General features: G+C 49.0%; 1 protein-coding gene across 2 annotated transcripts; it reads right to left on the bottom strand.

Moving 5' to 3' along the window:
• Positions 1–8268: 8268 nt before the first annotated feature.
• LOC119104495 (methyl farnesoate epoxidase) lies at positions 8269–40689 on the bottom strand. Of its 2 annotated transcripts, none has more exons than XM_037228205.1 (2): positions 40565–40689; positions 8269–10994 (listed from the first exon to the last, which is right to left on the bottom strand). In XM_037228205.1, exons 1-2 carry the CDS (start codon positions 40647–40649, stop codon positions 9613–9615), a joined length of 1467 nt encoding a protein of 488 aa, XP_037084100.1. In that variant the 5' UTR covers positions 40650–40689; the 3' UTR covers positions 8269–9612. The 2 variants fall into 2 exon arrangements, with proteins under 2 accessions (XP_037084100.1, XP_037084099.1); XM_037228204.1 differs by lacking the exon at positions 40565–40689 and adding an exon at positions 12461–12629.
• Between the last annotated feature and the right edge of the window lie 15204 nt (positions 40690–55893).

Here is a 55893-nt window from a genome sequence, read left to right as displayed (position 1 = left end):
AAAGTCTTCAGCTTTATTGATGTTCTGACTGGTTCTGATTAAGGTGAAATGTGTTTTCTGGGCTCACCTTTAGCGGAGTTGGTCTGAACCTGCGTTGCGATGTTCCCAAGGAGTTTTCAATGCGCCGTTTTAGTGGTTCTACATTTTGAGGGTTGGGTGGCGAGTAATCGATCAGCTCGGTGTGGTCAGCGATGCTATCATTCGACAGCCCAATCAGATACGGTGAAAACTTGTAAACAAGCTGAAGGGGTTCAACCCGGCGATAAACCCCTGGAGCACCTCGAAACGGACCCTTAAAGTCGCCCTACCGCCTCTTGCCAGCTGCCCCCGGCCGCTCAGATAGTTCCGGAGCGAAGTTGGGTCACAACGTATCACACCGGCTTGTTCAAGAGCACGCCATGGTCAACACTGTCGCAGGTTTTGCTGAGTTCGGCGGCGGTAACTGTGGAAATCTCACCGCGTACTGAGTTTTGTTTGATTCGTTCGACAACGCCGAGTACGGCGTCCTCAGTGCAGAGGCAAGGATTGTCCGCATATTGGCTATGAAATAAAATGCTGTAATCACATGGATACCGAGAGAGTTGATCACGGAAATTTTCTCAGCAATTTCAGACAAGTGAGGTAGAAGGGAGATCGGAAGATAGAGAGCTCGTACACGTCGCCTCTCGCTTTGTAGATGGGGGACCACCTCGGAGGTGTTCCAATCTCCGGGAAAAGTACTCTCCGTCACAGACGCTTTAACAACGCACAGCTGATGCGGGCCCATCACTATGAAACAACGCTTGACTACGTTCAGCGTCACCCAGTCTAAACGGACCGCTTCAGACGAATTCATGCGTCTCACAAGTGCCGCCAACTGCGGTAGGGTGACTAGTTGGAGCTGCAACGCCACCGAGACGACGATGGGCGGACGCGGGTTCGTATCGGCTGTGACGTCGTCGCTCAGGTCGGCTGCGATTCGAGAGTCCACCGACGAGAAGAACTCGTTGAAACGGTCCATTCCGCTGAAACGGTGTCCGGTGACTGACTACTGACCGACCGTTCCGTGTCTCCCCACAGTTGCTAGCCTGCTCTGTGTCCAGCGACTGACCACTGACCGTCCCTCCCCTGTCTCCCAACAGCGGACGGCCTGCGCTGTGTCCAGTTGCGTCGAGCGACTGACCACTGACCACCCCCTGCCTCCGGGGCGGGCATAAGCAAAAACGCTTGCGCTGTGTCCAGTGCCTGACTTCTGCCCGACCGTCCCCTATCTCCCGCAGCAGGAAGTTTGCGCTGTGTCCAGTGCCTGACTTTTGACGGACAGTCCCCTGTCTCACATAGCAGGAATCTCGCGCTGTGTCCAGTGCCTGACTTTTGACCGACCGTCCCCTGTCTCCCGCAGCAGGAGCATGCGCTGTGTCCAGTGCAGCTCCGGGACGGGCACCAACGTCTCTCACTGCGTCACGGTGCTGCCGCCGCCCAAGCCGTGCGGTGCCGACCTCAGCCACTGCATCACGCTCAGCGAATACCGCAACCTCGGCGTCCATGGCACAGGCGGGTCGTCTACGGTGGCATCCACCGGGTGTCTGTGAGCCATCCGGTCATGACTGTAAGCCGTCCGGTGATGTCTGTAAGCCATACGGTGATGTCTGTAAGCCATGTGGTACTACGTGTAAGCCATCCGGTATTGTATGTAAGCCATCTGGTCATGGCTGGAAGTCATGCCTGGGTGATGTCTGTAAGCCATGCGGTGGATGTCTGTAAGCCATCTGGTAATATGTATAAGCCATTCGGTAATTGTATGTAAGCCATCTGGGGGATGTCCGCAAGCCATCTGGTGATGTCTGTATGCCATACGGTAATGTCCGTAAGCCATCCGGGTAATATGTGTAAGCCATCCGGTAATGTATGTAAATCATCCGGAGATGTTTGTAAGTCATCCAGTGATGACCATAAGCCATCCGGTGGTGTTTTGACGCCATCCGGGTGATGTCTTGTAAGGCATCCGGTGATGTCTGTGAGTCTTCTGGTGATGTCTGTAAGCCATCCCGTGATGTCTATAAGCCACCCGGTGATGTCTGTAAGCCATACGGTTAGCGTATGTAGCCACATAGCGATGTCTGTAGGCCATACGGTAATAGATGTGAGCCATCCGGTGAGGTCTGTAGGCCATCCCGTGATGTCTGTAAGCTACCTGGTGATATCTGATCCATCCTAGAGAGCCACATGTAAATGTCTACTGCATGCCAGTTATTCTTACGAGGTAGCTACATAGCTCATTGAACCTTCTCACAATATCACCAAATTTTCAGCAATCCACGCAGTGCGTCTTCTACACGTCAGTTATCTATACAAGCCAGTGATATTGACTACAGGTTAGTAACCCACCACGGAGAGTGTCTGCGACACAGCGACTTTGCACAGCGGCTTCCTATACCATCCAGGGAGGATCTAGCCCTGGAGTTTTTTTTTAGGGGTGGGGGGGGGGGGGCAACCTTTCGTCGCCAGCTGGCTGGTGTGGATCCGAGGTCCAGTGCACTTACCAAACACGATGTCTGCCGCCCCGACTATGACTAAGCCGCGTCAACATGCGTTTCGTTTTGATATTCCAATCGCTGCCAACCTTTCTTCATGAAGTTTTTTCCGAAACGGAACGAAATGCTTGATACCGCACCATCAAAGTTAAATCAGACGGTAAGTAGACGAAACATTCATGACATTCTGGAAATGTTTTGGGGGGCCAAAACATACTCTCAGAGTTTTTTGGGGGGCCATGGCCCCGTTCCCCCCCCCCCCCAAGATCCGCCTATGTGCATATTAGTGATCCATCTTGTACGAACTGGCCTGACCCGAAGCCTACTTACGCCATCAGTATTACGCATTACGCCCCGTAATGTCCCGTCTGGCGAACTAACGACTTAATTATAGTAACGAACCGCGCCAACATGCATCTCTGAAGTGGTATCCTCCGCTAGATGGCAGTAGCTGAATCTGGGCTTATATACCCCAGCTTTATCATATATTGAAACCTTACAACAATTTTCGAAATCTTGTTCACCAAACATAGGGTTAAGTATGTCAAGAATGCTTCCTTGACACATTTTTTAGTTCAAAAGAAGATTTTGCCTGATATTAGACCTTGAGTTTAGGCGATAAAAGGACTAAAACTCCTAGAATAGGACGCGCGCCAGAAGGTGTCCACGCGTCACACTTGTCCATTGATGCAGTTTGATATTTGCCATGTTTCAATCAAAGCACAGGACTGGCATCTGCCTTGTTGATAAGAATGCAGAACTCGTTTCCTTCCTCTCCTCCCCCCGTGTGAAAATTTATGTTTTGAGATGAGGAATCGAGCCCATGCTGCCAGGTCAAAGCTCGAATATAACCCTTATTAACTGCCAGCGTTAATACGAGCCGTTAAACAAAATACGTAGTGATGGGTAGGGTGTCGGTTATGCTATTCTCGCTTGTAAGTGTCTGGTCACGCCATCTTTGTCTGTAAGTGTCGGGTTACGCCATTCTCGTCTGTAGTGTCGCGTTACAACATTCTCGTCTGTGAGTGTCGGGAATGGCATTCTCGTCTGAAAGTGTCGGGTCATGCCATTCATGTCTGTAAGTGTCGGGTCATGCCATTCATGTCTGTAAGTGCCGGGTCATGCCGTTCATGTCTGTAAGTGCCGGTCATGCCATTATCGTCTTTAAGTGTCGGTCCATGCAAGTTTCGTGTGGAGTGTCGCGTCACGCCATTTTGCACAACACCATATTTTTGTGCCTCTGCCAACTTAAATGCCAGAAAAACGACAACGTTTTGGTGACTGTAATCGGTCGAATCACCTAAATGTTTTGTTCTATTAATTACACCCCCCCCCCCTCTCTACACTTGTCCTAAAGTTCAGCTCCGCACTGGCTCGGGAGGGGAAGAGGTTATTCAAAACCAAAGTAGGTTTGGAAGTGATACATCCAATGAACAAGGTTTTTTAGTTTTGACACTGGTAACGCAATTCAAAGCAGCCGAAATGCGGGAGAAATCCGGCTATTGGAGTCGGTTAGACAAACACACAGGCCAACTCACTCACGTATTTAGAAAGCGCATGTTCCTTCCGTCGTCACGCATTCATTGCGGACAATATTTACATGGGGTTATCGGGAAAGCAAACAAAAAACCTCAAAATCAGAAGGCGTGAATAACCCCCTCCCCCCAAAAGGAAAAATACGGTTAAGAAACGTGGATATAAACCAGTCGGGCTTAATGTGTAGCATATTCTACAGGCATACAGAAGCTTTAAGGTGAGAAGGGGTGAATACAATAAAACGGTAAGAAACGCGGATATAAACCAGTAGGGCTTATCGTAGAACATTCCACATGCTATCTCGGAGAAGTGAACCCACACCCTGGTCGCTGGTCAGAGAGTGCAGCACTCGGCTAACAGAGCTGCAATGACGGCTTTGGCTGGTTGTGATGGACCATGTCATTGCACAACCTGTAGCCTTTCTCACAAAGGCAGTTTTTTGTACATTTGTATTTTAGTTTGTAAATTTGTATGTGTAGTTGTAAAAATGTGTTTCATAAAGCAGAAACCTACAAACAACAGCTACAAATTCCAGCCTACAAAACCACACACAAAAATTGACAAATCTCTCCAGAATTTCTACAACCTTACCTTGGTATGTTTCATAAATGCCAGCTGATTTTCCAGCCGCGGTGCATTTGTAGTACTAAAAGTACAAATTACAACTACAAATCAACGATGGCCTACCCCGTTGTAGAATAGGTGATCGTAAGCGTAAGGCAATGCCACCAGCGAAAATAGATTGTGAACGCAAAGCTCGCAGAAGAAGGAGGCTTGCAAGAATCCATCGGGGCAAAATAAGCAAGCATTCAAAGGAAGTGGAAGGACAAGCAAGCTCGCAGAACACAACGCTCAGAGGAAGCAACCCAGTGGTAGTGTTAATGGATTTAATGATTTGTGATTGGGTGCGATGGACTGTGTCATGGCACAACCTGCTGATGGCGTTCATCGCGTACGTCTCAAACGATCCTCTGACCCATGGGCCCTGTGACCCTTGCCCTGTGACAAGGAACTGATACTGTGACCCCTGACCTGCCGTGTACCTTCTGAATGTGAATTTTAGCCCTTTCCCTGAGCCCTGTACCCTCTGAACTATCTGTCTGCCGCAGAGGTACTGATGGAGTCACGCGCACCTGCATAGGTGCCTATCTGGGCGCTGGGGGTGAGATTGGGCATGACATCTAATCTACTGAGTACCACTAGTGTGGAAAGTGGCAGGTTTTGAGGCGTGTTGGAGGATAAGCCCAGGGCGTAAAATCGGTGCCGTTTTGCATCAAATACGGTTTTTCTTGGCCTATTCAAAAGAAAAACCGCTCGCACTCCACGAATATCAACATTGGTGCGGTGTGACAAACCTGAAAGTTTATCATTAATCCGCGTGCCAAGGACAAATTCTGTCAGCAACAGCTGATTCAAGAGATTCGCTCTTCGACGACACACTCTAATGAACATACTTGCGTTGGTGATTGGTGGGTGAGGCGTGATGTTTTGCTGTGTCATCATAAGCCATCAGGGCTGCTCTGTTTCAGCCACGTAATATCATTTTTCGCGCTGCTTTTGCCCCTGAGAGCTGGCGGGAAACGTACAGGCAGGAAGATAGCTTCCTATTCAGCTTGGGAAACTCAATTCCTGCAAGAACTTCGAGACCACAAGGGATCGAATACGAAAAAAAACCTGCATTTTGTGTATCTTTGGGTAGATTTGCCAATTGCCTCTGCTTAGTAGAAGCATTCACATTGGGATGGATTGAGTTTAAGGTTCGTTGATGTGGTGATGATTACATTAAGCTTAGGTTGATGATCATGTCGATATGACAATTGTGGCGCTATGCTGTTGAGCCTGTGATGACGCACAAAGAAAGTTAGATAGGAACACAAAATACGTTGTGAGGGCGTGACTGTGATCGATGATAAAAGCGTATGATGCAACGCTGTCTGGAAAAAATAAACAAAACCCTAAAGTGGTTAAATACATTTAAAAGCAAAAACAGAAGCGGTCACGAGCGATATTTCCTTCGCCTCATCCGCTCGGTACCAACACTCATTCCAAGCCAGCCGTAGCAACCGCTTCCCACCTGTTTGCGGATTTTCGAACATTTAGATCCTTACCTATGGAAAACCGTCAGAGCAGGGGAAGTCAAATCTGCTTTTCTGCATTGATGGTTGCAGAATTAGTGTAAACGGATCTAACTGTGGCTATGTTGTAAGCCAAGTGAGTAAAGAAATGGCTACGTCACTCCGTAAACAACATAGATCGGCCGCAGTGCCCGAAGTAAGCCGAGAGTATTGGAGCGTATACGATGCACCTACTGCTTTTCGTTTTGACGTCAGAACCCTTCAAACAGATAAAATGCAAGTTCAAGGACAAGTACGTAGTGTGGACCAATGCGCTGTCTATGAACCATTGAGTTATGCCAACACTGACAGGCCCACAGTCACATCAGTGATGCACTTGTTTAATCCAGTAGCACTGACTGACTGCGACTGGGAAACCTGCACCCGCCACCAGTTACATAATTTTTTACGATCATTTCTTTTGAAGTAAACTTGTTTGCGTGATCAAGAACGTGTCAGATCGACTTTTGGCCGTGGTGGTCCGTACAATTTGACAAGATTGCGATTGTTGGTGACAAGCTCATCTGTCTGTAGCCGGTGCGCTGTATGTTGATTGGTTGCTGATTGCCTGGAGCCGGCGCGCTGTCTGTCGTCTGGTTACCGGTTGTCTGGGGACAGTGCGCTGTGTGTTGTCTTGTTGCCGGTTGTCCGCAGCCAGTGCGCTGTCTGTTGTCTGGTTGCCGGTTGTCTGGGGACAGTGCGCTGTGTGTTGTCTCGTTGCCGGTTGTCTGGAGCCGGTGCGCTGTCTGTTGTCTGCATGCCGGTTGTCCGGAGCCGGCGCACAGTCCGTTGTCTGGTTGCCAGTTGCCTAGAGCCGGCGCACAGTTCGTTGTCTGGTTGCCAGTTGCCTAGAGCCGCGCGTCAGGATCGCCACGGCGCGGCAGCCTGGCTCTGTTTACGGTCTGCAGATGCTTACGTGGCCCGTCCCGTGACCTCGGTCTAGGCTTGGCCGGCAATCGCCAGCGACGCTGCGGGGGATGGGGGGGGGGGGGGGGGGAGGGGGAAGGGAGGAGGCGTCAGCAGCTGACCCAGGTCACGCACGCAGATAACGGCCTTGATCGCACAACAGCAGCCAACTGTGCCGCAACATACGGCGTTAAGAGACACTTAGAATGCAGCAAGAATCAAAAGATAAACGCAAATAGACACACTTTCAACGAGAGGCATTCATAACAAAGCCAAAAAATATGGCTATTTGTTTTCTTTTATAATTGCCAGGGGCTGCAACTTAAAATGTTGAAACAAGGCGCAAAAGACGCATCACTTAGCAGCTTTATTTACCACGCGATGGTGAGAGAGTCGGAACGGCGGCCCAACCTGTGTAGTCGGTCTCGATAAATGATCTTTAAAAAGTGCAGAAGACGATACAGATCAAATTTCCCACACGATGTATTTTTGCGTTATTTTTGTATGTTTTGAGGGTCTTTTAGTGATACCGGTAAAATATTGAGGGGTGATGCATACATTGGGGGACGGGTGGGGTGGTGATAATCTCTCAGAGAGGGTAAACTCAGGCTCCAATACAAAACTCCGCCTTTACTAACTCGATAGTAATGTCGTGGGCCTGCCTGACGCTGAGTGCTAGCAGTCTATGGCCCTTCTTTTTCGCCCGAGTGCACGATGAGCGCCCTGTAGCGGCGGCTACGTGAGAACCGTGCACAACTCGGCACCAAAAACAATATTTCCAACGAATCGACAGAAGCAAAACACACCAATCATGCCTGAGCGACGTCCCAGCGTTTCGACTTATCACGCCAAAAGCTCCCAACCCCATGTGCCGTCGGTATGGATTAACGCGCGCTCGGTTGGGGGGTCAAATTGACTCCCCAAAGGTTTTTCAGAATGGGTTCCGAACGGTGTGGCGTAGCCGCGCCAAATATTGCATAGCTGTCGACAGTTGAATAGCGGATCGTTGGGCATCACAAATTTGGATATAACTTGTAAGGTCGTTGACCCATGGAAGGTCAAAGTCAGGCCATGGTTTCAACGAAGGCAATTTCCAGAGGATCGTCCAATCTGATACAACAACGAAGTGCTAGACGAAGTCATACATCTCTGATATGCTTTCTTAGGCAACACAACAGTTGAATGCAAAAATTCCATCGACCTAAGGTCAGGTATAAAGGTCACACTAAGGTCAAAAGCAACCTGTTTTGCTACTCTAGTGCTTGCTGTATGGGATAGTTTCTGGTGCTTATTTCGAGTTTATCATATCCCTAACTTTCCTTAACATTTAACAATTTAACATAAAAATTTCTTTATTTGCTTGTCTCTATTCCAACGGGGTGGCCCAGGGATCCCTTGCCGGCCCAGTCATGTTCCTCATCTTCATCAACGACCTATCCAGCTTCCTACTCTACGACCGCCTACAAACCGACGCCGATGACACCCAACTCCTTGACTCCGCTACCCCGCGATGTCTTCGGCCTGTCCAATCTGAAAGCACGTGTCGAAAAGTGTATTCAACGCCTTTAAAACTGGTTTCAGTCAAAAAGCCTTAAGATGTACCCCAAAAAGACGGACTTCATACTGATCAGCATTAAGTCCCCTATCACAAAGACCAACAACTTCCACATTACCATCTCCGGCACAAACCGTCATCCCCACATCCTCTTCTGCCTCCACATCCTCTACATTTGGGGTGGAGCCTCCGAGCTTCACTTAGACGGGGTGAAAAGCGAATCTCCCAATGCCCTGCGTGTTCTATTGGTAACGCGTGCCGAGTCTTCCAATCGCCAAACTTGGGCTGTTTCGGGCGGTGTCGGCTGGCTACATCTGCCAGGCGTCCGGCTGAGTGCCTCCTTGCAACAGTTTCTGTGCCGCGCCTTTAGATGGGTTCCTATTCCTTGCGTGGCTAGGCACAGAACAGCCACTACGTGGATGCACCTTAACTAAACTAACTGTAACTGTAACTGTAGCTGGATTCTTTCCACCATCTCTCACCAGCAGATGTTCACATCACGGTACTGCTGGTAAATTACGTACCGGTTTGATGGCGTGTGTAGCGTGTTAAGAAGTTCTTAACTGGAAGTGACGCAGCTTTCGCTCCTAATGAAGGTGTTAAAGCAAGGCTCTGCGTGCCGGGCTGACAATGATGGGTGCTCCTAGTCACTTGTAAATGGGTGATATCTGGGGAGAACAAAATGTGACCAGGTCCTGCTGACTCACTTCAGCGCACTCGCCGTCGTCGGAACTTTTGCTTTATCTCACCGACCGCGAATTCAGCAGACATTGTACCTATGTGCTGGCTAAGGTGCGAGCACCACCGACTCTCTTTTGCTGATTGGTGAGGGAGATGCAATCAATGTGGGGAACAGACATGCAAGCATTAGGTGGTATCCCGGTGCTTGAGAGGCTCAGCTCAGGTAGGTGCGTAGCCGCCGCCTCATCGCTAGTCACGTGGCTTGTAGGTCATAAAGACTAGTCACGCGGCTTGTACATCATAAAGCCTAACCACGCGGCTTGTAGGTCACGAAGAACTCGGGAGGCTGCTGCACGATCGCGAACCTGGTCTCCAGCGGGAGTTTCTGCCCCGGAACGGCGGTGAAGCTAAAACGCTGCAGCAGGCAGGTGAAGAGGATGAACATCTCCATGCGCGCCAGCGTCTCTCCCAGGCAAAACCTCTTCCCGATGCCGAATGGGATGAGCCGCTCATCATGGCGCACGCTACCGTCCGCGTGCAGGAACCGGTCGGGCCTGAACGCCTCCGGGTCACCCCAGTACGCCGGGTCCATGTGCACCATGTCCAAGTCCATGATCACCGTGGTGCTCTGGGGGATGGTGTAGCCGCGGAATGAGAGGTCGCTCAATGCACTGTGCGGCACTGCGTGAGGGAGGACGTTGGAACGCCGCGTCACCTCCATCAGCGTGGCCTCAGTGTACGGCATGCGCATGCGGTCGCCGTAGGTCGGCGGACTTGCGCCGAGAACAGCGTCGATCTCGCGCTGTACGCGATTCTGCAACTCCGGATACTTGACCATGAAGAGCAACGCCCAGCTCAGAGAGGTGGACGTCGTCTCCATGCCGGCGACGAAGAAGTCCATGCCGATGATGGACAGGTTGCGTTCGGTAAAGAGGCGAGCCTCAGCGTCTGGCTTCTCCATCTCCAGCAGAAACTGGTCGACGAAGTCGCGGGGGCTGGAGCGGTCCAGCGTCTGCCGATGCTCGTGGACCACCTCGTGGAACATGCCGATCGTAGTATCGCGATGTCGGATCAGCGGCCCGTAGCCGCTCCACTCGGGGGCGATGTGACGCAGCCACGGCGCCAGGTTCATCGGGTTACCCGGACCGATGGTAGTGACTAAGTCATTGACCGCCGCGATGTAGTGTTGGGCCTTGGGATCACTACTCTCCAGCCGCTTGTCGGCGACCAGTCTCCAGAGTATGTTCAGCACCGTCAAGTTAAAGCGGAAGTTAACTTTCATCGGTGAGTCAATGTCACGTGTCATCTCCTGGGAGAGCTCTTCGAATTCGTTCAAAACTGTCGACTCCATGGAGTTTTTCCCGAGGCCCAGATCCCTTAGGTGCCTCAAAGCAAAGCGCCTGTGCTCTACCCAGGAAGGGCCTTCGTTCATTATGACACCCAGCTTTTGTTGGAAGCTGCGGACTAGCAGAGCAAAGTTGTTCGGTCTTCCAGACAGCTCGTGCATCGCGCAGGCCTCTTTGATGTCTTCGAACTTGCGAATGTGCACAATCTTGTCACCCGTAGGAAGCACGAAGCCAAGAATATCTCCAAACTCGTGCTGACAATGGCTCATGCTCGCAAGAAACTGGCCCCGAATCCAGTCAATCACCGTCCAAATATTGCCAAAGATGAGAAATGTTGGAGGGCCTGAAAAAGAACGCATTTCTTAGTCTCAGCCAATCTCATTTTGAGCCATTCGGGGATGCGTCTCACCGGATGTGTCCTCAAAATCTGGGCCATGGTTGCAGCGTCGTAGCATATAAGGAGGCTAGAAACATTTGTGCATTTAAAATTAGTATAGGTTATAGTGCCACGGCAAGAAATCGACCATGGTTTGATAGAAGGTAGGCGTATGCTCACGGCTTGGATAAATCCATGAGCTCTGAAATAATGCATGGGTTAAGCTGTCGTGAATTGGTGTTTCCTAAACGCATGTTGAAATGGATAAGGCCAGTACAAATCGATTGGAATATGTTTAATAATTCGACACCAGGTATAGGAGAAGTAAATGTTTCATGTGTACTATACTTCGCCCCAAGTAAAGTGTAACATAAACAAACGGGCACGTTGCAATTAAAGGCAGCTTCCTGGGAAACTCGCTGATAAAGTAGGCCTGCAGGTGGTGCATGAATGCAGATTATTTCGCAAGACATCTCCACTTTGATTTCTTAAGCAGCAATGGATTTGTATTTTTTGGGGAAAAGTTTTACCTGCTACGTCAGAAGCAATACTTCATGGCACATCAATAAAAACCTGGGAATTTTGAGCCACACATTTTCGCCGATGCCTGTCCATGAATACGGACTTGTGCGACTACGCAATGAATACCCAGTGCAACCCACAGGGCGTGGGGATTATGTTGAATGGGCACCCTACAATCAGATGGTGTGCTCTCTACAAGCCCCAATGGGCCCTATTCAGGTCAAAATGTGTCCTCCGTAGGTCAGAAATCGCCCTCTACAGGCCGGAATGGGCCTTCATGGGTAGAAGTGGTTCATTGGAGGCCTTAAGTAGCCCTCAACGGTTCATGATGAGACGTTCCCAAGCCAAATTGGGAATTCAACAGATCAGAATGAGCCATCTAACAGAATAGAATGTTTTTCGAGTCAATGATGAGCTCTCTGCTAGGGAGAGCGGCCTCCACAGCTAATTATCACACCTTTACGGGACAGAAAATGCCCATTCTAGGCCTGAATGGGCCCCTGCACATGGAAACGTAGACCCTGCATTAGTCCAGAATGAGCCTTTTGCAGGCAAATATGAACAGCGTACTCGTCAGTCCACACGCTTAGAATGACCCTCTTTCAGTCGAAATAAACCTGCATAGGTCTGAATGAGCCCTCGACAGATCAGAATGAACTTCCACGGACTTACCTCATCCCGTAACAGCTCAGAATGGCCCTTGCAACAACACAAAGGCACTTAGTATACCATGATGTACCAGAATTGGTCCTCCACAGACTCTACAAGATGAAGGGGGCACCTCCAGCTTTCAAGAAAAAGGGGAGCGAGCTTCCCCACTATCTCCCTCCCCTTCCACAAACCTCTCCCCCACTCCGCTAAGTTCTCGCGCCTTCGGTCACCCAGCAAGCTGTGTGGGCGCAAATACGTACCCGGCGGAAAGTTGGACGGTCGCTGCGGCCTCCGAATCCACAAGAACGCCGTCACCAGCAGCAAGAACACAGCGAGAGCCCACATGACAGCGAGTACAGGCCGCGCCGCCGGAAACCGCTCAGCCGGTGGCCTCCCAGCGCGCGCAGGAATCCACGACTACCCGATGTCTCCGCGACACGCTCTCTCTCTCAGAGCCCCGGTTCTCGCGCCGGGCAGATCCCCTGTCCTTGGTTTGCAGACGTTGCCAGGGAGTGCGTTGCCAGATCGAGGACAGCCAGTGGTTATCGGCCGGCCACTGGCATCGCCGCGGCCGCGGAGGTCGCTATAACTTTGGCGGTTTCTACACATCTCGTGGTAATCTCATGTTATTCAACTATCCATTGCCGTGAGTTACCCTATGCTCTATCCGTCACCAAACTACCACTAGATGGGCCATTGGAGGTACGTCGTTCAAGAGCTTCAGAGATAACAGCTTTTGAGCTCGGAATACAGGGATCACTGTATGTGACATTTCCTGTTTCATTTTTCCTGGTATCTTACAGCCCGGTTAAATTTCTGATTGACTTAGCAGAAGCGTTAGCACGTCTGAGTGAGAGACAGATGGCAGCTTCGCCCTGAGGCCGAGCAGATCTTTATTCGAGTGCCACGGGTTCGGGTCGCTGCCGGTCCACGTCCGCTAAGTCCAACACAGTCAACACTGTCCGTTCGCGTGGGTCCGCTCGAAAGCCTCCAGGGCGCATTGTTCTAACAAGGGCCGCTGCCATCCACGACTGACATACAACGGCTGGTGGCCACCGCTTGTCAGTCATTCCCAGCGATCCCTTTCTCGGGCTCTGAGGCGGAGTCTGAATGTGATTCGAAAAATCTGGGCCGTTGCTCTGGTTCAGACTTGATCCTCGATGCGTTTTAAAAACCTGAGTCCGGATACCTCTGTTACGTTATTTCTTAAATTCAAACATGCGTCAAATCCTTGGAGATTGAGTTATGTCCGAGTATAGCCCTAGAGCCTAACTACAAGTGTCTCGGTTCAATACGAAATCACGACCGACAAATTAAGTAACATGTCACATTGTTGGTGCCAAAAGTTATCGAGAATTGTATTGTTTTGAATATTTAACCCATCCATGCAGTATGACTTTTCAGGATTGACGTCATCATGTAAAAGGCATAATACAAATGGTACAAAGAAAGGCAGACAGGTGTAGCGTGTAATCGTCACGCGTCCGTAATGCACCGTTGTCAACGTGTCAGCGGGACTCTCGCCACTCGCTAACGAACACAAAGCACTTAGAGTTACACCTTTGAGGTGATGCATTGCCTTGTTTTTTTTCTTTTTATGCTATTTATTGGATATGCCGGATGTGGGTACCCATTGCCGTAGTTGGTTTATGCAAGGATTACGACATATCGCGCCTCTGCTGCTTCATGTTGGCTCACACGCGCATAGAATTGCGCAACGTCAAATGTTTGAGAACGCCCCATCCCCAGTGTTTAGAGGCCGCCCGCCGGCGCCGCCCAGCGGCCCTGTCGTTTATAACCTGACGCATCCTGCGTAGCGTCAGACGGACAGTTACGGTCAGACAGAGGCAGACGCGGCCCGACGACCAGGGTGGCGACGCGGTACTGCGCGAGCGGACCACGACCGAATATAATTACCTTTTCACGTCCGTTCTCTGATGGACGTTTGTGAGAAAAAGAACGCAAGTCACAAGAACGAAGCGTTATATTGGTGCCCAGACCCGTATCAAGGATCTGCGAGTTATCAACGCCGAAACATCCTCTCGTCTCACAGCAAGGTACGGCTATCGAAGTGCAGGTTCCAATCCACACGAGCCACACGAGTCGGTGGATAACGGGCAAAGAATTGGATTTTCAAGGTTATGGTACCTGTGCTTGCTGGAAGCTATTGCAAGACAGCTTCCCATCTGACCAGACCGATCGTTTGGACAAGCTGTGTGCCTGTCATTGCACATATTTAGAAAATCGCCGGAAGAAAAGGAAGCATTTCTGCGCTTGCCACAACCTCAACAAGCGATATTTTTGCCAACGGTGTAGCATTTGTCATACTTGCCATTGTGACCATATCAGTACCTCCTGTTACGTCTACTACCGTTGCGCATTCCTTGTCTCCAACGCTGTTGTGGTTTCTTCTCGGCAAATCCTTCCGCAGCAGACCTTGATAAGCTGATTGAAAAAACATTATCAAAAAGCCCAACGTCGCTGCACGACATATATCGGACAGCTCCAAAATCCTACCCTTTTCCATCCAGTCTATCAAGCTCCTGAAGTCTCGTTACTTGGTGAAGAAAACACGAAGAAAACACGGAAAACATAAGTATCGCTACGGGGAACGGAATATCTATCCTCGTTGAAACCAGGCCCCAAGTTCTGTAGAGACGACCCGGCACGACCTAGGTATCCGTTTACTGAAGACCATAGGCCCATCTGTCATTTTCGCCACATTCCAGGCGGCATTCAACGTGTGTGTCGCAAATATGCCGCACAGCTACGTAAACAGACCCCTCAAGCAGATGAACGGGAACGTTCGGAAAACTCGGAGGACCTCCATCCAGTCGAGCAGGTGAAATTTGCAACATAGATGTGAACAAGAAATGTCCTTCAGAGACGTTTGCATAGGCAAAAACAGGCTTTGTAGTCTTTTGGATAGTGGAGCTCAGTTCTCGCTGGTGAGCGATGAATTCTTAAAATTATGTGACGACGTTTTGATAAAGGAAACATGTCAGAAATAGGTACCTTTAGTGTCTGCCTCAGGCCACCCATTTAAAAACACAAAATGGTAAAAATCCGAATTACTTTGGGTAAAATCGGTACGTGTCATTCATTATGTGTGGTCACCGGATTAGGGCACGACGTGATTTTAGGCGTGGACTTTTCAATGAAAGAAAAGCTGTCCTTGATTTCGATAATCAACTGCTGAAATTTGGAAAAACACTTTGTTTCCACCAAATCAAAAGCAAAACTGTCAACAAGGAGAACTTAACTTAGCAAGACTGTCAGAAAGCGTCCATCTGTATCCTAGATCATCAGCCAAAATTAAATGTCAACCATCGAAAAGTAAAACTGCTGGAAAACACTTCATTCTGACGCAACTTCCGTCTTCCCCATGCTTTGAAGATGAACCTGGAATTCGCTTCCCCATTGCAATGGTTCAAATGTCTAAAAACAAGCACGTCCCGTAGGCTATTGTGAATGAGACAGGCAGGCATTTTTATATAAGGAAAGGTCAAATTTTAGGTAAAGCGTTGAATTTTAAAAAAGAACAAATTAAAATCAGCCATGCAGAAGCAGAACAACTAATGGCATCCATAGAATCAAGCCACAAATTGAAAATTCTCAACTTTGCACACATTTCGGACGAAAATGGGCCTTGTTCTTGAACAGCTTTTAGAAAGAAACATCGATGTTTTGTCGTGAAAGATTCAGAGCTAACGACCACGTACGTTACCGAAATGGTAATAAACACTCAAAACAGCCCACCTATTAGACAAAAGCCATGTAGGATTCATCGTACTCAAAGTTAATTCTGGATAAACACGTCGATGGTATGCTAAAAGCAGGCATCATTCGCCGAAGCAACTCCCCATGCCTTTTACCCGAGATTGTAGTACCGAAAAAAGATGGCTCATATGGAATTTGTGTTAACTTGAGAAAATTAAGCGCTGTTACCGTAGTTCCAGCCTCCAGCGCACCTAACGCCGAAGACACTCTTCATTCTTTAGGCATGTCTAAATTCCGCACCTGTTTGGACTTAAAAGCTAGATTCTGGCAGTTTCAATCAAAGACAAAGATAAAAAACTGCTTTTCGGACATATGCAGGTGTTTTCGAGCACATGTACATGTGTTTTGGTTTAGCAGGCTCCCCAGCAGTCTTCCAAACTCTGATATATGCCGTTTTGAGCGATGTCAAACAATTGGCAGTTGCCTTCATCGACGACATTATCATCAATAGCGCGACCTTTCAGGATTATTTGTAGCATCTTGAGACAGTGTTTGACCGACTTCGACGCGCAAACCTGACCTTAAAATATCAAAGTGCGAATTCCTAAAGACAAGTTGAATTTTTTGGTACACATCGTATCAAACGAAGGAATAACCATAGATTCAAACAAAGTCAAAGTCATAGACAGCTTGCATTCACCTAGAAATCTTAGAGAAGTCCATGGATTTATTGAAATGACATCCTATTACAGAGAGTACGTGCCACAGTTCAGCAACTTTGCTAGACCCTTGACAGCACTCCCGCGAAGGAGCGCGAGATTTGAATGGAGTGATCAAACGCAACACGCATTTGATATCCTGAAGACTCGGTTAGCAGAAGCCCCAATTTTGACCTTTCCAGACGTCGCCCAACCGTTTTCGATATTTGCTGACGCCTCACAATACGCTTTAGGCGCGGTGTTGATGCAAAAACAAGGGGATCAAGATAGAGTGATGCAATACGTTTCTCATCAAATTGCTGATGTACAAAAGAAATGGCCGACTATAGAACGCGAAGCGTTCGCTATCGTCTACAGCCTACAAAACGTCGCCCTATCATTTTAGGAACCAAACTCACGATCTATACGGACCATAAACCGCTGAAACATATCTTCACAAGCGAAATGCAAAATCCTCGAGTGCAAAGATGGGCTATGATGATGAGTGAACACGGCTGCGATATCGAGTGTATCAGTGGTGCTAAAAATGTTACCACAGATCTTCTCTCTACACTTCCGAATTCGGAACAAGTAGAGACTTTTTCAGATGGCGAACGGCTAGATTGACATGATCAACAAGTTGATACTTAAGAAATTAGTGCAATTGAGAATTACCAGATACAGAACAAGGCAACAGAGGACGTTTTGTATTCCGAATGTGTTGCTATGTCTTTAACAGGTGCCGAGTTTGGAAATGCTCAAAAAGAAGATCCCTTGTTAGAAAAAAATCATCTAGTATTTACTTGACGTAGACGATAATAAAGTGAAAGGATATTGCATGCATGATGATTTGCTACATCATTTAACGTCAGGTACTAAAATACGTCCTTTGACCCGAGCTCAACTAGAAGTTCCTGAACAATTTAAATATACCATCCTTCGAGAGGCGCATGATGGATACTTTGGAGGCCAGTTAGTCATCTAAAAGACCACTGACAAGGTCATAAAGTCATTCTTTTAGTCCGACGTGTTAAAAGAGATCAACATATGCGTCCCGACCTGCCAAAAGTGTAATATGAAAAAGCTCAAAAACAAAAGACGCCCATTACAAGAACTGTCAATGACCAGCGCTCCAATGACTGACCTCGGCATTGATTTGATAGAACCCCACCCAATCTCGTCCAAAGGAAACGTGTACATCTGTACGGTAGTAGATTTATTTTCTGGATGGCCGGAAGCTTATCCCATTCCTAAGAGAAATGCGGATACAATAGCTCAATTAGTTTTGGATGAAATCATACCCCGTCATGGATGCCCTCGATCAGTTCTGAGCGATCAGGGAATTGAACTTTGGAACGGAGTTAAAGATACTGTCAACAAAGTGTTAGGAACAACGAGGATACGCAAGGGTAGTTGCCATGCTCAGACCAACGGAAAGACCTAAAGATTCCATAAGGTCTCGAATGAGATGATTGCCAAAAAGATTAGTGAGGATCACACGAAGTGGGAACAAGTACTACAACCATGTTTAGCCACTTACAGGGTTATCAAAAATGAAACAACCAAATACTCGCCATCATTCCTCATGTACGGCCGATATCCAATTTTACCTGTAGATACCTTGGTGCATCACCGTTACAAGTACTCCGGCAACGAGTATGTTCCCCAATGTTCGAAAATCTCCATCACGCATTTAAGCATGTCACAGAAAATATTCAACAAACGCGGGATCACAACAAGATGGTAGTTGACAAAAGTGTTCAAGCATCTTCCTCTCAAACTGGCGATCCGGGTTATTACTACGATCCTACAATCAAAACAGGGAATTCTTCGAAGTTAACTCTGCATTGGAAGTCTTACTTTCGCATTGTAACAAAAATCGGAAAATCGCTTCGTGTCCAATCCCCCAGATAAGCAAAGTTAGCTTTTCGCAATGACGGCCCTTTGGCAGGGGTGAAAAAACCTGCTCACTTGACTACCAGGGTGGGAGCCATAAAATATGAGAATCAAACTGCCCAGGAGCCGAACTTACGGACTGTAACTGTTTTCTTGCTGAGTCAGTTTTCATTTTTCAACGATGAAACAATTTCGCTGTGGTGTTATGGACGACAACAATGACATCATACACGACGACGTTGAATTTAGTATTGGTCTCCCTATCAGTAAGGAGACAGCCACTAGTGGCCAGAAGGTGTCACCCCCGGCGAGACAGATTTCTATAAGGGTTTGTCTCGCGCAAGTTTCGAGCGATTTTATCGTTTTACCGCCTGCCTCCATGAGCAGTCCTTTTTCAGCGCCATTCGGAGCGTTACATATCTGACGCTATATGTGGCGCGTGTTGATGCTTAGTCGGCGTTGCGATCTGTTGTGTCGGAAAGCGTTCATTACGTGAATACTGGTTACGCGTAGTTTTGGGGTTTTAAACAAATATATCGCACTTTTCGATTAGGTTGGGACATTTGCGTTGTCTCTTTATAGCCTTGGATCTTCTGCGTTGAAGCTTTACCTGTATGTTCAGGTTGCCAGGCATGGGTAAACATCCATCACGTATGGCAGTGCGCTGTGGGCAGGAACTGTGGTTTTAATGGGGAAGGAAGAAACTTGAAAAGGCGCATCACTAAGCACAAAGGGTTGCCAACTGTTCTTCAGAATTCAAGTTTTGGTGCAGGTGGAAAGTGGGAATCTTGGCTCCAAGGTAAGAGTTTAAATTGAATCTACGTGAGTATGAGTGGCCATTCCGCACAGTAGCTAATGTTTAATAATATTTACCCAAGGTAGATAGGCATGACCAAACATACCCACATACCTATCAAACACAGTGAATCAAATAGTCTAGAATCACTGATTTGGTGGCAGAGGACACAGTGTAATAGATCATGACTTCCTGGTTTGTATGGGCAGTTTAGTGCATAGTTTTCTTCAGCTTGGTGTGGTTACCACCATTAAGCAAAATTAGAATGCATCATATAAAACAAAGAAGTGTGGAAGAGCCAAATTCACCCGCCAAAATAAGAAGAAATAGTTTTTTTAATGAACCATGTTCATCGGCTGAGATGTCGGTTTGCGTGTAGTCAGTGGTATTTCATTGTTTTCACAGTGATGTTAGCCTGTCTACTTACAGGTACTTTGCAATAACAGCCTCTGCTTATTCAAATTTTTTGCTTGAAAGGTTTGTCAAGGGCTTAAAATAAATTGGCTATGATTTTCCACAGGAATGAGGCATCAAACACTTTTGAGATGCCAAGTAGGTCATCCAGTCTAGCTGTGCCATCAGTTTCTGCGGACCAGACTGGAGGTGAGTTTTTCATATATGCTGTTTGTGGTGGCTTGGTATTGATGGTAAATGACTTGGGTCTCTGTTTTATGCAGTGTGAAATGTTATTAGAATGACAAAACTTTCAGACTTATTTTGAGATATGCATGGAATGGTGGTTTAAGGTTTCCTCCAAGCTGTGCATTGCTTAACAAATATTACAGTTGCAGTACTGTTACAACCACACTTGCAGCCGGTTGGTGACAAGGTTCCTAAGGACTCATTTTGCCATGAATCGTCTTCATTCAAATTTATCAGATACTGCCATCAGTTACAGTTACCACCAGCTTCCCCATTATCTGCCAGATAAATATTTGATCATCCTTTAACAACTGCTTAGGTATTGATATTGATTGGGGAAGTGACAACATCCATTAAAAATCATGCTCTTTTGTGATATACACCACCACTTTCATCAAGCAATCTTTGTGTTTCATGGTATGATATGTGCCTAACCTGTATTTTCCTGCGGCAGTCGTGCTGTGTCCAAGGTGTGTGATGTCTTATAATGTCCTTTTATCAAGTTATTGTCATGCCATTTGCCAGGAATCGCAAGCTGCACAGTGAGCAGAGCCCACGATGATGCCACTTCTGAACGAGCATCTCTGCATCCCTGTCCTGAGTACCCACGAAACTCCAGTTAGAAAACGGCAGGTACTAAGATGAGCTGCATTGGTAGGATTTGTGACACCTGAAAAAGCAGCATGTCCTGACTGTCGATCTTAAAATGGCGCCTGCATAGATGTGGACTTGATGGTGTGATGACTGAAAGTCAATTTTGGGTTGTCAGTCATGTAACAATACTGTACTCTGTTGCCAAAATAATATTGCCTCATCATGTGTCTTCGTGCTCAGAATATTCATATCCATTTTGGTCTGAGTAAAAGTATATCTACCACTGTTCATTTACACTTTTTTTTTAGTTATCACGCAGTGCTTAGATGTTGATATTTAATGGGATGCCAATTTCCATTAACAGTTTGGGTGTTTCCAAGAAATCAGGGCATTTTGTGGGGTAATTCTGGTGCTCCTGATATTTTGTCATTAACTTGCCTCTTCCACAGTTTTCCACAGTTTCCACAGATGCACAGTTCCACAGCACTGGGCGGATAATTGTTAAGGTGATGTCTAGTTTTAACCTGTATCCTTGTTCAAGCCTGCAGCTTGTTGGGCCGACAAACGCAACCCGAAAGTGACAATCACCAAGCAGCCAAATTTCTGCACGAAATTAATACACCACTGGTGACTTCTGAACCTGGCTCGAAACGAATTATCCCTTTACGATTTGATCTCCCTCGGACTCAAGCAAACTGCAATCGACATGTCCGTCCCATCGTGGCGTTTGTATCGCCCTGGTCCGCAACTTGAAGGCAAGGAGAGAGGGAGCTGGTGTGGAAAGTGAAAGAAAAGGAACAACAATCAAGGCGCCCCTGGACAACATGCTCTATGTTCGGTCGGTTGGTAACCTAAAGGGTTACCGGACCTAAGCAAATCATTCGACGCCCAGGTGAGCACAGTCTCCGAAGCCATCGGCCATCTGGTGTCTAGCAAGCTGATCCCACCATCGGCTGCGGCGCCGAGCTGCAGCGTTCGCGAAGCAATCAGCATCCTGCGTAGTGAGGAACGCACTAGCTCCAACCAAGCTCTCTTGAAAGCTTTGTGGAAACGTGGTCGCTCGATCGAACCTTTCATCAGTCTAGTCGTCCGCGCGTGGCTGCTCAACCCTGTCGAAAGTGTGGTTGAGTCCATGGGCAGCGTCCTCAAGGAGGTTTTTCTTCATGCATCGGCAGCTGAGGCATGACAATGCCGCGAAGGAGCTCACGATTCGATGGAATGGTCATGAGCATGACGGTGCCAAACATCCCATAAGAGCTGGTCAGAAGCGTCACCAGTTTGACTTCGAGAGGCGGTCTGTCAACATGAAACACATGCTCACGGGAACGGTGATCACCGGCACAGAGCATACCAATCATATCGCTCCCGCCTTTTCAAGAAGTTGAAGAAAAAAGGTGTGTTGACATCGTGAGTCAGCCCTTGGATCAAATCTTGCATGCGCGGTTAACGTTCTGGAGCTCACGGCGAGTGCTGAAGTGCTTTAGACAGGGTTCTTAGGCTTTCGTTGTGTGCCGAACTGTACGCGGCGTATTTGGCATTTTGTACTGACACCATGTCGGCGCGATTTTGTACATGTCCAAGGTAAATTCAGTGTAAATACAAAAACTCGTCGGCAACTGCGTGGTGTTGAAAGCGTTTTAGCAAAGCATGTATCTGGTCAAGAATATGGTAGGTAAAACTACGATGCTGTCGCGATCCGACCGAAGCTCTCTTGAGAAGTTGACCAATACGGTTATGCGTACACACCGGCTTCATCAAAAAGCCAAGGAGACAAAATCTGGCATCGCAGTCTGGTGAGAGACAGCGTCTACGGGTTTTTCACCCCATCTTCTTTGGTAACCGTTCACGAGCAGGACGCACCCGTTGCGAAACGTACCAACAGTAGATGACGATAGTGCTGACGATATCGCTATGGACCAGGAAATGATTAATGACGGAAAACCACCCTATGAGGAACAAACTACTGATCAGATTGGCTACACTGTTATCGCACAGAGTAGACATTAATCCTGTACTATCACATGGCTACGTATTGCGATCGCAAATCCCCGCGCGACATCAATACCGGATGATGATCCTAATGAGGACAAAAAGCCACGAATTTATGCCGTTCAGTCGAAAGACGACCCAGACATTGGCCGTGTTGAGACCAATACTCCGGCACAAATTCTTAGCTGGCGTAAACTGCAAAGTGGTGTAGTAACCGCCATTTCTCTGATGATGATGTTCATCGCAATATCCTAAGAAAGTTCTGACTCTTACAGGATGTTCTGGCAGCCAGCAGTCATCCTGATGCTATACATCACTTCCTCCTACCCCGTAACCCTTACGTCAGCCGATCCCGGTGATGTATTTAGACCGATGGGCAAAATTAACCTAAGCTACAACTCGTGGGCAATCACTCTTTCGGTCAACAGCTCGTTGATACAACGACAATTACATACAGTAGAAAAGGCAACGTATCATCTTAAGGGTTTCACAACCACATTTACCAACAACTATCTAGCAAGGCCACACTGCAGGTAAAGCAAACGATATCACGCCTTGTAGATGTTACCCAAGGACTACGTGACGAAGCTGTCTATCTTTGTGATGCTTTTCCTCAGATCTTACAGAAACCATTTACCTGACGACCCCGTCGAGGATTGATAAACGGCATAGGAAACGCCATGTCCTATCTCTTTGGTGCCACCAAACAAGAGGTAAAACATCTCCAGGCCCAAGTCTCAGTCTTAGGTAAAGAAGACAAAATTCTAGCCCACAGTTCCAACGAAACCCTTGCTGTTCTAAATTCAACACAAATCGCTGTCCGAACGAACCGCAAACAGCTAAATGAAATAACGCATGCTTTATAATAACGCATGAAAATTGCGAAGACTCGCGATGACGTAATATATCATGTGGACCAGCCAATGGACGTCATAACCACTGCCACGTTTATCGAATACGTGTCAGATTCCATTCTTGGAGTGTCTCAAACTTTGCGTAGGCTTTATTATCGACTCAACAGTTTGGATAATAATCTGGCTCTCGCAAAAGTCGGAGTTCTACATACTAGCTTGATGACAGCACGAAATTTCCAAACAATCCTGCGGACAATCGAAAAAGAACTTCCTACGACTCTCGCTCTAACCGTTTCCACGACAGGAACTCGGTCAGTACATCCGTTTATTCGACCTAAAGTAGTGCAGAAAGATTCCGGTCCTTCATGTGCATTTCTATATCCCGTTGCCACATGTCACACATGCGTTTGACGTTTGCAAATTCGTTAAATATCGCGTCCCACACAAGGTACGTAATATTTCCCTGGAATACACCATGGGGACGTCTTCATTCCCATAGTGTCTGAAAATCGCCAACAACACGTCATTCCTGAGGACAGCGAGATCCAAACATGTTTGCTTGCTAAGTTGCCATTCTGCCAATTACATGAACATGTGCACTCAATGACATCTTTTGGGCTCATGCCTGGTCGCCCAGTTTCGGAAAGAAGACGTCTTTATCCATAAATTGTGTTCCCCAATGGTACACTCTGGCAACCACGATCCAAAACGTTACTATCTTGGACATGGTCAGTGGCTACTGTTCTCTATCAACCCTTTAGACTAACTACGGTTTGCGCCGCAAACCAATCAGGTCAAACCCTTGTAGTTCATGATAAAATCAACGTCCTGGAACTCGATGTGGAATGTTCAGCCTATAGTGATACACTTTCCTGCACCCAGATTACTTTGGCAAGTCTCAGCATCAGCTTCCTCAGTTCCACGTCAAAGCTATGCTCACTGATCAGCCGATACCTCTCTTGGGCTCATCTTGGAACGCCTCGCTGAATCGTACGACCTTCAACATTTCCGCACTGTCTGAACTTACAGTGCATGACCCACCCCGCTGTCAAATACTTTGATTTGCCTTCTGCTGTCGCGCTGAGCAGTGACAGCCCGACGTCATTCAAATATAGCATGTACGTTTTGGTAATCATAATTGGTTTTGGTCGTCATTGGCTGTCGTGCCATGCGCTATACTTACCCAATTTTTCGGAGACTATCATGTACCTTAGCCGCCGCTCAGGGCCGCCGTCATTCCTACTCCCCTGCTGCCCAGACCGATGAGATGACCGAAACCCAGTCAGCACCGGCCGAAGAAATACCCTTGGCCCCTGTTGCACCGGAACACGCAGGGTCTCAGTCTACCGGGCCTGAGTCTGCGGTGATCACCGTCGGCGCTACTACTCCCCACGCGAGTGGTTCGCCAGATCATGTCCTGGCCGCCGTGGCTCGGTCGCCCCGCTCAAACCGCGTGCCACGCCGCGATCTGTTCGACCCGAGATGTGAGGTCTGCACGTTTGTATATCGCCCCCGTCCCCTGGCATTCTGCCGTGCCAGATGTGCTAGCAATGTATACACCATTGCGGCGTCTTACATTCATGTATGTCTATCTATTTGTCACCCAGTGTCTGATACATGTGTGCTTGGTATGCAATGTTTATGCAAACCGCCGCAACTATGTAGCACTGCGCACCGTCTGGTGTTCTGTGTAATGTATGCATTTGACGGATGTATATGTCTCCCGAGCGTGCGCGACAAGTGTTTGGTATACGTATGTATGTATTGCATCAGAGCACACGGTCTGTGCCCCGCGTTCTTTGGTACCGACTTTATGTTTGTTTAGGTTATGCTTCATGCTTATGGGCTTGTAGACCTAGCGTTGCGCGCTGATTAGCCAACGTTGCGTCTCAGTGCGTACTCACGATGTTCCTGACGCGTCAGCCGTTGTCTGTGGTTAATCCCGAGCATCTACGTACTTGGTTGACAGCACTGCTGCCAACTAATGACAGCTGTTGCCTTGCTATCATTCTTTTGTTGATAGGTGGGGGGGGGGGGGAGGGTCTATGGTAACGCGTAATTGTCACGCGTCTGTAATGCGCCATTGTCACGCGTAAGCGTCAGCGCGACGCTCGTTTACGAAAACCAAGCACTTACGGAGATGACACGTTTGAGGTGATGCATTGCCTTGTTTACTCCTCTTTTTATGCTAATTATTAGATAAGCCGGATGCGGGCACCCGTAGCCGTAGCTGCTTTATGCAAAGGTTGCGACATAGCGCGCCTCTGCTGCTTCATGTAGGGCTCACGCGGGCGTTATGATTGCACATTGTCAAAGGTTCGAAAACGCCCATCCCCAGTGTTTGGTAGCCGCCCAGCGGCCCTGCCGTTTATAACCTGACGCAATCTTGCGTAGCGTCAGACGGGCAGTGACAGTCAGAGAGAGGCAGACGCGGCCCGACGACCAGGGTCGCGACGCGGTACTTCGCGAGCGGACCTCCTCGACCGAATTTAGTTACCTTTCACGCTCGTTCTCCGATGGACGTCTGTGCGAAGAAGAACGCAAGTCACAAGAACAAAGTTTTACAACTCGAAACGACCTGTGGCCTCTGGCCGTAACCTTGCCCTGTGACCCAGGAACTAATATTGTGGACCCTGACCTGGCCTGTACCTTCTGATGTGAATTCTACCTCTAGGCTGACCCTGCAACCTCTGAACTGTCTGTCTGTCGCAGAGGTACTGGAGGAAGTCATGCGAACCTGCATAGGTGCCGATCTGGGGCGCTGGGTGTGAGATCGGCATGACATCTAACGGAATTACGAAGAAGCTCTGTACGTCTACCTGCTCTACAGATGGCTGCAAGGACTCTCCGGGCGGTACTGGGCCAAGCTCGCTTAACCTAAAAGTACTCGCAGCCGCCGCAACGTTCCAGCGATGGTTGTACACGTAACGTTTGCATTTCAATGCTTCCTGGTCAGTGATGACTCCGTTTGGTTGTTTTACCGACATCCGGTGATCCTGCGTTTGACGACTCGAGGCGAGCAACTCACCAATCGTTTAACGATCCTGGGTGTACGACTCACCAAGCAATCAGCGATGAACATCAGCTGAAACGCACCTGTGTTATTTCGGTGTCCGGCTGTGCCGACGGACAGAGAGCGATCACAAATCGACCCAGAAAACAGATCCACGTGTATCGCATCACCTGGGGTGTACTGACCTTTACAATAGAGGGACGCTATGTGACACTGCACACCGACCATCGGACCAGTCTCTGGCTGCTGAGGTCTTTCCGGAGGCAGAGCGACTCGGGTTGGTCATTACCAGTCATTACCCCAACAGTCCGCCGAGCTCAGCAGCTCACGGCTCCTGTGGCTCACATCTCAGTGGCTTACAGCTCAAAGGCTCACAAATCAGTAGCTCACAGCTTGGTGGCTTTCAGCTCATTGGCTCACAGTTCAGTGGTTCACAACTCAGTGACTTATATGCAGTCTACAGTTACACAGTCTACAGTTATACAGTATACAGTTAGCTCAGTGGCTAACAGCTCAGTGGCTTACAGCTCAATTGCTCACACTTCTGTGGCTCACAGCTCATCGGCTCGCAGCTCAGTAGCTCACGCTCAGTGAATCTCAGCTCAGTGTCTCTTCCCACACCATGCGCAGGACGTAAACGAGGCTTCCCAATAAAAGCTGGCGAACTGAGGCGTGTAACATAAACAATGCTGTCGTTAACGGCACATGCAGAGTCCCAGCCAGAGCTCTCGCAACGGCTGGGCACAGGTTTGACAGAGAGGTCCCTGATAGTGAAAGATTCCCCCGACAAGTCGCCGGCTGATGGTTGATGAACTTGTCCATGCTATTTTCTCATTTTTACCTTCTATAACTGGAATAGAAGCTAGAAGCTGTCGCAAGATCGATTCTGTCTGAAGTTCACAGGCAATAACCTGAAAAAATAATACGTCAAACGACCGCATGAAACCAATCTCCGGCGCTCTTCATTTGACGATGGTCCAGTGGACTTCTTCTAAAACGACAGAACTCAAAAACTTTGCGGAAATTGCAATATGAGTGCTACAGAATGTGGATTATAGATGGAGATGAATCAACAATATATAACAAAATTGCCAAGCTATGTTTATCTGGAAATGTTCAACATTCAGTTATCATCGAGAAGTGTTGAAAATAAGGTGACGTAGATTTGAACATGTGCCCCCGCAAGTTTTAGCAATAGACCTCGATGCCTGGCGTCTCCGTCCCTGCAGGCCGCGTAGCGTCGGCCCCGGCGAACGGCGGCGAACACTAAGCCATGGCCAACGGACGAACGAAAATGACGATGCATCTGAAACAAATACCTTCGAAAGCTGTAGGACATCAAATTGTAGATCGGAACATGGACCAGGCATACCTTTCACTTGCCCTTTGCATGTCTTTCACTTTCACACAAGAACTGAACCGTTTCTCGGAACAGCTTCAGAGAGGCGATGCACAGTCAGAGTAGGGATAGCTGCGTCTGTGTCGAGGAAAGCGCAAAGTGGACTCCTGTTCGGCTCTGGTCACAAGTTTCATAAATTCTGTTCCCACTTAGTTGTTGATGTGGCGTATCCTGGACTGTGTTTCACTAACAATGTTTCTCACGCGCCTGTGTTGCCAGTGTACCGGCTGGGAGACGATGCACTGACCGCAAGATGGCCGCCGTCTGGTGATCACAGATGGCGTCACTGGTGAAAGCGGGTCAGTTTAGTCCCTCTGCTGCTATTGTGTACGTGTGTGGTTATCTGACGGCAACTGGCGTCTGTCTGCAGCGTGTAGCTTTTGTGCCGGAAGCCTTGATGTGTTTTATTTTATCAATGTGCTTACACCCCACTCGCTACTAAGAAAATGTGCTCATGCTTGAATGGAAGCAGCTTATAGAAAACGTACCAACAATGTCAAACATGCGTAACAAAATTACCAGGCGTGTATTAGCGTATGTTAGGCGTGTAGGGTAAGGCGTAGAGCGTTAGGCGTGCACTGAAAGCGAATCACCCCGGCTCGTTTTCTACCGACTTTTGACCACTGAGGATCCTTTGCGTATCAACTGAGAACTGTACACTTTAAGATGATGATGATGACTGGTGATTTATCGTGCACCAGCGCCCGGTGTCATTTCGTCCCAAACTGAACATTGTAACACTAATAAATGGTTGCTGAGATAGAACCAGTGCAACAGGAAGCAAACGCAAACTTCGTTGTGGAGCTGTCACCTCAAACTGAAAAATCAGCATTCGTTAGGCATTCGCTCATATCCTCCAGAGACCAAACCTGCCCATCGGCCACCGCGTGTTGAATCGTAGTTGGTTGCAGCAGTGTAAGATATGGCCCCACCAGCACATAGAGCCTCAAGGTGTGAGTCAGCCTTGTTCCAGCCAGCCACCAGCACAGGAAAAATCCTCGGTAATGCGTGTGCCATCCTGTCGCCGTATTTTCCTGCCGCAAGTCGCCACACGGTGAACAGGAGACCTGCTTCCACAGGGTAATGTCTGGTTGCTGCTTGGACGGAATTTTTGGTGACCGTATAGGTGCTAAATATTTTGGTCGGGCTAAAACGTTGCGCAAATGGGTCTTGAATGTTACGTTATATGTCGGCTGCTCAGAATAAATGCATCCATATAGAGCTGATGTTGCATTCGTTTTTATTGTCAGTATCTGGATAGCGAGTAATAAGACATTAGGCTACTCTCGTCAAGCCTAACCTACGCGTTGTTTGAGAACACTAAAAGATGAATGAGAATGATAGTGAAATGCGAGTAGAAACCTGCGGCCTGCATCGTCATCAAGTGTTTCAGCTTGTTCCTACACAGCGTGTTAGTAATATCAGTACGTGTGTGAGCCTTGTGAGAGGGTTTTGAAGGGAGCGTCCACCCCTGGGTTATATTTCAAAAACACTCAAATGAAGTCTCATGACCAGTTAGGATAACAATAACACTGGGTAATGAAACTGTAGCACCGTCAAGACGCAATGGGAATATTAATTTTATTTATTTTCAGTGCACATTACGCTGTGAACGCTTTGTAACAGCACCGCGCTTCTTCCCTGCCGCGTCGCCATGACAACCATCGTGGCATCTACAGATTCGAATAAAAGGGCGTTTGCGATTTGCCCCGCGATCGTCAAGGGCTTGTTACCGAGCAGCAGCGCCACCAATGGGAAACCATCTCTAGAAGTCGTCAAAAATGGTAGTTTTGTCATGACCCTGTCCGCCAGTTCAGCCACAGTTGAATGCAGTGTCGGCGCAGGACACAGGCTGAAAACGGGTTTCGCAGTTTGACGCAGAGGAGGATCAACGCACCAGCGGTGTGTCACGTGCATCGCCTTCGCCTGGATCGAATGGAATCAGTTCATGCCGCAGTTGCTATTGTCAGTCTGAACGCATCACTCCGGGGAATGTTTGGTTTCGCCTGAGGCCAACCATAAACGGTATTAGTGTATGCCTGGAAGGAGAAGGCGAACTTTTTCGACCTCTTTCACCGGATCAAAACTTGGCGCCGCCCTGGTAGTGCCTATCAATGTCCGCTGCCCGGGAGCCTGACTCCTACGCCGCTAATGTCAAGGTCACAACCTCCAGAATTATTACAGCGCGTGAGCTTCATGTACACACTAAGAAAGCTAGTGGAGAGCAAAGCGCACTGCTTTAAAAGCTGGATGGTGTAATATGTAACGAGTTTGCCATGTCATGTCAAGATTTCACATCGCAGTGACAAGTAGTAGGATGTACATAATTACCAACACATTGATGAATTTACGCTACCTTCTTCGTTGAAATCAGTTCAAACTTGCTCAGTTTGCTCACTTGCTCATTCACAGTGCTTATCACACGTTGACATCAAATTTGCTCAGTTTGAACTGCTCTTTTTGTCCATTTCACTCCTGCTGTCGGGATGCTGAATGCCAAGTCATCTAAAAGCAGCATTTTCGGAAAATTTACTCTTGAGGCTGCATCCAGCGTCAGGTTGAAAAATTGAGAACGGTGGCTCTCAGTAACAAGCTGGCTCTAACATTTCACCAGATTACGCACGTTGTTGGGACGGCTGCACCACGTCACAGGGGCGGGGTTAAGTACATCAATATGGAAGATCGGCTCAGGTGGTTAAGCGTAGAGCAGCAACGCCCTGGCGAAGGCACTTTTTCATCGCCAACAGCGCACCTTTTGCGTCCTCCGTTGAGCTGTCCTAGAGGAGGATAAAGGCTGTCAAAATACGGGCTGGGCGGGAGGCAATATGCCCGTTGTACCGTTGTAATACATACTCCACGCTTTTTACTCATTCTGACACAAATTAGCGACTTTAATTTTCCTGGAGACATGGAGAACGGGAAGTATTTTTGGTAGTAAAGAACAGAAACAGGGTTGTGAATGGGTGAAATGGGTTAGTTCCTTAACTCAGAGCTTATGGGTTTAGCCCCCAACTTGTTGTAAGCATAATGACTCTGAATGAAAACAGTGTATTGCTTTGTCTAAACAGTGAACCGGTATGTTTTTCGCTTGCGTTCAGAGCAAACGTGATGTTACTACACACTAGTGCAGTGGTAAGACGAGGACGGAAAGACGTATCAACCGATTTCAAACGTTTCACAGGCACATTGCATTCACGCCATAGCGTTACAAATCTTCACGTGCGGCAGCCAAGCGGAAGCCAAAAGCTGAAATTTCAGAAGTCCAGATCTAGGTCCAGGTTCTTAAGTACAGACATGCCACCGCCCAAGGCTATAGAACCAATCATGTCTACACCCCAGCCATGGGCCAGTAATCAGCCCCCTGTCATCCCTGTGTATCGCCATAGGTTCATTTTGGCTAAGTGCCAAATGCAAAACAAAATAATTTCATTAACCTTGACTCGCGTCGCCGCGTGTTGTTTACTTTTGCTCAGTTCACGTTATTCATGTTTTGTGGGGATTGAGGCAGTGCTTGTTGGATTTAGTTGTGATGTGTTCAAAGTTTTTGTGTATTATGCACGAAAGCTAAATAAGTGTATTGCGCACGATGCTGATTGTGTGTACGGTAGCCGTATGCAAACCTGTTGGTAATGTTAAGGACACAGGTTTTCTATTTCACTGATTCTAGTGTAAGGTGGCATTGGGCTGCTAGTTGCAGAGAAGGTTTTGGCAAACAGCAGGCTTTGATCTCTTTAGGAAATGACATCACCCGATGCAAGATTAGAAGCGATTTTATTGGATTCCAGTGGCATGGGCCATCCGAAAACATGTATGACGTGACTAGCCTACCGCATGTCATGGTGACCCCGTATGACCTCGTCTCGGCATCTTACCTACATTTTGAACATGGATTGACCAGAAAACATTATAGCTGATGTTTAAGGTGCATAACGCGAGCAAAATGGATGTGAAAATATTTTGACTCATGTGTCGCGTGAATGCACCAAATTATCACGCTAACCTATGGAATGACCTTGATCTGACCCCACTTGTGGCATCAATATGTTCGTAACACAGCATCCGCACTTAGCCAAAGAGCATAAACTTTTTGAAGAAATGAAATGCGCCAATTGACCCAGCTTCTGCAAAAATGTAGCCAGACATCTCTGAGATGCTTTCTTAGGCACCACAAATATTGAATGAGCAAATTACGTTGAGTTAAGGTCAGGTATGGAGGTCAGACTAAAGTCAAAATCAGCCTGATTTATTACCCTAGGACTTGTTGTAAGGGATAGTTTCTAGTGCTCATTTAGAATTTATTGACAGCAGGAACCGCATTATGCATCTTCTATTGACTTCTTAGAGGTCAGACCAGGTCATTGACCTAAGATAACCCGATTTGACATTTTGTTTTAGGAACAGACTGCCAAGCGTAATGTTTGTCACTTATTCAAATGCAAAACAAAGAGCACTCTTGTCTGATTTTAGTCACCATGACCTTGAGAAGGTCAAACTAGGTCACTGACCTCAAATGGGCGTGTGACCGTTTGCTTAGAAACAGTTGCCTAGGTTCTGGGGGCACTTTGGAGACCAACCTTGAATTTGACCTTGTTTGACCTTGTTTGGCCTGAAGGCCATGACCTAGGAATCTCAAACTTTGATCCTACTGAGTTCACGTATAGGTCAACACATCCTGTAAATTTTTTGTCTCTAGCTTTCTTATTTCCCAAGATCTCAGGGACGGTCAAATTGACCCCCACCCGAGCGAATGGTATTTAGTCGGCCACCTGGGCGCGTGTTGGTAGACCCTGGAGCTCATATTTTGGCCTGTTCGGAGAAGAAATAGTCTTGTTATGATCTGAACAAAAATATTTAACGGCTTCCAGCCTTAGAACCTTTTCAAAAAGCCAAGCAAACTGCGGTAGGCATGCATCCGCCGTAAACCAGTACGTGCCGAGTTCACTTGTGACGTCATCAGTCAAACCGGCGGAATTTGGCCGGACGGTTATACCTTCTTTTCTAGGGCCTTGCCAGTAATGGCCCTGCCGTAAATTTTCGCATCGCGAGCAAGAGACGGAAAATTTTACATCATTTCTCGTACGTTTCCAATACAGCGTCCTGTTGAATGAGTGCCAAGTATTGATTGTAGGTACATTCGCCTTTCTTTCCTCGTTCTCGCTTCATCTTGCACGTCGGGACGCCCCGTTGATCCGGGAGGGCCACATGCGCCAGCCGTGAGTGGTCTTAGTTAACTTGGTGAGAGCCCAGGCCAAGTGCTGAGCACGTACCCGTATGGTTGGCCGTTAAAATTCGAGTGAAACAAGTCGAATGAAAAACTGGATCGGAATTGTCGATCCCATTTAGTCGAATGGGATCAACGTCGACAGAGATCATGTCGAATGGGAAGAGTCCTAGGAACACATTGTCGGAAAGGATGCAATTCGACAGGGTTAAAACTTCACTGGGAAGCAAGGCAAGTGACAAATGGTCATCGTGAATAAAAGTGAATTGAAATAAAGGTGAACAATCAAGAAGTAAAAAAGATTTCAGACAAACAATTCATCACCATTTGACGCCCAACATGAAATTGGCTGCCCTAATGCACTCGAATGTGCCCTTAGATCCAATAGATTTGCCTGTGTCGTGAGTTTGGGGCTTTTAAGTAACACGTGGTGATTTGTTAGTTTTAAAACTGAAAATTGCAGGGTGCTTTGAATGTCGAAACGTCACATATACAGCGGTCGGTCGTTTGCCAAACCTTGAACTCCTAGTCATCTATTGCACAGGAGCGAAAGCCCAAGGAGGTTCCAAGGATTGATAAATATATATATATATATATATATATATATATATTTTCGATTGAGCGTTACGACGTTAGAGTTCGTGCAAAGGGCACACAGTGGCCATACAGCCAGGTCACTCTCCCTTCATCTCTTCAACTCGTCCCATTACTCAAATCATCCGCCGGCTTCGTCGCTGCTGAAATTAGCCATGCATAAACATACCTATTTTAAAGAAACAGTACATGTACTCCATGCATTTGGGACACAGCGATCATCTACCCACTCGAACGACGCCTTGACCTTTGTCGCTATGCCTACATTGCTCTTGGTCTTGATTTAACTACCGTCCGATGCTATCTAAAATGTGGTAGGACGGACAGCTGTGCCTTGTGGTACATGCCACGAGGTAAGTTTCAATTTTACTGATGCTACCACTGATACGGTCATTTCCGACAAACTGTGGTTAATATTCCACAAGCAATGAGCAAGACGTGACATACGCAACGCGCAAGATACGATAAAGCTTACGCCACCATTTTGTCTGAGCCATGTGCAAAAATCCAGTATTTCACGATCAGGGCACAACTCAGGAGTATGCAGGATTTGTGCTCCGCCAGCAGCGTGTCGTTGGGATGCTTTATCAGCGCCGTAGCAAATGACAAGAGTTACTCTCAGCTATTATTTTTCCAAAAGCAACGAAAAAATGAACCAGGCGTCCAAGCCATAGAGCAACTGCGGATTAAAAATACACAAAATAACGCCCCGCGAAACTTTTGTCACTGGAAATACACCCGTTTGTGCATTGATGCTTAAGGAATTGCATGATAATGATCATTTACGGTAACGTCAGATATTGCTTGCACATTTTTCGTTAATTTTTTCATTCAAGTATTATGGTGGTGTCACAGCCTTCCGTTCCCTATACAAAATAGTAACATCACCCATGCGTGAAAGCCTCAGAATGGCATGCCATAATGGCAGCACCACACTGCACGCATTTGCAGCAAAATGACTGTTTCAGTGGGACACAGATGTCCTAAATCTGGAACTCTACCCACGCCTGCGCGCGTACCGTGTCAAAAGAAGGTATGGCCACGACACGTCAGCCACTATCTGTCGGACATTCCCGCTAGGCGACCGCCTCGAGCAGCTGTGGATGGTAACGTCATCGAAACTACGCAGACAAAAATGACAGCTGTGTAGCCTATACTGTTGCCAGATGTATTCATGACAGAAAACGCTAACGTCAGTGCCGGTCCGCACACCAATCAGAGGCATAACCTCACACCACATCAGATCTGCCCATATTACGATGACAATATTCCAGATGGTGAAAGAACGGCACAAATTATGAAATGTGTTAAGTGCAGACTTAAACCCACACAGGCGCTGGTCTATTCTAATACCTTCGCCGCTTTTAAACTCTGCGTTATTACACCACGTGCGATTTAGGCGGGCATTATAGCTATATGATGGTGGAGGCGGAGAGCGCCACCCACTCTATTTGCCGTTTGGTTATGAAGATGCGAGAACAATGTGGGTGGCAGACATGCAAGTGTTACATGGTATCCAGACTCCAAAGGTGCTCGAGCAAGTGCATAGCCGCCACCTCACCTCTAATCATGTGGCTTGTAAGTCATAAAGACTAGTCACGCCGCTTGTAGGCCATCAGGCCAGTTACGTGGCTTTTAGGTCACAAAGGCCGGTCACGCGACTTGTAGAGCACAAAGGCTAGTCACGCGGCTTGTGGGTCATAAAGGCCAGTCACGCGGCTTGTAGGTCATACAAGCTAGTCAAGCGACTTGTAGGTCATAAAGGCCGGTCACGCGGCTTGACGGTCGTACAAGCTAGTCACGTGGCTTGTGGGTCATAAAGGCCGGTCGCGCGACTTAAAGGTCATACAAGCTGGTCACGCGGCTTGTAGGTCATAAATGCCAGTCGCACGGCTTGTCGGTCACAAAGGCTAGTCACGCGGCTTGTAGGTCATAACGACTAACCACGCGGCTTGTAGGAAATAAAGACTAGTCACGCGGCTTGTAGGTCATACTGGCTAATCACGCGGCTTGTAGGTCACGAAGAACTCGGGAGGCTGCTGCACAACCGCGAACCTGGTCTCCAGCGAGAGTTTCTGCCCTGGGACGGCGGTGAAGCTGAAACGCTGCAACAGGCAGGTGAAGAGCATGAACATCTCCATGCGCGCCAGCGTCTCTCCTAGGCAAAACCTCTTCCCGATGCCGAACGGGATGAGCCGCTCATCACGGCGCACGCTACCGTCCGCGTGCAGGAACCGGTCGGGCCTGAACGCCTCCGGGTCACCCCAGTACGCCGGGTCCATGTGCACCATGTTCAGGTGCATGATCACCGTGGTGCCCTGGGGGATGGTGTAGCCGCGGAACGAGAGGTCGCTCAGTGCATTGTGCGGCACTGCGTGAGGGAGGACGTTGGAACGCCGCATCACCTCCATCAGCGTGGCTTCAGTGTACGGCATGCGCGTGCGGTCGTCGTAGGTTGGCGGACTTCCGCCAAGAACAGCGTCGATCTCGCGCTGCGCGCGACTCTGCACCTCCGGATACTTGACCATGAAGAGCAACGCCCAGCTCAGAGAGGTGGACGTCGTCTCCATGCCAGCGATGAACAAGTCCATGCCGATGATGGACAGGTTGCGTTCTGTGAAGAGGCGAGCCTCAGCGTCTGGCTTCTCCATCTCCAGCAGGAACTGGTCGATGAAGTCGCGTGGGCTGGACCGGTCCAAGCGTCTGCCGATGCTCGTGGACCACCTCGTGGAACATGCCGACCGTGGTCTCGCGATGTCGGATCAGCGGCGCGTAGCCGCTCCACTCAGGGGGCGATGTGACGCAGCCACGGCGCCATGTTCATCGGGTTACCCGGACCAATAAGGGTGAAGAATTCGTTGACCGTCGCGATGTAGTGTTGGGCCTTGGGATCACTACTCTCCAGCCGCTTGTCGGCGACCATTCTCCAGAGTATGTTGAGCACCGTCAGGTTGAAGCGGAAGTTGACCTTCATCGGTGAGTCAACGTCACGCCTCATCTCCTGGGAGAGCTCTTCGAATTCGTTCAAAACTGTCGACTCCATGGAGTTTTTCCCGAAGCCCAGATCTCTGAGATGTCTCAGTACAAAGCGCCTGTGCTCCATCCAGGTGGGGCCTTCGCTGAAGGCTATACCAAGCTTTTGTTGGAAGCTGCGGAGCAGCACGACAAAACTGTTCGGTCTTCCAGACAGTTCTTGCGTCGCGCAGGCCTCTTTGATGTCTTCAAAGTTGCAAATGTGCACAATCTTGTCACCAGTGGGAAGGACAAAGCCAAAAATATCTCCAAACTTGTGCCGACAATGCTCCGTGCTTCGCTATAATCTTGCCCCGAATCCACTCAATCACCGTCCAAATATTGCCAAAGATGAGAAAATGTTGGAGGGGCCTGAAAAAGGACGCATTTAAAGTTAATGTTGTAAACGTTATACGTCATATATAGACGCTATATACATACGTTCTATATAGACGCATACAAGTTAACGCAAAAAAAAATGTTTAAGCCCAAACCAGTCTCACTTAGAACCGTTCGGGGGTACGTTCAGTGCCCACATCACTACTGTTATCGCTCAGTACACACATGGACTATGCTCTAGTGCAGACGTCTGTCTTATAAACACACAATGTTGAAATATCTAAAGTGCCTGTCTGAAAAATATAAGCGTAAAAGTCTCTAACATATCATTCTGAAAAATATAAGTGTAAGAATCTCTAAAATGTCTCATCAAAATGGTATGCCGAGGGGAGTTCCGAGACATGCTTGGATTTACAAACAAGAGGGCCAGACTAGTTCGCTCCACACATTGTTAAGGCGATGCACGGACAGTTAATTTGAGGTAGGGGGCGGGGATGGGAGGGGGGGGGGGGGGGCGATAGTATGTTATGTGCTCAGGTAGTTACATTCTGTAGTGAAGGTCTCTGGTTTGGGATTCCTGTTGAGCCCCGACCCACGGTGCTTATAAGACCCCTGACGTGGCACAAGATCGTTAGTGACAACCCCGCTGCCTTACCTAAGAAATACGCGGTCCTGCCCACTTTCATCTGCCTCACACCGCTGCAGATGTAAATAAGTTACTTCTCGGGGACTCGGACGCGCGAGCGTGTCGTTTTGTAGCTGCGTTTGACTACTCGACAGATCCAAAACACATCGCGGATATTCTTGTGTCGGTTGCTATGGGCATGACAAATAAGGGCCTTCGTTTAAAGGGGACGAAGTAGGTGAGGCGGGTTGGATGTAAAGCTATCAGGGTAGGGCAAGGAAGGAGGATGAAATAGGATGGCTAACAAACGAAAAATAGGACGATGATTAAAACTAAAACTTCTGCCAGTTAAGGTGGGATTTTCGGCCGGTTAAGGTACCGCACTCACAAAGCCATCCATGGCTAAGGTAAGGATAACAAAACATATATAATACAACCGGTGAATGAAGTATACGTCAGCCCCCCCCCCCACACCCAATTCCCCAGGACAGGGTTTGTGGACGAGAGCGGCATGGTGGGAATGGGGTATACGCCATGTTGGCTGTGCGGAAATATGCTACTAACAAGGCAACAAACGAAATCGCTTTTGTCCATTTTCCAGTGAATGGCCAAAGCGTCATTTGCAAAAATAAACAATTGGTTGGAATTTTGCGGAGGACTGCAACGCTGCGGTGTCGTGAACTTAGCACGAAAGATGCACGAGCACCGTTGGTAGCGTGTAATAGACTGTATCAGATGCTTAACTTCAGTATGTCTTATATTTTAATCTCTTTCCGAGATAATATTTCGGCTTGCTGTATGTGCATGCAGGAATATAGTTCAAATCCGGGTTTTGTCTAGAAAGAACTAATGTAATGTCACCAATATTGCATATAAAACAACTTCCCGGATGGCCCCAGCCAATCTAAGCATTTTGTGTTTAGATAAGGGCGCCAGATATAAGAAAAGGAAAATTCCACGCTCCCATTCCCGAGGCGAGTGTATATTAGACATCTTCCTGTGCGTTGGGCATAAGAAGGGATCCCTCTTTCCCATCATTCTTCATCCTTGGACGCGGAGTGAGGATAAACGCTGGATCATCGTGTGTTATTTACGAGCGACTGGCACACGGAAGATGGTTGGGCCGTGGTTCCTTGCGCTTGCTATAATCAGCAGTAAACAAGAGGATAATGCGAGAATGCGTGTGGTTTGGCCGTGCTCGAAAACACAAGATAAGCAGTTTCAACACGGCCAACTACATCGGAAGGCGCCCTCCAAATCTGCGCCGTGGTTGTGACTGTCGTTGCATATGTGTAATCTATAAAAATTCAGTACATTTAATAGTAATGAGGAGTCAGTACCGCGGCAAGAAATCGGACAAACGTTTGATAGAGGGTGGCGTATGCTCACGGCTTGGATAAATCGATGACTTCGAGGGTAACTGGTTGGTTGGGCCGTCTTGTACTGGAGATTTTTTCAGCACAAAGCGTCAGGAATGGCTTAGGTCAGCAAGACTGGATTAGAGCTGGTTTAATGGCTGGATGTCAGGTGTTGGAGTAGTAAATGTTCCATGTGTGCTACATTTCCTCTCACGTAAAAAGTGAAATATAAAGGGCCGGCAGGCTGCACTTAAGTGAGTATCCTCCGGAACTCCGTTGCATTGGTAGCCGGCAGGTGGTGGATGCGTGCGAATTTTTTTCTTCTGGAAAATATGTCCTCTGTGGTTTATTGAGCAGCGTTTGATTTCCATTTTACAGAAAAAATAGGTAGAAATGGCAAGTTAGGTTGAACTGATTGGATTCTGGAAGTTCATTCACGACCAGTTTTTATCCTGCCGATGGCTTAGTTTTTACCCCTTACGTCAGAAGCGAGGTACTTAATGGCACATCAACCAGAACCAGAGAATGTTGAGCAACAAAATTTTCGCCGTGCCTCTCCATGAGCGCACACTTGTGCACCTACCTTCAAACGCCCAGTGTCACCCGCAGGGGCGCGGAAACTACGCTCAGTGGGGCTCCTAAATTAGATAGTGTGCTGCCTACAGACCCGGATGGGTCCTTTACAGACCAGGATGTGTTCTCTGTAGGTCAGAAATCGTCCTCTTCAGGCCGGAATGGGCCTTCACGGTCAGAAAACGACCCTATTCAGATGAGAATGGCTCGCTACAGGCCAGAATGGGCTCTCTACAAGGCCAGAATAGGAACTCTACAGTTAATTATAGCTATCTAGAAGCCAGGACGGGGCCTCTACATGCCAAAATGGGCGCAATATAGGTCAGAATGAGCCCTCTGCAGGACAAAGTAGGTCTTCAACAGTCAATAATAAGCCCCAGCAGGTCTTCATGGGCCCATTAGGCACTGCTGGTCGGAAGCGGGGCCTATTTGGGTCAGAATGGGCGCTCGTCATGCCAGATTGGATTCTTAACTGAATGGACTCTTGGGGGCAGAAATGGACTCTTCGCAAGACTGAATTGAGCCCGCCTACATGCCAGAATGAGCTCTTCTAGCCAAAATTTGCCTTCTGCACCTCAGAACGGGCCCCTTTATGGGCCAGAATGAGCCCTCCACAGTCAATAAGGGGTCATTTACAGATCAGAGTGGGCCTGTTTAGGCCAGAATGAGCACTTAGCAGTCAATAATGGGCCACGTTCTGGTCAGAACTGGCCCCTACACCCTCAAAAATTGACTTTTTTGGTTCAGAAGAAAACCCTGATCGGCTAGAATGAAGCCATTGACAGCTCAGGATGGACTTTTGCAGAGTTACATAATCCCTCAACAGCTTGGAATAGGCCCTTAACATACCAGAGTGGTCACTTAACATAAAAGACTTGGCTCCCCAAAGATCCTCCAAGTTGGGGGGGGGGGGAGGGGCGCCCCCAATCTTTCAAGTACAGAGGTGAGGGTGAGCTGCTTCCACTGCCCCCCCCCCCCTCCCTCCTCCCCTCCAGTTGCCGCGTTCTTGGTCGCTCAAGCTCTGTTGGCCTAAATACGTACCCGGCGGGAAGTTAGGTGGTCTCTGCGGCCTCCGAATCCACAAGAACGCCGTCACCAGCAGCAGGAACATAGCGAGAGCCCACATGGCCGCGAGCACAGGCCGCGCCGCCGGAACCCACTCTGACAACGACCCCCTCAGCGTGCGCAGCGATTCACGACTCTTCGGATGATGTCGTGGCGCGCTCTCCGGGGCCCCGGTCCCACGCAGGACAATCCGCCGACCTTGGACCGTAGACGCTGCCAGGGAGCGTGCTGCCAGACCGAGAATTAATATTTATCAGGCGACCACTGGCGTCGCCACGCGCGCGAAACTCGCCATAGCTTTGGCGGTTTTTTGCAGATCTGGTGCTAATCTCATACTGCTCCATCATATAAGTTTGGACGTGGGCTATCTCGTGCTATTTCCATCACCAGATTATAATTGGGCTGGCCACGGGAGGTTTGTAATTTAATGGCTTCAGAGCTAGGATCTTATGCCGAACTGAATTCACTGGGCATTGTGTGTAAGTTTTCCTTTTCCTGGTACCTTACGGCCCGGTTTAAACGTCTTAGTCAGTTAGCAGAAGCGTCAGCAGGTCGGAATAAAGGACAGCGCTCAGCTTTGCTCTGAGGCCGAGCGTGCCTCTATCAGAGTGCCACACTTTGTCAGAGTGCCAAGGGCCGGTTGCCAATCCACGGCCGGTCCGCCGAACCCAGTCGAACGCTGTTCGTTCGCGTGGGTCCGCTCGAAAGCCTCCAGGGCGCATCGTTCTCACAAGGGCAGCTGCCATCCACGACTGGCATACAACGTCTGGTGGCCACCGCTTGTCAGCCATTCCCAGCGATCCCTTTCTCGGACTCTGAGGCGGGGTTTGAGCGTGTGTCGAAAATATAGGTTGTTGTCCCGGTTCAGACTTGACCCTTGACACGTTTTGTGAGCCCGTTTCTGAGCCCATTTCTCATATTTTTCATGAGTCAGATTCTGAGTGAAGTTCTTTGAGGTTGAGTTTGGTCCGAGTCTGAGCGCTTAAGCCTGTCACCGAGTGTATTAGTTAAATTTGGAATCACAAATGACAATGTTAATCAGGTGTTCAAGTGATAGTGACAAAGATTATCAAAAAGACATATAACGGCACAATTTTCAGCTGTAAAAAAGGGAAGCAGACCTGCACACAACTCAGCGTCATCTAGCCAGCCCCCTCCTGCCATCTTGCTGAGGCAGCACTGGAATCGCTATTAAATTCTAAGCATTTGCTGATATCCCTCGCAAAATTGCAGTTACGAAGTGAAATCGTGCAAAACAAGCTGAAGCTAAAAGTCATCGTACATGAGCCATCACAGGGATTGATTTCATAGAGACGTAGGCTGCCTGCAGGCAGCCGACCTTAAGACACTTGTATGCAAATTTCACACTGCTAAATTTTAAACTTAAAGTTATTTAAATAATTTACAAAGACAGCTTCCGCCGTAAATGTGCCTCATTGACACGTCTCTTGTCGCCACGGCCCGAAGGGGTTAAGTTTCATGTAATGGATTCGGGGAGTCTGTATTGTTCTGTGAGGTTCATCAGTCAGCAATACCTAAGCCACTTGTGGTCCAGTTGTAGTGTCCAATCTAATTGATCGAATCCAATTCAATGCCAATGTACTTGATGAGTCAAGTGATCGATACCAACATACAACATAATTGCCTCGAGTCCCGTATAAGTTTAACGAGGCTACAGGGCCAACCGCAATCCTAATTGTAGTTGTTGACAGATATGGCCATGCCAGTTCCCCGGATTGATCCACAATCCGTGGATTACTGCACAATCCGTGGACTGATCTGATCCATGGATTGATGTACAATCCGCAGATTGATTAAATCGGTAGATTCATCCATAATTCGATCCCCAATCCGTGGATTGTTCCGATCTATGGAATTGATTCACAATCAGCAGGGTTGATTAAATTGGCAGGCTGCTCCACAATCCGTGGATTTATCCACAATCCGCGACGTTATTCACAACTCGTGGATTGATCCACAATCCGTGCATGTGATTCACAATCCGTGCATTGATTCACAATCCGCGGGATTGATCCAATCCGCGGATTGATGCAATCCGCGAAGTGCTCTAGATCGAGCTGAACTCTCCGAGAAAACGACGGGAATACTGGAAGGGGAGCTGGGAAGCGACCATGTACTCATAGTTGCCGGGTTCTGAAAGTCATCATTTGGGTATGCGTGGGTTTACCTTAAGGAAACAGAGAGGCCAGGTCAGGCTTCATGTGAATAATTACATTTAAAATAGGTGGCATCTTTCCTCTAATGGGTGGCATGGTGTCGTTGGAGCTCTTATTGACATCAGCATTCCATGTGAAGACTATTCGATTGTTAGCGAAAAATAATAAAGCGCAGGTGCAGGCAAAAAAACAAACAAAATATATTACAATAAGTTGCGGAGGCCGGTCACTTGCCTAGCTTGTCAGTGAAACTGATAGTTGAATATTATCGTAGCGCTATGGAGCAAAGCATGAAGAGTTTATTGGATATTGTAATTTTGTGACGAAGATCGCAAGCTAGATGACGTCCAACATTTAAAATTATACGCAAAGGAGAGTGCGATCTTTTCCATGGACAGGTGCGATGAGGCGATCGGTGACAGATATCAGCACGGCTTGTTTCGAGTTCCGGGGGGGGGGAGGGAAGTGCAAACGCACCAGGTCTAAGATATTAGATAATTACACAATAAGCCTGATAACGCTCACTTGGGATGGGCATTGGCGCATCTTCAAGCACCACGGAAGTCGAAGCTGGTGAGAGACGTGTTTGAACATGTCGCAGAGGGGCGTCATCATGACATCAAAACAGACATTGATGCTAGGGGCGCAAAGGCCTTCTATACCGCAAGCTAACACGCTGCGGATTTGCAGCCTCAACTCGAGCCAACTGACAAAAAGCAGCTGAGAAGGGGTACGCCACCCGCGTGGAAGCTGAGAGGGCACGCCACCCCGTGTGGAAGCTGAGAAGAGGCCAGCCACTTCGCGTGGAAGCCGCGATGCAAGTCGGGTATCAGTCAGGAGGCCGATTATTAAACCTGATTGGTACTAGCGCACCTATTCTATGCCCTGGGATTATCCTCCAACACGCCCTTAAGCCTGCCACTTTTCACACTAGTGGTACTTAGATGGATTAAGTATGACATAGATGTCATGAGAGAACACCAGCAAGCATTGCAAACAGCGTTTAAAGCTGACTTTTTAGTAAGGGGACATTATTTTTTTTATGTAAAACCAAAGCTGTGCAGTTATGAGAATGCTCTAGCAGTCCGGGTTAGGTTAGAATTGGTATTGCTAACACATCATTATCGATGTTCATTTGCAATTTACGTGGTTTTGCGTGGGAGATACGGATTTATTAGTGAGTGTTCCTGGTGCTGAAACATTCTTCAAACAATTACTTGCATAAGCATGCCGAAGGCTACACGGTCGCGCACAAAACATTTTGTGATAGGCCAGCCCGGCTCCACTGTCCCACCACCAACTGCCGACTACGGGAAAGCCTTGAGCTCCAACAGGTGGCTGAGCGAATCGAAGAGGAATCTTACTAATACCACCTTCAAACCGCGTTGGCAAGAAATCAGGGTACTGTGGACCAACGAAGCAATCCCGTTCACGATCCAAAACACGTGACAAAACTGATCGAGAGAGATTGATATCATCCCAACAGAGCTATAAGCAAGAAATGAACGAAAGAAAGAGAGTGATCCATCAACGCCGCCACCGCGAAATTCAACAAGCTTCTTGATGTCGCGATATGCAAGTGCAAACTTCAGTGCAGCTTTCCATGCCCAGTTGCCTGCACAGTGTAACAAGACGGGGTTGCCATGGAGGACCAGTGCAGGCAACGGAAGCTTTACCCGGGGTGGTCACATGACCGGGATACGATTGTGACTAGAGAGGTTCGCGAGGATGCGGAGGATGGCGAGACAACTCCAGAGGTGTGGCTCGGCCGCCAGTCAGGCGGTGTCTGCTGCTGAACCTGAGTCGCCTTCTCCGCCGACTGCTGAAACCCGCGCTGGCTGCTAGTGCTGCGCGAGACCTGCTCCGGGACCAAGTGGTCTTAGCGCTGGCGAGTCAGCCGAGAGCACGGATTCTTACACGGTTCCCTACATGGTGAAGGTGGCGACGCCGCCGATTGTTCATTCCGGTTGAGACCATTGCCACTGTGGATTATAACGTTAACGATCTGACTACCACCGCACAGGCGGTTGACACCCACGGTGGCTCGAACCGGGTCGCTGCTGCCATCATCAACGCCTTTCAACAAGACAGCAGAGACGGACAGGCTACTTGAAATCAAATATCGTAGATCCTAAGATCTGCTGCACAGGAGACAGATCGAGAAAGGGAGACAGCTCGTTAAAACTTCGAAGCCATCTAAAAGTCAGGTTTGACCATCCTGTACTCCGACGGCCGCGAAGGCAGGAGCTACATGAGCCGCACGGAGCCAGACGAATGCCGTCGAAAAACACGTGGTTGTCATCACTGAGCCAGGCAGCCGCCAAGTGACTCATTCTACATCCGAGTTCGGCCGCGCCCTGCACTTGTTCAACGAGCTACACTCCGTGATCCCGCAGTGCGATGGACACATCAATGTGCTCGGCTGCGAGGGCACAGCCGTCAACACCAAACGATAGGCGACGTGTTCCGGCTGTTTGAGCTGGCCACCGAGTCACCCGTTCGCTGGTTCATTTGTCAGCTACGCGGCAACGAGGTGAACCTCCTGCATCTGCTGCTGAGCCTGGATGGCACGGCCACGGGACAATTTTTTTCACCCATCGGCAAGACCTGTGCCGGAGAGGTCTAGGAGAGCGACGTTGTGGTGTTCAAGCCTGGGTCGGGGCCCGTGCCAAACCTGCCGGTCGACCTGATTCAGCAGAAGAGCACCATCCAGCAGCTGTTGTACCTTCTGGCCTCCGGCGTTCAAAACGGCCCTGTCTGAAATACGGCGCCCCAGCGACGAATCGAGCCATCGATCGAGCCATGTCAGGTGAATATGAAGACGAATTATCTTGCAAGTTATAGGATGAGTGTTTAAAATTCATCAAGTATCGATTGATATGACGTGTGCTCGCTGTTGAGCATTTACTTATTACCATGTCTCGTGCCATGTTATGTCGCATCATTTGCTGGCTGGTTCATGCTTACCAGCAGATTTGTTTATATGCATTCCGTCACATTTAAGGACCCTGGATATCGGCATCATTACGAACACTAAAGGGGCACAACAATTTTGCATGATCTTATGCTCCGTTCGTAGTGAACCGTTCTAACATATTCGCTTTGTTTCCAGATGGTTGACACTCCCGTTCGCGTGCTCCTAGTCCACATCTTTACCGAGACCTCTAGCAGCGCTCTTGCGGACCTCGTCCAGTGCATGGTCGGCCACAATGTGCCGGTACGGTCCGACATCCGGCAAAACAGCGTCTGCGACTTTGGCCCACGTAACTTGCTCCGAGGCGTTGCCGTGTTCCGCGATCTGCCGCAACACACATAGTCCTCTAGCGTAGTGGGTGCTTGGTCCGCCCGAAACAGCTGCTGCTGGACATGGTGTGGGATGAAAACCTCATGGTCCGCGAACAGGTGCTTCCGATCGTCGCGCCGCTCGTGAGCAGCAAAGCGAGTGTCTTCTTCAGTCCAGGGTCTTCGTCATGTCAGTGGTAAACTTCGAGGCCGTGAGGTACACCGAACTGATTCCCTGCCACGGACCAGTCACACAGCCTCCACTGCGAGACCTCAGCGACTGCGAGCTGCGGGACAAAGTGCAGGCACCGCTGGCCATCCCGCCCTATCTGGTTCACACTAAAGCGCGACCAGTGCCGCACTGCCGAGGACGTCTGGGGCTGGAGCTGGAGCTTCGGCAGTATGTGTAGCCCAGGTGCCACGGTAGTTCTGCTACCGTGCGATCTCTGCCGCCACGCTTTTGGGATTCCAGTCTGTGAGCAGTTTCTGTTCGGGTCGGTGCATCGAATACACAGGCTCGGCAAGGAGCAAGATGTACATGGGGTCCCCTGCCGCCTCTCCCCCCTCCCTCTACGTCCGTGGTACAGGTTACAGAACTTGCTGCATGCATTAAGTTGTACTCCAAACGATATATTCTGAGTCATATGCTATGCATAGTTTTGTTTGCATCACGTGAGTTGCCTTCGAGAAATGAAAGTGTAAAGCAATGCTAACCAACATACTTGTACGAGTTCATACTTAACAGCATATAAAGTTTGCGCCAAGTGGCAATCAATCGGGTAATGTCTGATCCGCATATCAGACCTTAGACCGGGACCTTCTCGTACGACGGCTTAAGGAGCGCTCGGTAGCGTTATTTCTATACGCAAAGGTATTTTGTGTCGTTTGCCGCACACGGGTTGGTGTTACCTGCGGCGGCGGAAGCCGCCCAGCATGGGGTGACTGCAACGCCGGGCGTCGACTTCAGGGGATATTTCTATCGACTCGCGCCTCACGAATTTGAGTTTTGCTGTGCTGTGTACTTTTGGACTCCTGTGACAAATAATTTCCTTGTCTCACCTGGTTTTGTTACTGATGACACGCCCTAGTGTGCATCCACCGGGATTTAGCACGCATCGGGACCCCTATATGGGGTGTGTTCGGCCCACGGACAGGGCCCCAACAGCGGCACTCAAGCCCTCTCATAGCCAGCAGCGGCGCCACTGATTTTGAGTTGGGGGCATGATTTTTTTCATGGGGCCACGTGAACAAAATGCGTCCTCCTTACGGGGCGGCCGCCTGGGTAGTGTTACATTCAAGGGGTGGGCACTGGGGCACGCACAACCTTTTCAAATCATTGTATTTATGGATATCTACGTAAAGGAACGTCGACAGCTAAACATCCAGCATATGGGACCGTCTGATTAACACAAGGTCTTCTTCGTTCAGGAAAATACCGTATTATTCCAAACAGGGCTGTCTGTGTGAACAAAGGGTTTCCTGATGCATAGAAGGGTTTCTTGATGTAGAACAAATTCCTTTCAGCTCTCAGAGGGGCTTCAAACCCAAGAAAGTGCTTCGCTCTTTTCAAAACAGAGCATTCTGTTCGGGAAAGCGGCTATTTGTTACACACGCCCCTGACCAGGTGGGCACACTGGGTGCACATATATACGATGAGATGTGGAGGTGTCCGCCCAGACCTTATTATGGGTATCTCGTATACTTAAGATAAAATGCTTTCATGACGATTCGATGGAACGCTTCTTTATGTTGAGATATGCAGCAATTCGCATTAGGAGAATAACCGGTCAAACACTGCCATTAAGCATACCTTATTTGAGAACGTTCCAGCTTGTGTCATTATTTCTTTGACCGCTTCTTGCCTATCGCTAGGTTTATGAGCGCTACGGAAAAAAAGCTTTAAAAACTTGCCCCATCGCCGGAGGGTTTGCGGACTCCTGTTGAGGTGGCTGGTTAGCTGATCAAAGAACGCTCAATAAGCAGCCTTGGCGCCAGTGCCGTAAGTTTATTTTTACATTTTGGTTCAGACTCCGACTATTCAGCAACCATGTTTATGTCATTGCAACTAAGGCCAGGGAGTTTCCGAGCTTGATATGCTTAGATGGAAGCGAACAGATCTTGCGGGGAGGAAGACGTGGGTTAGCAAAATGCATTCAAATGGAACATGCCACCTTTTTGGACTTTCCAATCATTGTTAGATTACACGCTTCTGACTTCGTCGGTAGTACCATTTATCTCCTTCTGATATATATATATATATATATATATATATATATATGTACATCCCTCTCTCTCTCTCTCTAAATACATATATATATATACATATATATATATATATATATATATATATATATATATATATATCGTTCTGATTACCCTCAACTTCGATTTAAGATAGCCGCTACTGCTGGAGAAATCTCTTGGGACTCCCTACTCACCTCCTTTAAACCAATACATTTAGCTTACTTTTCTCGTCCAAAGTGTGAGTTCTGTAATGTTGCAACATACTATTTTGCCAAAATGCTTGCGTAAGAAATACTACGAAACCTTGAAATATGCACACATATCTTCCCTATTGTGTATGCCACATTGGCTCTGTTCAAAGAACACTTTTGCTTTGGGAAATGGAGCATCACATAGTTCATGATTACGCCCTGGCTCACACTTCAGCCAATGCGCTTGTCGGTAACTGACCCTTGTCGCCCGCTGTGCAAGGCGGCAAGAGAAAACGTCTGCAATGTCTCGGCTTGTCGCTTGACCTGTAGAAACACCTTATTTCGCCAATTTTAGCACTGCTGGTCTTAGAAGGAAAGAGCTATCGGGAAAAGTCACCGCACCTATGAATTCCCACGCTTGTGCACAATGAGCCCATCCCCACCATTTATGAATCAGCTAGTCTCGCGTGCACCCCGATACAGAATGTGTTTTTTATTCGGTAGTACCAAGAGCGACAATTTTAAAATATTTTGCAACTAACGGGGGTTCTCCTAGCCCATAACGGGAGCCTTCTAGCTCACAACGGGACCTCGTAGTTCAAACTCCTTGCCCCCTCGTTCATAAGGAAGGCCTCAACTTCTTAACAGGACCTCACAGTTTCTAAAGAGAGCTCCATGTGCATAAAGGGGCCATTAAATTCACAACAGAGATTCATAGCTCGTCACAGGGGGGGGGGGGGGGGGCTCCTAGTTAAAAACCGTAGCCTCCTAGCTCAAAACGGGGTCTCCGCGTACAAACCGGGGGCCTCCTAATTCAAAACGGAGGCATCCTAGTTCGTCAAGGATCTCCTAGTTCAAACCAGAAGCCTCCTATGCAAAGAAACCGCCCCCTGATCTAGAGCACGGGCTACCTTAATCATAAAAGGCAGTCTCATAATCCAGAAAACGAGTCACTTGGTACAGGAAAAGGTCTTCTGAGCTCAGTTAAGTACTCTCGAGCTCAGCTAAATAGGCCTCCTTGATGTATACTTAAGTAATACACGTGAGCCGCCCTTGTGCTTACGTGGGACCCCAGGAGGCCTCTGAATCTGTTCGGTTGCCACCTCTTCTGCTGGCTAACTCCGCTCGACTGCCACATCTGCCTCCCGAAAATAGGCCTTCCGACCAGCAGCCAAGCAGAGATCTTGTGCAGTGATCTCTCCGTTTTTGTTGTTGTTGTTGGGAGGAATGCGGGCAAAATAGGCTTTTTCCCACCTGTCCCCCCCCCCCTCCTCCCCCTGCTGCGTCGCTCTTGCTCATTGCTGATGCATGCAGCTTGCCTTGGATAAACGGACTCAGGACTCAGCAGCAGATATGGCAGCCGAGTGCACCAAGCATTTGGCTGGCGGTGGACTGGTGGAGTCAGGACTCCTGCAGTGCCATGATGATGCAGTAATGAAGCGTTGGAGTCAATGAGGCAGCTGGAGCAGCTTTGGCTTCGCCACCTCTGTGTTGAGGGAGCCGACGAGCAGGCAGGGGGGCGGTGCTTGAGCCGCGCCGGCTGCCCGCCCTGTCACGCCGCGGCCTCGCCGGTACAAAGCGCCGGTGGCGGCCGCAGAAGGCTTGCCGACCAGCCCCACCCCTCTCCGTCGGTGAGCAGGGGAGACAAGCATCAGCAGTCGGTAGGTCACCACCCCGCACCGGTTCCCGCGCCTCCGGACATGGCAGACGGGTGGTCAGGCAGATTGTGCCGGTTGGGGCGTTGAGTAATGACGTCATTAATTCCCCTCGGAATGGAGAAAATACGATTAGGTCTTGTGATGTCGATTGAATGGTCTGACGATGGTCTGGTCTGGGCAGGTATTCATTACTGCTGCAGAAGCATCGCACTAACTTTAATACCCTTGTACGGTAAAAACAGGGCGTGAGTAGCCTTTTTCAACATGTTTTGACTCATTTGGTAGACTTACAAATATTCCCAAGCTACATGAGCCTGACACTCCGCCTCTGCCCCCTGGGCTGATCACGAAGGGCGCAGTTTTTGCGCCTGTGAATGTCCGCCAGACCACATGACGGTGCTCTATAGACGGGAAAGTCACAGCTGTTCCGGTGCGGCGAGTGATGCAGTGTATTTGTGACAGGTGCAGCGCGCCCGCCGCTGCAGCTGCGCGCGCACTCGTGCTGGTGCGCTACGTTAGGGGCGCCCCGGCGAGGACGGCGCATCAGGCGGCCAGCTGGGACCGAGGCTGGCGGCCGAGGGTCAAGGTCAGGGGAGGGAGGAGCTGCCGGGAGGGGCGGCACCTGAGGATGGTCAGGATTAACGGAGGGAGCAGCCGCGGGGGCGGGGGCGGGCTGTAAGTCGGGCGTTTCAGTTAAAACACCTCGGTGGTCCACCCTGGAGATGCAAACCACACCGTAGTCTCTTGACATTGCAAATGGTTATGCTTGTGGGTGCTGCGGGGAAAAGGTAGCACTCAACGACTCGTAAATCTGAAAGCGTCTCTCACACATGAGCACCAAACAAGCAAAGTCAACGTCGAAGTCGCTCCTCAAAGTGAAAGCCAACAAGGAAAACAAGCTGAGTACATTCCTGCAGCCATGCCAGTGACGGGTGCAAGTTTTGAGCCGCGCTTCACCCCCCGAGCCAGCTGACTGCGGCTGGTGGCGGCCGTCCATCCATCAGTCGCCGGGTAGTGTCAGATTCCGCGGCGCGGAGTCCGGCCGGGCCGCCTCGGCGCGGGCGCCGCACCGGCTGCGGCACCTCCTTTTACGGAGGTGCTGGGCCGCCCGGGCCCGCCAAGGGCGGCGAGCGCGGCCCCGGTGCCGCAGCTGGCGGCTGGCTCCCGGGGGGTTCATTTGCGTCGCGAGACAGGACAGGTACGGTTGACGGTCTCGCGATGGGTTGACGGGCACTCAGCAGTCGACGAATATCAGCCAGCTCGCGTGCGTGGGTTCGGCAGATATCAGCCAACGCGCGGGCATGGGTTCGCTGAATATCAGCCAGCTCGCGGGCGTGCGTTCGGCGGATATCAGCCAGCTCTCGGGGGTGGGCTCGACAGATGTCACCCACCTCAAAGGCACGGGTTCGGTTGAAAATCAGCCAGCTCGCGGGCGTGGGTGTGAACTGTGAAGGCAGGCTGCGGGAGACTCGGGTAGGAAACGGCTGGCCGTAGACGGGTGATTGCATGAAATAACTAGACGAAAGCAAAAAGCCTCTTAAGTCGCCTCGTTCACGGATGGCAAGCATCTTGCCATCTAAGCAAAGCACTTGCTCGCTAATGACGTGGTCACGAACACCATGTCTTAGGGCGCGGTCGCGGTCTCAGCATTCCAACAGTATTTCGGGGTAACTCCTGCCGGGACTGATGGCGACGCTGGGGTAGTAAGCTTTGGTTCGCAGGCAATAGGGTATAATTTCTTCTTGGTCTGGTATCCAGAAACGCGACTGGAAATGGTAGTGCAATGCCGGATGTAGTGGCCAGTCACGTAGCACAATAATTCACAACTGAGCTTCATCGCTTTTCCAGCGGAAGGATGAAACAACTGGAAAGTGTTGAAGCAACAAACAGAATGTACCGGCAGACCGTCGTTAGCCATCCGTTTTAAACTGCTAATAAGAACGCGGACAGGACACCTTTATTAATTGCCCAATTTTGGCTTAGAATGACCGCCACAAACAACGTGAGTGGTGTTGTTTGGCGTCTGGTTATGGTCAGCGGTCTGGCCTAGTCGCCTGTAATCCCTGTGGCCGGACCGGTTTTGCTGCCGAGTCTTCTGCTCGGCCGGCCGGCCGCGCCGTCTTCTGCTGTCGGCCGCAGTGGGCCGCCCGGCTGCAGCTGTGAGGTGTGCGGGACGGCGGCCGTCGTGACGCAGCAGTGCAGCGGCAGACGCGGCGCGGGCGCGCCACAGCCGTCACTCCCTGGCCGGGTCGACTCGCCGCCGCTGTGAGTACGGGTGTCGGTGTCTGCCGCCGAGTTCACACAGGAAGCGTGCGGAGAGCGCGTGTTGCCAAACCCCATCACGTGTGCATGCGCTGCTGCCTTGTGGAGGGAGACGCGTCAAGGAGATCTCAGGGATCTTCACCCGCTCCAGGAAATGCATTTAAAGTACACGTGTGTGGGAGATTGCCTTCACAGCACTGGTATTCAGGCCATGCCCATGACCGGCTGCGACGAGGTACGGGGTACGGGGTACGGGGTGCCGCGTCTCTGCCGATTTCGCACCCGACCTGCGGGAGCATAAATAAAGAACGGGTGAGGCAGCGCTGTGCGTTTTCAGCGATGTAATGCTACATCATTTGCTAAGACAGAAGTATTAGCCTTTTTCCTCGGAGGAAAACCAGGGGATTGGAGTTATAATTGGGTTAATGTTCCCCGGTAATGCACTGTATAACTTATGTGATTTTAAACCGAATGGAAGCTATATTTATTTTGCGTGTAGTATTTCACCGTAAAACAGCCGTATCACCATTGATCCCATAGCTGTCATTTGGTCGGCATTTCAGGCCTCCGCAAACGATCCCGGTTTGCGCTCCCGCAGTTCTGTCAATGATTTTTTTCTGTTGATTTCAGAATAAGTCGCTAATCATTTCTGGGGACAGAGCAAGGTCACACAAGATAGTATTGGTCAGGTTTTCCCTTGGTCTTAGATACTCTTGACATTGTGTGCGCAAAATATATTAGCTGTCAGCACCTCCATAAGTGCCATTCATTACCATGATTGGCTTATAAATCCCAGACCCACCTACCCAGTAACGATGCTAATAAAAGGTCAATGAATGTGAGGTAATGATGCATAAAAGGGGCAAGTGTTATTCATTACACTGGGGATCTCTCAACACATTAAAAACGACGTGAACTCGATGTCGAATGACCCGAGGTGCCAGGAATGGTCAAGAATGGTCGAATGGTTGATGCATACAATGCTATTTGCCTGTTTGCTTTTACTTTCTACACTGCGCAGGGAAAATGTAAGTGGGTTCCAAACTTGCATCTGTTGTAACGCCACGTAGGCTAGCTCACCATCATCGTCATCATCATCAACGTCATCAGAACCCCAGATATACCAAACGACGGGGACGGCCGCCGTACTGAAGTGTGTGGTGTGCTTCCAGGAAGAAACATCATGAAGGCAGGGTTTGCTTGCATGTGGCCAAGCTTCAACTAACGCATGTTCTTTCACGACATTCAGGTCAGGTTCTGAAGCTGGTCTCACAAATCATATCACAACCCCATACTTGTGTCTAGCATTATTATATCGCTGTCGCTGGCCATGCTATACCAGTCTTTCCATAAAGGTCAATGGCTCCTCGAATACATTTATCAATAGTCGTGTGTTTTTGCTTGGCAGGCTCTGCCATCGAGAATTCAGCGAATAAGGCACCGTCATGAAAGGTAGCGTGCGCTGAAATGCATCCAAGGGTTGGCTGGACCTGTCACTAATGCAACGGACGGAATCTATGAATTATCGGCAATGCAAATCCAAGGACACGTGAGACGCAGCGATGGCACAGCTTCTGTCCAGCTGAAAATCGGCCCGACAACATTGCCTCCGACAGAGTTCTCCACTTGGAGCTTATTCGCCGCGAGCGGGGGCTGTGGCCGCACTCCATACTGCAGCGTCCGTGCCGGCTCGCCGTCTGGCGCCGTTTGAGTCACCCGATGACAGCGTTCGATGCGCGGCTTCCTACTTTCACGGGTCACTGGCATGTCCCGCTCAAGCAGGCGGCGGTTGCTGTAAGCTCACGTCTCCCATCCGATTGCCGGCCATCAAGATCCCATTGACGGGCGCTCCTTCCGGCTTGGTCGGATACCGCGCTGGATGTTTTGACGCAGTCGGGGGCAGCGCCGGCGTACTTCGCAGCTTGTGTTCACTGACCACCGTGAACGCGTCGTTGTAGGACACAGTGCACCTCGCTGGCGCGGTACAGCAGCGTCCGTATATGGCGGTAACACTTAACCCCACGCCCCAATGAACCCGCGGCCGAGTGCGAGCCGTATAAGGTGAACATGAGCGGTGCTTTTTGCATGCTGTCTAGGTACGGAAAAGAAGTCCTCATGGATTAACAAATCCACATACTGTAGAACAAATTGTCGAGGGGGTAACTGAGGCTGTGGAGTGCAGGTTAGGAACGTTATTAAAAGTGCATTGTTGTCGGCTGAATGCCAATTTATTCTCGTACGAAGTGAGTGCAAAGAGGACTCCGTTGTTATACGTTAGCTTCGGTCATCGTTGGCCATTGTTCATGCCTGGGTCGGGTGGAAGCGGATTGGAACAGGCGTTGTGGAAAAGGCCGACTGACCACTAGATGGATTCCATGAATGCTTTGAGGCGTGCTGGATGTTGAACTTTGTCCAGACGTCATTGCTGTGTGTAAGTACAAACTGCAGTCTTTGAAAGTCGAGAAACTTGCGTTTAATGCGTGTATCAGGTAAAAGGATAAACGAAAAATGAATGAAACATGGCGGGCGAATAGCTGGTTGTTGGGAGATTCCATGCGGAATGACCTGGCAAAAATACCCGAAGATGTAGTCTTGTCAACGCTGCTCTGGTCGAACTGGATATTGCCGAGATATGCTCAGTACGTGATACACTCCCTCATATACAATTGAACACGGAATGGAGCTCCTCATGGGCTTAAGACATGCTGCCGGACAACTCATCAAGGGGTTAAACTGAGACTAAAGCATACGGATTAGCAACATAACAGCATTCCAGCTCAGCGTAGTCCAACGAAATGAGGTGGCAGCGCATTTTTTCTCCATCGCTTGTCATAATATCAGGACACTTGTGGTGGAACTGGCGGTGGATCAGCTGGGAGGGTGTCGCCGTATACGACGCGGATGTGGGCCGACGGGGGGGGGGGGGGGTACGTACTCAGGGTGGGGCTGGCAGTCGGGACAGCCAAATCGCGACCTCCCCGGCCCCTCACTGCTGTGGAGTACCGGCGCGGCCAGACACACATTGGGCAAGGATGCAGCATTATGAGCATGACGAATGGAAGACGGGAGACATTGTGGGTTGTGCAAGGTCACGGGGTCATGAGACTTAAGCTTGGGAAGCCTAGAGATCCGACGTATATGAATGATTAATAATTTTGCAACTCGAGCCAATAACCATGTTGCTGATATTGGGATATATATATATATATATATATATATATATATATATATATACAATTGTTCGCGTGCAGGCCTCCACCCGAACCAAGATTACGTATGAGTAGACAGCCGTACAACCGATTGCCATAATAATGTTGTCATGGAGCGTCTCCTACCTACCCACTACCCAGCTCTGTTGGCCTTGCACCTGTCCTCCGAGAAGTTTTCTCGTGTAAACAGACAGGTGCAATATGCCTGGCAGATTGCATGGCCGCCCACTCTGCTTGCTGCCGTCGTTCAGCGAATCGTCGAACTCGGCCACGGGTGGGCCG

This window comes from Pollicipes pollicipes, unplaced genomic scaffold (genome assembly GCF_011947565.3).
Source record: "Pollicipes pollicipes isolate AB1234 unplaced genomic scaffold, Ppol_2.1 Scaffold_6052;HRSCAF=7182_pilon_pilon_pilon, whole genome shotgun sequence".
Taxonomy (NCBI): domain Eukaryota; kingdom Metazoa; phylum Arthropoda; class Thecostraca; order Pollicipedomorpha; family Pollicipedidae; genus Pollicipes; species Pollicipes pollicipes.
Note: the sequence above shows the minus strand (reverse complement) of the source record. Positions and strands in the feature narration are given on the sequence as shown.

What these genes read in the sequence shown, in the direction of transcription:
- LOC119104495 (XM_037228205.1), bottom strand. Translation starts at nt 40,649, where the DNA reads ATGTGGGCTCTCGCTATGTTCCTGCTGCTGGTGACGGCGTTCTTGTGG. An exon ending in ACCACCTAACTTCCCGCCGG is followed by an intron (nt 10,995 to 40,564) that starts GTACGTATTTAG and finishes GTTCTTTTTCAG; the next exon opens with GCCCTCCAACATTTCTCATC.